The sequence below is a fragment of the Salmo salar genome, chromosome 16 (assembly GCF_965601325.2).
Source record: "Salmo salar chromosome 16, fSalSal1, whole genome shotgun sequence".
Taxonomy (NCBI): domain Eukaryota; kingdom Metazoa; phylum Chordata; class Actinopteri; order Salmoniformes; family Salmonidae; genus Salmo; species Salmo salar.
The window spans coordinates 3,134,577-3,189,040 of NC_138306.1; the positions used below are offsets into that span (position 1 = coordinate 3,134,577).

Consider the following 54,464-nt stretch of genomic DNA (forward strand, 5'->3'; position numbering starts at 1 on the left):
TCAATAAATACAGTATGGGGATAAGGTAGATTGGATGGGCTATTTACAGATGGGCTACGTACAGGTGCAGTGATCTGTGACCTGCTCTGACAGCTGGTGCTTAAAGCTAGGGGAGGGAGGTAAGTCTCTCCAGCTTTAGTGATTTTTGAGTGATTTTATTTTTGTTGTGATTTTTGCAGTTCCAGTCATTGGCAGCAAAGAACTGGAAGGAGAGGCAGCCAAAGGAAGAATTGGCTTTGGGGGTGACCAGTGAGATATACATGCTGGAGCGCGTGCTACGGGTGGGTGCTGCTATGGTGACCAGTGAGCTGAGATAAGGCGGGGCTTTAACTAGCAGAGACTTGTAGATGACCTGGAGCCAGTGGGTTTGGCGACGAGTATGAAGCTAGGGCCATCCAACGAGAGCATACAGGTCGCAGCGGTGGGTAGTATATGGGGCTTTGGTGACAAAATGGATGGCACTGTGATAGACTGCATCCAATTTGTTGAGTAGAGTGTTGGAGGCTATTTTGTAAATGACATCGCCGAAGTCGAGGATCGGTAGAATAGTCCGTTTTACGAGGGTATGTTTGGCAGCATGAGTGAAGGATGCTTTGTTGCGAAATAGGAAGGGTTTTCTATATTTAATTTTGGATTGGAGATGTTTAATATGAGTCTGGGAGGAGAGTTTACAGTCTAACCAGACACCTAGGTATTTGTAGTTGTCCACATATTCTGTCAGAACCGTCGAGAGAGTAGTGATGCTGAGTAGTGAGTAGTGATGCTGGCCTTGCGGGCAGCGATCGGTTGAAGAGCATGCATTTAGTTTTACTTGCATTTAAGAGCAGTTGGAGGCCACGGAAGGAGAGTTGTATGGCATTGAAGCTCATCTGGAGGTTAGTTAAACACAGTGTCCAAAGAAGGGCCAGAGGTATACAGAATGGTGTCGTCTGCGTAGAGGTGGATCAGAGAATCACCAGCAGCAAGAGCGACATCATTGATGTACACAGAGAAGAGAGTTGGCCCAAGAATTGAAACCTGTATACCCCCATAGAGACTGCCAGAGGTCCGGGCAACAGGCCCTCCAATTTGACACACTGAACTCTATCAGAGAAGTAGTTGGTGAACCAGGCGAGGCAATCATTTGAGAAACCAAGGCTGTTGAGTCTGCCAATAAGAATGTTGTGATTGACAGAGTCGAAAGCCTTAGCCAGGTCGATGAATACGGCTGCACAGTAATGTCTCTTATTGATGGCGGTTATGATATCGTTTAGGACCTTGAGCGTGGCTGATGTGCACCCATGACCAGCTCTGAAACCAGATTGCATAATGGAGAAGGTACGGTGGGATTCGAAATGCATCACCGATTTGGCCCAATCTGTTGAATTCTATTATTTCTACTGAGTCAAGTTAGAGTATGCTGGTTTGTGTTATGTGTCAATCAAAAACGATAGGGACACTTTAGATCAGTCCATTTATTTAAGCATAACTCACAGCAAAGGGCTTTACATTGACTACTCTCCTTTATGCTTTCATCTTTGACAGTGTCACTTCGAGCAGGGACAAGAGAATTGAATGTTCTAACCATAGGTTTAATTGGATCTCTATGGTTCTAACAGACAGGGGACAGTTCTTGCCTCTGAGTTATACTCGTAAACACATCGTTAAGAGGTCTGTGTGTAACTTGTGTCGAGGAGTCAGACGCAGGACAGCAGATAAACGTAATTTACTGAAAATAGCAAATACAATACAAAATAGGCAAGCCCACAATAACGGACCGTATATCATACAAACAATTACTCACAAACAAACATGGGGAAACAGCGGGTTAAATAATGAGCAAGTAATTGGGGGATTGAAACCAGGTGTGTAAGACAAAGACAAAACAAATGGAAAATGAAAAGTGGATCGGCGATGGCTAGAAGGCCGGTGACGTCGACCGCCGAATGCCGCCCGAACAAGGAGCGGGACCGACTTCGGCGGAAGTCGTGACACACATTGACTGATCCTCCAGTAGGTTTGTTTGTGTTCGAGAGAGAGAGAGAAATATATAGAGTTTTGTATGTATATGTTTTAAGAAATTCAAAGAGCAGTAAAAATCCAACTGACGAGCCAGAACTAAAGTTCTGAAGACACGAGCAGCAAGGTTCCACAACACTATACACGGGAAGTTGTGGTCAGGCTATTATCTCCACTAGCAGAATTATTAACCACAGCACAGCACAGAAGGTCCTTACGGTAAAAAGGAGGGCACGTGTCAAACACCTATTATCAGATGTGTCCTACTGTGTGATCAGAGCATGTGTTGATTAGTGCCTTAGTTATCAGGGACACAGCGATCACTGGTAGGGCTGTTGTGGTGACCGTATTACCGCCACACCGGTGTTCACGAGTCATGAAGGCAGTCACATTTTCACGTGACCGTTTAGTCATGGTAATTAGGATTCTCCAAGCTCTGATGCTGCTGATGGTCATTAGTAGCCTACCAAACTTGCTAACTGCATGGTACTCAGCACTCTATTGTCCCTCTAATCACTTTGACGTCAATGTAAATGTAATTGAAAATCTAATCAAACACTTCATGTGAGCCAATGAACTCATGTTGTGCAACTTTTCTATAGGCTATGCAATTGTGTGAGAAAACAGATGGTGGCCTCTATTAAAAAGAGGAGGACAATCACCACCTGACTACATTTTGTGACTGCCAAAGCCCTAGTCAGAGCTTTAGCAAGGGTCGTGTTCATTAGGCATTAAAATTAAACTTTGGCAAATGGTAAAGTATACAATTCACTGGTTCATTAATAATGTTAAAGGTAGACTCAGTAAAATGACATTGCCACGAGCAGCACTGGAGATATTGAGATGAAGTTACCCTAAGGACCTTCTGTGCTGTGGTTAATCATTCTGCTAGTGGTCTGGCTGCACAGTCTCAAACAATCACACATAGTATCTGCCCATATGCATGTGTTTGCTTCACGCCGTTCACAGCGTTGTACCCAGGGCACCAAGACAGCGGAGAAGTTGAGCCTCACTCTTCAATACTCTTAGTTGTTGAGGAAATTTAACCACTATACTGTATACTTTCTGCATCAATGTCATATCGCTGAATCTACCTTTAACTGCAGAAGCTTCATGATAATGAAGAAGGATCAGTCATATTGGAACACAAACCCACCCATACAGATCTCACAGACATGACACAATATTGGAGCTTTTGCAGTGTACTTTGTTTGCTTAATTGTATTCGTCTTTCTACTTTCATCCTTTTGTTTTCCCCTTTACCCTTGTCCTCCCCCTACGAGCCAAATAGTTTCCGTTTCGTATTTTTCAACAACCACTTGTTACTGTCTGGTAATGCTGCCCCCCTCCAGGTCTCTGATCATTACTTTGTATCCTTTTCTGTCGCCCTTTCCTCCAACCCTAACCACCTTGCTCAGATGGCTAAAGCCACTTTCTATCACTTTCAATTTCAAGTTTCTGCCTCTAAGCCTGCAAAAATCTCTTTCCAACTTCTCCTCCCTCCTTAATTCTCCACCCCCTCCCTCCTCCCTCTCTGCGGACGACTTTGTCAACCACTTTGAAAGAAGGTTGACGACATCCGCTCCTCATTCACTCAGCCTATTGAGTCCACTGGTCCCACTCACAAAGAACTACCTTACTTCTTGACCTCTTTTCCCCCTCTCTCTCTCCAGATTAAATCCTGCAACTAGTGATGTCTGGCTGCCCGACAACCAACCTGCTCGACACCATCCCCTCCTCCCTTCTCCAGAACATCTCTGGAGGGCTTCTCCCATTTTTCACTTCCCTCATCAACTCATCCCTGACCACTGGCTGTGTCCCCTCTGACTTCAAAATGGCCCGAGTTGCTCCCCTCCTCAGGAAACCAACACTTTTCCGTCAAAAACTATAGACCTGTATGCCTTCTTTCTTTTCTTTCCAAAACACTTGAGCGTGCTCTCCCTGATCAACTCTCTCATTATCTATCTCAGAACAATCTTCTTGATCCTAACCAGTCAGGCTTCAAGACGGGTCACTCAACCAAGACTGCTCTTCTCTATGTCACGGAGGCTCTCCATGCTGCCAAAGCTGACTCTCTCTCCTCTGTTCTCATCCTCCTAGATCTATCCGCCACCTTCAACATCATGAACCATCATATCTTCCTCTCCACCCTCTCAGGGCTGGTTGTCTCAGGCTCTGCACACTCTTGGATTGCATCCTACCTGGCAGACCGTCCTCCTACCAGGTGACTTAAAAGAGGATTTGTGTCTGTACCATGTACACTCTCACTACTGGTGTCCCCAAGGGCTCGGTTCTAGGCCCTCTCCTCTTCTCTCTATACACCAAGTCCCTCGGCTCCATCATATCCTCACATGGTCTCTCCTATAATTGCTATGCGGATGACACTCAACTACTTTTCATCTTCCCCACTTCTGATACCCAGGTGGCGACACGCATCTCTGCGTGCCTGCCAGATATCTCAGCTTGGATGTTGGCCTACCACCTTAAGCTCAACCACGACAAGACAGAGCTGCTCTTCCTCCCGGAAAAGGCCTGCCCTGCTCAAAGATCTCTCCATTACAGTTGACAACTCCACAGTGTCACCCGCCCAGAGTGCAAAGAACCTTGGCGTGACCCTGGATAACACGCTGTAATTCTCTGCAAATATCAAAGCAGTGACTCGCAGGCACTTGTCCTCTCCCGTCTGGACTACTGAAACTCTCTGTTAGCTGGGCTCCCCGCATGTGCCATCAAACCCCAGCAACTTTTCCAGAACACTGCAGCCCGCCTGGTTTTCAACCTTCCCAAGTTCTCCCATGTCACTCTGCTCCTCTGCACACTCCACTGGCTTCCAGTCAAAGCTTACATCCACTACAAGACCATGGTGCTTGTCTACGGAGCAGCAAGAGGAACTTTCCCCCCTTACCTTTATGCTATGCTCAAACCCTACACCCCTAACCGAGCACTCCGTTCTGCCACCTCTGGTCTCTTGGCCCTCCCACCCCTACGGGAGGGCAGCTCCTGCTCAGCCCAGTCCAAGCTCTTCTCTGTCCTGACAGTGGCACCCCAATGGTGGAACCAACTCCCCCTGAAGCTAGGACAGCAGAGTCCCTGCCCATCTTCTGAAAGCACCTGAAACCTTTAAATAGTGTCTTAAATAATCCCCCTCCTCACCTCGACCCCCGCCACAAAAATTCATAAATAATAATAATAAAACTTTCCTGAACATACACTTGCACTAAATTCCCCCGATCCCCCTTTCCAGCTCAGACTTTGCTTATAACTACGTTATTGAGGAAAAGTGTACTTACTATGCCTTTGATATGTGGTTGTCCGGCATAGCTATCTTAAGATGAATGCACTAACTGTAAGTCGCTCTGGATAAGAGCATCTGCTAAATGACAAAAATGTGAAATGTAAAAAGCGTGTGTGTGTGTGTGTGTGTGTGTGTTGGAGTGTCAGTGTAGTATGTATGAGTGTGTGGTTAGAGTCCAGTGAATGTACATTGAGCCTGTGCAAGAGAGCCAGTGCAGAAAATAAGAATAAAATAATTTTGTCAATGCAAATAATCTGGGTAGCCATTTGATTAACTATTTAGCAGTCGTATGGCTTGGGGATAGAAGCTGTTAAGGAGCCTTTTGGTCCCAGACTTGGCACTCTGGTACCACTTGTCGCACTGTAGAAGAGAACAGTCTATGACTTGGGTGGCTGGAGTCTTTGACACCGCCTGCTATAGAGCTCCTGGGTGGCAGGAAGCTCGGCCCCAGTGATGTACTGGGCCGTATGCATTATCCTCTGTAGCACCTTGCGGTCTGATGCCGAGCAGTTGCCATACAAAGTGGTGATGCAACCAGTCAAGATGCTCTCGATGGTGCAGCTGTATAACTTTTTGAGGATCTGAGGTCCTATGCCAAATCTTTTCAGCCTCCTGAGTGGGAATAGGCATTGGCATGCCCTTTTCAACACTCTCTTGGTGTGTTTGGACCATGATAGATCCTTAGTGATGTGGACACCAAGGAACTTGAAGCTCTCGGCCTGCTCCATTACAGCCCTGTCGATGTGAATGGGGGAGTGCTCGGCCCTCCTTTTTCTGTAGTCCACCATCAGCTCCTTTGTCTTGTTCACCCTGAGGGAGAGGTTGTTGTCCTGTCACCACACTGCTAGGTCTCTGACCTCCCTAGAGGCTGTCTCATCGTCATATGTGATCAGGCCTACCACCGTCATGTCGTTGGCAAACTCAATGATGGTGTTGGAGTCGTGCCTGGCCACGCAGTTGTGGGTGAACAGGGAGTACAGGAGGGGACTAAGCACAGGGTCCCCATGTTGAGGGTCAGCGTGGCGGATGTGTTGTTGCCTACCCTCACCACCTGGGGGTGGCCCTTCAGAAAGTCCAGGATCAGTTGCAGAGGGAGGTGTTCTGTCCCAGGGTCCTTAGCTTAGTGATGAGCTTGGGGGGCACTATGATGTTGAACGCTGAGCTGTAGTCAATAAACAGCATTCTCACATTGGTGTTCCTTTTGTCCCGGTGTGAATGTGGAGTGCAATCGAGATTGCGTCATCTGTGGATCTGTTGGGGCGGTATGCGACTTGGAGTGGCTCCAGGGCTACAGATGTGAGTCGGTCATCATTTAGGCAGGTTACTTTGGCGTTCTTGGTCACAGAGACTATGTTGGTCTGCTTGAAACATGTAGGTATTACAGACTGGGTCAGGGAGAGGTTGAAAATTGCAGTGAAGACACTTACCAACTGGTCAACGCGTGCTCAGAGTATGTGTCCTGGTAATCCATCTGGGCCTGAGGCCTTGTGGATGCTAACTTGTCTGCAGCCCAAATAAATGCTAGGCAGAGTTGCAAAGAAAAAGCAATTCTCAGACTGGCCAATAAAAAGAAAAGATTAAGATGGGCAAAAGAACACAGACACTGGACAGAGGAACTCTGCCTAGAAGGCCAGCATCCTGGAGTCGCCTCTTCACTGTTGACGTTGAGAAAGGTGTTTTACAGGTACTATTTAATGAAGCTGCCAGTTGAGGACTTGTGAGGCATCTGTTTCTCAAACTAGACACTCTAATGTACTTACTCAGTCTTACTCAGCACCGGGGTCTCCTACTCCTCTTTCTATTCTGGTTAGAGACAGTTTGCGAAGGGAGTAGTAAACAGCGTTGTACGAGATCTTCCGTTTTTTGCAATTTCTCGCATAGAATAGCCTTCATTTCTCAGAACAAGAATAGACGGACGAGTTTCAGAAGAAAGTCTTTGTTTCTGGCCATTTTGAGCCTGTAATCGAACCCACAAATGCTGCTGCTCAACTAGTCTAAAGAAGTTTTATTGCTTCTTTAAATCAGGACAACAGTTTTCAGCTGTGCTAACATAATTGCAAAAGGGTTTTCTATTAGGCTTTCTATGATCAATTAGCCTTTTAAAATGATAAACTTGGATTAGTTAACAGAACGTGCCATTGGAACACAGGAGTGATGGTCGCTGATAATGGGCCTCTGTACACCCATGTAGATATTCCATAAAAAATCTGCCGTTTCCAGCTACAATAGTCATTTACAACATTAACAATATCTACACTGTATTTCTGAGCAATTTGATGTTATTTTAATTGACAAACAAATTTGCTTTTCTTTCAAAAACAGGGAAATTTCTAAGTGACCCCAAACTTTTGAACAGTAGTGTATGTATACACAGTGCAATTTGAAAGTATTCAGATCCCTTTACTTTTCCCAAATTTTGTTACGTTACAGCCTTATTCTAAAATGGATTAAGTTGTTTTTTTCCCCTCATTGTTCTACACACGATACCCATAATGTCAGAGCATAAAAACTGAGTTTTCAGACAGTTTACTTAGTACTGTGTTGAAGCACCTTTTGGCAGTAACAGCCTTGAGTCTTCTTGGGTATGACGATACAAGCTTGGCACACCTGAGTTTTATCCCATTCTTCACTGCAGATCTTCTCAAAGTCTGTCAGGTTGGATGGGGGGCATCACTGCATATTTTCATTTCAGATGTTCGGGCTCTTGCTGGGCCAGGGTTCAAGTCCGGGCTCTGGCTGGGCCACTCAAGAACATTCAGGGACTTGTCCCGAAGCTACCCCTGCATTGTCTTGGCTGTGTGCTTAGGGTCATTGTCCTGTTGGAAGGTGAACCTTCGCCCCAATCTGAGGTCCTGAGTGCTATGGAGCAGGTTTGCATCAAGGATCTCTCTGTACTTTGCTCCATTCATCTTTCCCTCGATCCTTACTTGTGTCCAGTCTCTGCCGTTGAAAAACATCCCCACAGTATGATGCTGCCACCACCATGCTTCACCATAGGGATGATGCCAGGATTCCTTCAGACGTGATGCTTGGCATTCAGGCCAAAGAGTTCAATCTTGGTTTCAACAGACCAGAGAATTTTGTCTCCCATGGTCTGAGAGTCCTTTAGGTGCCTTTTGGCTAACTCCAAGCAGGCTGTCATGTGCCTTTTGCTGAGGATTGGCTTCCATCTGGCCACTCTACCATAAAGGCCTGATTGGTAAAGTGCTGCAGAGATGGTTGTCCTTCTGGAAGGTTCTCCCAACTTCATTGAGGAACTCTGGAGCTCTGTCAGAGTGACCATCGGATTCTTGGCCACCCCGACCAAGGCCCTTCTCTCCCAATTGCTCAGTTTGGCCAGGCAGCCAGCTCTAGTTAGAGTCTTGGTGGTTCCAAACTTCTTCCATTTAAGGATGGCCACTGTGTTCTTTGGGACCTTCAATGCTGCAGAAATGTTTGGTACCCTTCCCCAGATCGGTGCCTCGACAGAATCCTGTCATGGAGCTCTATGGACAATTCCTTCTACCTCATGGCTTGGTTTTTGCTCTGACATACACAGTCAACTGTGGGACCTTATCTAGACAGGTGTGTGCCTTTCCAAATCATGTACAATCAATTTAATTTACCTGTCACACCCTGACCTGTTTCACCTGTCTTGCGCTTGTCTCCACCACCCATCAGGTGTCTCCCATTTGTTCCCGTTAATCCCTGTGTATTTATACTGGTGTCTTCTGTCTGTATGTTGCCAGTTTGTCTTGTCTTGTCAAGTCTACCAGAATGTTTTTCCGTGCTCCTTTTTTTCCCAGTCTCTGTTTTTATAGTCCTCCTGGTCTGACCCTTTGTCTGCCCTGACACTGTACCCACCTGCCTAACCATTCAGCCTGCCCTGACCTCGAGCCTGCCTGCCGCCCTGTACCTTCTGGTTTATGAACGTCTGCCTGTCCTCGATCTGCCTCTTGCCTGCCCCTTGTTTTTCAATAAATATCAAAGACTTGAACCATCTGCCTCCGGTGTCTGCATCTGGGTCTCACCCTGTGTCGTTATATTACCACAGGTGGACTCCAATGAAGTTGTAGAAGCATCTCAAGGATGATCAATGTAAATAGGATGCATCTGAGCTCAGTTTTTTATTTAATCCATTTTAGAATAAGGCTGTAACGTAACAAAATGTGGAAAAAGTCAAGGGGTCTAAATACTCTCCAAATGCACTGTATACAGACTGCATGTCAGAGCAAAAACCAAGCCATGAAGTCAAAGCAATTGTCCATAGAGCTCCGAGACAGGATTGTGTCGAGGCACAGATCTGGGGAAGGGTAGCAAAAAATGTCTGCAGCATTGAAGGTCCCCAAGAACACAGAGGCCTCCATCATTCTTAACCCTTTGACACATACAATCACATATTTGTGATCATTGTTGAGTGATCCCTGCAGCGTACGATCTCAAATATGCGATCGAAACAGTAGCAATAGAACGTATGACGCAACAAACGTGTCTAAACACCATTGTTGTCTGAACAGCATCTAAATATTGTTTTGTACTGATGGAAAATAAAGGTCTTAAACTTTATTCCTTAATTTGATATTTTATTGTAAAAGATAAATGCACTGCCAAAAAAGTCTAAATAACAGGTTGCGCTGACAAAACAAAACTGCCACGGATCCCTCTGGAACTTTCATTTTGCACACCTGGCCCCTATTCGCACTGATTGTATTTGTATATACAGTGGGGAGAACAAGTATTTGATACACTGCCGATTTTGCAGGTTTTCCTACTTACAAAGCATGAAGAGGTCTGTAATTTTTATCATAGGTACACTTCAACTGTGAGAGACGGAATCTAAAACAAAAATCCAGAAAATCACATTGTATGATTTTTAAGTAATTAATTTGCATTTTATTGCATGACATAAGTATTTGATACATCAGGAAAGCAGAACTTAATATTTGGTACAGAAACCTTTGTTTGCAATTACAGAGATCATACGTTTGCTGTAGTTCTTGACCAGGTTTGCACACACTGCAGCAGGGACTTTGGCCCACTCCTCCATACAGATCTTCTCCAGATCCTTCAGGTTTCGGGGCTGTCGCTGGGCAATACAGACTTTCAGCTCCCTCCAAAATGTTCTATTGGGTTCAGGTCTGGAGACTGGCTAGGACCTTGAGATGGTTCTTACGGAGCCACTCCTTAGTTGCCCTGGCTGTGTGTTTCAGGTCGTTGTCATGCTGGAAGACCCAGCCACGACCCATCTTCAATGCTCTTACTGAGGGAAGGAGGTTGTTGGCCAAGATCTCGCGATACATGGCCCCATCCATCCTCCCCTCAATACGGTGCAGTCGTCCTGTCCCCTTTACAGAAAAGCATCCCCAAAGAATGATGTTTCCACCTCCATGCTTCACGGTTGGGATGGTGTTCTTGGGGTTGTACTCATCCTTCTTCTTCCTCCAAACACGGCGAGTGGAGTTTAGACCAAAAAGCTATTTTTTTGTCTCATCAGACCACATGACCTTCTCCCATTCCTCCTCTGGATCATCCAGATGGTCATTGGCAAACTTCAGACGGGCCTGGACATGCGCTGGCTTGAGCAGGGGGATCTTGCGTGCGCTGCAGGATTTTAATCCACAACGGCGTAGTGTCTTACTAATGGTTTTCTTTGAGACTGTGCTCCCAGCTCTCTTCAGGTCATTGACCAGGTCCTGCCATGTAGTTCTGGGCTGATCCCTCGCCTTCCTCATGATCATTGATGCCCCACGAGGTGAGATCTTGCATGGAGCCCCAGACCGAGGGATATTGACCGTCATCTTGAACTTCTTCCATTTTCTAATAATTGCGCCAACAGTTGTTGCCTTCTCACCAAGCTGCTTGCCTATTGTCCTGTAGCCCAACCCAGCCTTGTGCAGGTCTACAATTTTATCCCTGATGTCCTTACACAGCTCTCTGGTCTTGGCCATTGTGGAGAGGTTGGAGTCTGTTTGATTGAGTGTGTGGACAGGTGTCTTTTATACAGGTAATGAGTTGAAACAGGTGCAGTCAATACACGTAATGAGTGGAGAACAGGAGGGCTTCTTAAAGAAAAACTAACAGGTCTGAGAGAGCCGGAATTCTTACTGGTTGGTAGGTGATCAAATACTTATGTCATGCAATAAAACGCAAATTAATTACTTAAAAATCATACAATGTGATTTTCTGGATTTTTGTTTTAGAGTCCGTCTCTCACAGTTGAAGTGTACCTATGATAAAAATGACAGACCTCTACATGCTTTGTAAGTAGGAAAACCTGCAAAATCGGCAGTGTATCAAATACTTGTTCTCCCCACTGTATGTGCCTTTTGTTCACCATGGTGCTGTCGATTATTTTTACTATGTCCGTTGGTGCGTGTGAGTACTTGTGCTGTGTGTTTTGGCTTTCGAGCCATTGTGGATTTGCCAGATGATTATGATGATCATCGTGTGCTTGTGTTATTTGTTCGAGGTACTCCTCGCTCTTTTGTTTTGGTTTCAACCCTGTGTTTTGTTACGTGTTTGTTTGGTCTTCGTCCCCATGCCTTTACACAGCACGCCGTAATTTTGGCTGAATAAAAAACCCTATTACGCATTCCTGCGCCTGTCTCCCGACCCATTTATACTGACTTGACGGAATAATCGACCATTGAGGGAGACAGCGGGAATGGCCCATCCGATGATGCTGCAACTGGTCCGTCTGGCGCCACCGCAACTGGGTGGTCCGTGGTCCGTTCAACGCCACTGCTACTGGTCCGTCCGACGCTGCCGCAACTTCGACAGCTGCATCAGGTCCTGATCGACCCGCACTGCATTCCTGTGATCGTCCTCGAGACTGGTGTCGTTGCACTGCTATGTCACCGGAGAGAGGAAAATGAAGCCAAACTGTGTCGTGGAGTACAACAAGAAGATTAGAGCAGTTGACAAAGTGGACACGCAGAACAGTTTTGTTGAGTGTGCCATAAAGTCACTTAAATGGTACAAGCTATTTTTTTACCTAATAGATATAGTTCTCCTCAACGATCACATTGTCCATCGGCAGGTCAAAGGACAGGTGATCTCCTACCAGCAGTACAGGATAAACCTGATGCAGCAGCTCCTTGAGGACCACCACACACCTCATCATCCGTCCTCTGGGGGCCGGCCGGCCTGCTTCGGACAATCCTCTACGCCTCACTGAACACCACTTTCCAAGTGATGTCCCTCAGACCACCCTGCAAGGAAAAAGCACAAGGAAGCATTGCAAGGTCTATCTGCAATCTACCCATATAAAAAAACATATTGTTTTTTATTCAAATATTCAATTATAGCAGTAGCAAGCTTACCTCTGGTCCTCCTCATCTCCACACTCTCCCTCTCAAACTGAACAGAACATCAGTAGGCCAAGTCCACACACACAGATATTGCTTCTTTTTTTTTTTTTAAATACATTTTTTTTTGGAAGAAGCCTTTGACTTGCCTCCTGAAGTGCCACCCTACACAGCACAGCCATTGGTTAGGCAGCACAAAATAGTTTACATCAGCAAGAGCAGGGCAGGCCGGGGCTCATGATTGGGATAGTCAATCCAGTGTGGTGTGTAATATAGTGTAGCCTAGTTTTATATACACCATCCCAGAAGCTCAAAAACTCAGTAAGGAAGTACATTTTCTTAAAAATATAACTTTGCCCAGTGCTTCTCCGAGCATGCTCTTAATATAGCCTAGGCCTATAGCATAGGCTATGGATAATTTGATTAAGACCACTTGAGGTGCGCCTAGCAGAGAATTAAGGATGCGGGGCAGCATCAGGCACACATCGAGATATAATAACTATTTCTCAAATATTGAGCTATATGTCATTTAATCATTTACAAATTAAATGACTCTCCCCTCCCTTACGAAAAAAGATTGCAGTCAAAGTGCAGTACACTGTAGTATAACTGTAGTTAGAGTGCAGCATAACTGTGGTTATTCTGCAGTTACTGCGTCCAAAATACCACAGTCGACTGCAGTTACTGCACTTTTACTGCAGTTTCAAAACTGAAATCTTTTTTTGTAAGGGATGGAGTAAATTAAACAGTATTAAACCCTCCTCCTGACTGAAAATGAAAAAGCATGACACTCACCCACTTTTCTCCTGTAGCAATTGTGTCACGCCCTGACCTGAGAGAGACGTTTTATTTCTCTATTTTGTTAGGTCGGGGTGTGGGGTGGGCAGTCTGTGTTATATTTCTATGTTGTCTTTTTCTTTATTGGACTAGTATGGTTTCCAATCAGAGGCAGCTGTCTATCGTTGTCTCTGATTGGGAGTCATACTTAGGCAGCCCTTTTTCCCACTTTCAGTTGTGGGATCTTGTTTTTGTACAGCTCAGTTAGCCTGCAGAACGTGACGGTCGTTTTCTTTTGTTTTGTTTTAGTGTTCTGAGTTAAATAAATATCATGAGCACTTACCACGCTGCGCTTTGGTCTACTCTTTCCGACGACGATCGTCACAAATTGTGTAAATGTTGACTGCTCTCGAAATAAAATTAATTATTCGAACAACAGTGCAGAAAGTGTGGTTTTACATAGACTATTTTCAAAATAGTGTGCTTCAACGAGATTCAACCTCATCCCTAATAGTTCCCTACTCTACCTGCTAAGCTACACGTCAGGTGAAATGACATGAACAAAATCCTAACTATATTTATAAGTACGGTATCGGTGTTTTGAAAGCAGCTTAATTGAAGAAAGCACCGGAACCACGGCGAAATCAGTGGGATCTCGCATTTTGCAACACATGGTTTGAAAAAGCACTTGATCAAACGAAGCTTTGGACATGACTGATGAAGTACTTCTGATAAAGTGATACAGGCATCGGCACCCTGCTTCGAAGTTAGCTGCTTAGCAATTTTGATAAATGTCTCGTAGCTACAGTATCAAACATAACATCACTAGTATTTACTTTGCAACATGTATTGTCATTGAAAAATATATTTTTATGAGCTATGCATTTGTGTACCACCGTTTTGTATCCCTCTACTACTAACTAGCTAGCTAGATGGGGCATTCCATTCTTCTTGCTTCTTGACTTCGATACAATTTGTCGTCACGCATTTGTACATGCACACTGGTAACTGTTATAGCTATTTTTCTAGGTAGGTAGCTCATCAAACTGTATTTTCTTTACACTTTCTGCACGACGCCACTAATTAAAGTATTGAATCTCATAGGGACCTCACTGTCACCACTGGTCATATAGCTAGACAAGTATCCAGCTGGGTTGCATCGGTTTCCATTGGACTAGAGCTATGTAGCTAACACTAGCTAGCTAGCTAATGTCGATACACCATAGTCGTGGGTCCGCTAAATTAAGCAAATGGTACTGAACTCATGTCAAAATCATGTTTCGACATTGTAATGGCTATTGATGTTTAGGTTGTTTGTTTTTTGCTTATTGACATTGTGAATATCATATTTTTGGCATTAACTCTGATTTAACTACCGGTATGTATGTAATCCGATCCTAAGTCCCAAATTCCCTAGAGAATGTGCACACTCACGGATACAGAGCCTTTGAAATAAAAGATCCGTTTACGGCTTAGGAGCCACTCCCTTAAAAGCAAAACTTTTTTTTACATTTTATAACACATTTCATGCAATACTACTAATTTTGACATTTGACAGACAGAACATTTTGCAGTTTTAAAACACATTTCCTGCAATTCTACCCATTTTGCCATGGGGTGGAAATAAATTATTGCAATTTTAAAGCAAATTTTCTGCAATTTTACACATTTTTCCATGACTTATGCCATGATAATGATATCTGAGTGAAAATGACTAACAAAATCAATGGGGGGCCCCTGTGCATGTGCCCCAAGTTTAGATAACTGGCTAGACTAATTTACCAATCTAAAAATTGTTAGCTGACATGGCTAATTGAGTAACTGTCAGTGACTGACAAAACAAGAGAAAAAACTGCTGATGCACAATGAAATTTCAGATTTGCACCTTGTTTATTCTACTATTCTAACTTTCAACAGTAAGTTGAGACCCCAGGGACCAGTTATGCCTGCAGCCGGCCCAGCTAATGATATATGGTTTCAAAAGAGGGGTTTGCAAAAGAGGGGTTACTTCAAGAATAGCAACATGATTAGACCAAAAAAAGGTTGAACATCTGCTCTAGAGTTATGAGTGTGTCAGACTTGGTTACCTTGTCTCCCCAAAGACTGAAGTAGATGGCGCAGAAGAGGTGGACAGGGAGAGACAAGGGCTGATTTAGGAGGGTTATTTGGCACGAGGTAGTCCCAGTGTGGAGGCCTATGTGGAACTCTGGAGGCCCCTGGAGGCTGAAGGAAATGGTCCAGATGCAGCAGGACTCCTGGCACCCGTAACCCAGCGGGAACCCTGTCCTAATCCTCCTGTAGAAAATCTGTAACCCCTGCCCTCTTGTTCTGCTGCAGAGCTGCCTGTGAAATCACCAGAGACCTACTACTGTCACAGTGGGCACGCCAATGACATACCACACCTCTGTCATGTCAGACAGGGTAAAGCTACCGTCATCATGGTGTGCGCTGTCATATGGACCCCTGCCCTGCTGCAGAGCTGCCTGGGAAATCAGACAGATTCCTGGATTGTCTGCCATAGTGGGTACACCACAACTGTGTCACACTCACACTGCACTCTAGCGACTGTCATGTCAGATAGTGTAACGACATCACTGGCATGCTGTGCTCTCTCATATGGTGCTTTACTGTCACATTGTCAACCCTTTGTCAGAAGAACACACATTTCTAGACACTTAGCTGGTCCAAAGACAGAAGGAAATGCAAACTTGTAGTGTATTTACATTTTCAGACTAGATTTGCCCTAACTAAAAATCTATCAACCCGTACAAAAATGTCCATTAATTATAATCCACTCATGCTGTAAGAAACTGGTCAAAATAAGATCCTTAATATTGAGAATTAGGCTAAAGTTGACTTGTTTGTCAGCACTCGTCTCTGGTAACAATATGTTTATACAGCACTTTGTAACACCCCTAGAGATGTTTGTTGCCCAGTATGCCTTGTTTTCTTCTAATTAAAAAAATGTATCTACTGGCAAGACAAAGTGGTAATCAATCACAGACTGTCTAAACACACACACACACACACACACACACACACACACACACACACACACACACACACACACACACACACACACACACACACACACACACACACACACACAGAAAGGCCTATTTCCTGTAACAAGGCAGAGTGCTCTTCACTATTGACTGTGATAACTGCAAACTCAGGAACAGCAATAGCCAGGCTACTGCTTTCTGTCTATAATCTGATGCAAACTCATTATTGGCTCCTTATTCAAAGCCTGAACCCCTTCTGAAGTTCAGTTCACCTCTCTTAAAATGACATCAATATGATTCATAATGCATTATTAGGCTACAATGGTGAACTTTTAGTGAAGAGACTGGAGAGAGAAGAATCGAGTTGATGGCTTCACAAATGCCACTAAGGTCAGAGCTTTAGCAAGGGTCGTGTTCATTAGGCATCAAAAGCAAGAAATCGGTATGAAACAGGAAGGAAGAATCGAGTTGATGGCTTCACAAATGCCACTAAGGTCAGAGTTTTAGCAAGGGTCGTGTTCATTAGGCATCAAAAGGAAGAAATCGGTATGAAACACAAATTGTCCTTATTGCTTCCCTTAATGAGCATTACCCAGGCCTTTCTAAAGTAATTTTGAAAACAAGACAGCCCTGCTGTCTAACTGAAACACAGCAGGGTGCAGAACGGAAATAAGTCACTCATTCAAAGGGAGTTTTTCTTCCCTTAGGCATCCTCCCACAATCAGTATTATCCCTAAAAGAAAACAGCCTTTCAATGGGCCAGTGCAATCAAAGAGCATGGCAGCCATGTTAACGGCTTACTGTATATATTTTTTATTTTACCTTTATTTAACCAGGTAGGCCAGTTGAGAACAAGTTCTCATTTACAACTGCAACCTGGACAAGATAAAGCAAAGCAGTGAGAGACAAACAACAACACAGAGTTACACATGGAATAAACAAATGTACAGTCAATAACACAATAGAAAAGTCTATATACAGTGTGTGCAAATGAGGTAAGATTAGGGAGGTAAGGCAATAAATAGGCCGTAATGGTTAAGTAATTACAATTTAGCAATTAAACACTGGAGTGATAGATGTGCAGAAGATGAATGTGCATGTAGAGATACTGGGGTGCAAAAGAGCATTTAAAAAATAAATTACAATATGGGGATGGGGTAGTTGGATGGGCTATTTACAGATGGGCTATGTACAGGTGCAGTGCTCTGGCAGCTGATGCTTAAAGTTAGTGAGGGGGATATGAGTCTCCAACTTCAGTGATTTTTGCAATTCGTTCCAGTCATTGGTTTTGGGGGTGACCAGTGAAATATACTTGCTGGAGTGCGTGCTACGGGTGGGTGTTGCTATGGTGACCAGTGAGCTGAGATAAGGCGGGACTTTACCTAGCAAAGACTTATAGATGACCTGGAGCCAGTGGGTTTGGCGAAGAATATGTAGCGAGGACCAGCCAACGAGAGCACACAGGTTGCAGTGGTGGATAGTATATGGGGCTTTGGTGACAAAACGGATGGCACTGTGATAGACTACATCCAATTTGCTGAGTCGTGTAGGAGGCTATTTTGAAAATGACATCGCCGAAGTCAAGGATCGGAAGGATAGTCAGTTTTACGAGGGTGTTTGGCAGCATAAGTGAAGGATGCTTTGTTGCAAAATAGGAAGCCGATTCTAGATTTAATTTTGGATTGGAGATGCTTAATGTGAGTCTGGAATCAGAGTTTACAGTCTAACCAGACACCTAGGTATTTGTAGTTGTATAGTATTTTAAGTCAGAACCGTCCAGAGTAGTGATGCTAGACGGGCGGGCAGGTGCGGGCAGCGATCGGTTGAAGAGCATGCATTTAGTTTTACTTGCATTTAAGATGCCAAACACACTGATGCAGACTGATTTCAATTTTTTTAAAGAAACCTAGTTAGTTTGCTCTGATAGTTTACTCTCTAATCTAAAATAACAACAATCAGGATGGATTTATGGGGAGAGGTTATTCTCATAGGAATAATGGAGAAGAGACAGAATAGAGAGGAATAGTTTACGTACTCAAGTGAATGATGTATAGATTTTAAGAAGGTTCTCTGGTAGGCCTACATTGGGGACATGAAAACGGTGAGGAATTATATCCAAATCATCCATCCTCTGATGTTGAATCAACAGGAGGAAAGGCCTGATAATCAAAGGAATAGCCAAATATGAACAAATGTAACATTTCATATCTGGTGGATTATTAGAAAAGTAGGCAAGCCCTAGTAGTAGGCCTATATATTATCATCCCTCATTTGATTCCTTGTCAGGTGGACAAGTAAATAGGCTGGTTATCTATGAAGGAGGTGTATATATGAGCCTGAGGTTCCTTAAGTCTGCCATCAAAGTGCACAATGAAAAAGGATCATGTCAACTGGTAAAGAATTGATGTTGAGTGCCTAGCCACCAATCTATCTATTTATGGGACAGAGTGGCAAAGCGGCCTAAGGCACTGCATCACAGTGCAAGAGGCGTCACTACAGACCCGGGTTCGATTCTGGGCTGTATCACAACCGGCCGTGATCAGGAGTCACATAGGGCGGCACACAATTGGCTCAGCATCGTCTGGGTTAGTGGAGGGTTCAGCTGGCGTAGGCCGTCATTGTAAATAAGAATTTGTTCTTAACTAACTTGCCTAGCTAAATAAGGTTAAAATAAACATCTGGTACAGTCAAATAAACCTAATAATTATGCATACAGTACCGTTAATTTACATGGCACTTTACTGCCCCCTGCTGATGTACAGTAAATACATTGATAGAGATCCTCATCACTGTCCTCCTGTTCAATCTGACAAAATTTGAACCTAAATCAATGCATTGATTAAACACAAAATCAGTGCAAGAGAGCAAGAAATCTAGAACGCCCATGCCTTGAACAAATCAATACAAGTGGTTTTGCAAAGATTGGCTATGCGTATTTATGCCCGTCCAAGAAATATACAATCTGTTTTGTAAATGTTAATATTTCATCAACATACGAGTCTACAGTTTGTATTTTACCATGAACTCTTAGAAAAGGCGAAACAAAATTGTTTTTCATCCCGTGTGTTTGTTTGGTTTGTTCAGTCTGGCATATTTTGGACAACCGAAAAAGGACCTTCTTTATAAAGAGTTCCTTCACCAATCAAACCATAATGAACCAGATATTTTATCGGACATATGAATGTGAAGCATCCGGTGGCGTTCCCACTCACTACCAAATATGGTGATAAGAGGAAGCCCAGTGGCCGGCTGTCGGAGAAGATGGAGCATGATGGATTTTGAACGACATTCTGCTAATTTTCTCATCGATGAAACATTTAATCTCCACACAGTTTATTTTTTTACAAAACTAAATTCTGTAATACACAGAGAGGACTGCGTTTTGTAGACTTTACCCTTTGCAAAAGTTTCAAAAAATTGCGCTGTTTAGAAGGAGTGCAAGGGCGAATTGAGTTACTACACACTTCACAAAGTAGGCGTTCCGTAGCGGAAATATGCAAATAGATGATAGAACGCACCAATAGAATCTCACTAGATCGTGCTTGGCTCTTCCCACTTCCTTGCTTGTTTTACCCACTATAATTAATTTGCTCTATTGGAAACGACAGGCTCTGGTCTATCTTGGGTTAGTTCTAAAAAATATTTGATCAAACCGTCTCAGTTGTCGGTGAGGCCGGCTGGGCGGATCCCACGGTATTGAAAGAGAAAATAAAGCAACACGATAAAAACACCTTGGATATTCAATTTCTCTGGTGAACAAGATTTCTTGTGGATACATAGAGCGTAAAGGTATGCAAATGTGTAGCTAGCTAAATTAACACATTAGCTAGATAAGGGGGCACAACTATGCTAAGCTAACTTTAGCTAGCTGAGTGAGTTATCTTTGGCCAGTGTCAGAGTTACCGTCTCTGGCAGCTAGCTATATCTACATTGAATAATCTAAATGATTTATCCTATTTGGTCATTTGATTTAGTAAATGTTAGTTAGCTATCTGGGCCATCTGCGTCCGCGGTGTGCTGCCTGGTTGAAAATCTGCTAACTACCGGCAGGTAATGTTGCAGGCTTTATGCGATGATAGGCGAATTAACGTTATCTGGCATCTCGGTAAGATCCAGCTGCCTGTGTTACTTAACGTTAGTTAGTTAACTTAGTTAGGTTAACTTGTGTTTTTGAACCTGGTTAGCAAATTCATGAGCTATTTAAATAGTTCGGCGGGCGCGGCTGGCAACACTTGATCTGTTGAATCAAGTGTGGACCATGTAACTAACTCGGTTCGCTTATTCATTGTGTGTTGATGAAGCTAACTAGCCACCCTAGCTAGCTAACAACCGAGCCTGACACAAAACATTGCGCACTTCACTTGGTACCTTCGTAGGCCCTCAGACTAATATTCCACCACGTTGCCCATTGTGCTCAAAGGCTAGATAAAGTGTGCACCACATTAAATCAAATATATTTATAAAGCCCTTTTTACATCAGCAGATGTCATAAAGTGTTTATACATAAACTCAGCCAAAAAACACCAAACAGCACGCAATGCAGATGTAGAAGGACGGTGGCTAGGAAAAACTCCCTAGAATGGCAGGAACCTAGAGAGGAACCATGCTTTGAGGGGTGGCCAGCACTCTTCTGGCTGTGTCAGGTGGAGACAAGACTATATTGCCATTAAGGCCAGATTGTTGTTCAAGATGTTTAAACGTTCATAGATGACCAGCAGGGTCAAATAATAATCAATGATTGTAGAGGGTGCAGCAGGTCAGCGCCTCAGGAGCAAATGTCAGTTGGTTTTCATAGCTGAGTATTCAGATGTGGAGACAGCAGGTGCGAGAGAGGGTCGGAAACAGCATGTCCTGGACAAGGTAGCACGTCCTGTGAACTGGTCAGGGTTCCATAGCCGCAGACAGAACAGTTGAAACTGGAGCAGCAACATGACCAGGTGGACTGGGGTCAGCCAGGAGTCATCAGGCCAGGTAGTCCTGATGCATGGTCCTAGGGCTCAGGTTCTCAGAGAGGGAGAGATGGGAGAATACTCTGATACCCCAGGACAGGGCCAACCAGGCAGGATATAATCCCACTCACTTTAACAAAGCAAAGCTCCCACACCACTAGAGGGATATCAACAGATCACCAACTTATTACCCTTAGACAAAGCTGAGTATAGCCCACAAAGATCTCCACTGAAAAAGCCTGAGGGGGTGCAAGACCGAACAGGAAGATCACGTCAGTGATTCAACCCACTCAAGTCGATTAAAGCGGAAAAAAGCATGGCACGGCATGGAAGAGCACTAGAGCTCTTCCATGCAGTGACTCAGCCCCCTTCAGAGTCAGAGAATCCCAGTGGCGAGAGGGGAGCCGGCCAGGCAGAGACAGCAAGGGCGGTTCAGTGACTCAGCCCCCTTCAGAGTCAGAGAATCCCAGTGGCGAGAGGGGAGCCGGCCAGGCAGAGACAGCAAGGGCGGTTCATCACTCCAGTGCCTTGCTGTTCACCTTTGCACCCCTGGGCCAGGCTACACGCAATCATAGGACCTACTGAAGAGATGAGTCTTTAGTAAAGAATTGAAAGTCGAGACCGAATGTGCGGCTCTCACATGGATAGGCAGTACATTCCATAAAAAATATTCTGCTCTATAGGATAGCCCTGCCCCCAGCTGTTTGCTTAGAAATTCTAGAGACAATAAGGAGGCCTACGTCTTGTGATCGTAGCGTACGTGTAGGTATGTACGGCAGGACCAAATCGGAGAGAGGTAGGAGCAAGTTCATGTAATGCTTTGTAGGGTAGTAGTAAAACCTTGAAATCAGCCTTAGTGTTAAGTGTAGCGAGGCTAGCAAGGTTCTAGTCAAGATTTAGCATCTAATTGAAGTTTATTTAGTGCTTTATCCGGATAGCTTGAGAGTAGAGTATTGCAGCTGTCTAATCTAGAAGTGGCAAAAGCATGGATTAGCTTTTCTGCATATTTGGACAAACGGTGTCTTATTTTTGCGATGTTACAAAGATGGAAAAAAAAGCTGCCCTTGAAATATTCTTGATATGTTCGTCAAGAGAAATCAGTGTCCAGAGTAACGCTGAGGTCAAGGTTTATTTGAGATGACTGCAACCGTCAAGATTAATTGTCAGATCAAACAGCAGATCTCGTTGTTTCTTGGGATCTAGAAGAAGCATCTCTGGTTTATCCGAGTTTAAAAGTAAAAACATTTACGCCATCCACTTCCTTATGTCTGAAACACAGGCTTCCAGGGTAGGCAATTTTGGGGCTTCACCATGTTTCATCGAAATGTACAGCTGTGTGTCGTCCGCTTAGCAGAGGAAGTTGACATTGTTTCTGAACGACATCACCAAGAGGTAGAATATGTAGGGAAAACAATAGTGGTCCTAAAATGGGACCTTGAGGAACACTGAACTTACCATTGATTTGTCAGAGGACAAACCCTCCACAGAGACAAACCGATATCTTTCCGAAAGATACGATCTAAACCAGGCAAGAACTTGTCCATGTAGACCAATTAGGGTTTCCTATCTCTCCAAAAGAATGTTGTGATTGATGTTGTCAAAGTGGCGCTAAGGTGTAGGAGCACGAGGACAGATGCAGGGCCTTGGTCTGATGCCATTCAATAGTCATTTACCAGCTGCATGAGTGCCGTCTCAGTACTATGATGGGGTCTAAAACCAGACTGCTGCATTATGTATATATTATTTGTCTTCAGGAAGGCATTGAGTTGCTGCCTAATTGCTTTTTCTAAAATGTTTGAGAGGAATGGGAGATTCGAGAGATGCCAATTGTATTTTTCTTTCTTTTTTTTCTAGGTCGGTTGGCTTTTTCAGGAGAGGTTTTATTACTGCCACTTTTAGTGCTTTTAGCACACATCCGGAGGATATGGAGACATTTTATTTATGTTCAACATAGGAGGGCCAAGAACAGGAAGTATCTCTTTCAGTAGTTTAGTTGGAATAGGGTCCAGTAGGCAGCTGCAAGGTTTATAGAGGCCATGACTATTTTCGTGAATGTGTTGAGAAATACAGGATTTAAAAAGGCCATCCTCTCTTGGAGAATGCTGCTTTTTAGTTAGCTTTGCGACAGTATCAAAAATACATTTTGGACAGTTTTTATTCTCAATTAGGTTGGAAAAGTAGGCTGATTGAGCAGCAGTGAGGGCTCTGCGATATTGCACGGTGCTGTCTTTCCAAGCTAGTCGGAAGACTTCCAGTTTGGTTGAACGCCATTTCCATTCCACTTTTCTGGAAGCTTGCTTCAGGGCTCAGTTATTTTCTGTGTACCCGACGTCCTTGGGTAAGTGCAGGGAGTCTGGACGGGCATCTTTGGGTTGCCTGAAAATTTATAGCGTGTCTTTTGATAATCCTTAGTTGGGGTCTGAGCAGTTTATTTGTTGAGATTGCAAATGTAATAAGATGGTGGTACGATTTAGTCCAGGATTATAAAGAAAAACATTTAGATCCAGAATACTTATTCAAAACTAGATACAGGGTATGACTGTGGCTTTGCTTAGGTTCAGGGACGTGTTTGACAAAACCCACCAAGTCAACGATGGCTCCGAAAGCCAAAAAATGTGAATGTTATCTGCCATGACTACAAGGTACGATAGGAACTCAGTGAGGAACACTGTATACAGCCCAGGAGGCGTGTAAACAGTAGCTATAAAAAGTGATTGAGTAGGCTGCATGACTAGAAGCTCAAAAGACAAAAATGTTAGCCTTTGCGGGATGCGCGGGGGGATATGGTCACTAGTGTAACCAGGAGGAGAAGCCTCATTTAACACAGTAATTTCATCAGGCTTGAGCCATGTTTCAGTCAGGCCGATCACGTCGAGGTTATGATTGGTTATTTAGTTTATTGACTATGACTGCCTTAGAAGTGAGGGATCTAACATTAAGTAGTCCTATTTTGATATGTGAGATATTATCACAATCTCTTTCAATAATGACAGAAATAGAGTAGGTATTTATTTCAGTGATATTGCTAAGGCGAACACTGCCATGTTTAGATTTGCCCGACCAAGATTGAGGAACAGATACGGTCTCGATGGGAAAGCTAGCGTACTACACTGACTATGCTATTGGCAGACTCCACTAACCAGGCAGGCTGGCTAACATCCTGCTGCCTGGCCTGCACCCTATATCATTGAGGAGCTAGAGGACTTAGCCCTGTCTATGTTCATAGATAAGATGAGAGCACCCCTTCAGCTAGGATGGAGTCCGTCACTCCTCAACAGGCCAGGCTTGGTCCTGTTTGTGGGGGAGTCCCACAAAGAGGGCCAGTTGCCTACAAAATTACATTTTTGGGAAGGGTAGAAAAGTTTTCAACCAGTGATTGAGTTGTGCGAGTCTGCTGTAGAGCTCATCACTCCCCCTTACTGGGAGGTGGCCAGAGACAATTACTCGATGCCAACCCATATTTCTAGCTAAGTTACACGCTGAAGTTATGTTGCGCTTGGGGACTTCTGACTATTTTCCCATCATCGTTGGTACTGACGTGGATAACAATATCCCTATATAGTATCTACACTCAACAGTTTTAGCCTCAGCCAGCACCACCTTCAGATTAGCCTTTATGTCAGTAGCCCTGCCCCCTGGTAAATAATGGATCGCTGGATGATTATTTTTAAATCTAATATTGCGGGTAATGGAGTCGCCAATGACTAGGGTTTTCAATTTGTCAGAGCTAATGCTTAGTCGGGAAAACCGGTTGAACGTTTCTGTCGGCTGAATGAGCGACACCAGTTGAGCATGCCAAAAGCCTTTCTTTCCAGAAGCCATGAGAAAATTGTTTGGCTTCAGGGACTGTGCAGGGGGATTAACAATACTACCTGTATTCACTCGTGGCACAGATGCTGTATCATCCTTTCCTACACTTAAATTGCCCTTGCCTAACAATTGCGTCTGAAGCTGAGCTTGCAATTCAGCTATCCTCACCATAAGATGATAGTTCTCCTGTATATTAAGAGTTCATTATGTTACTGAGCTTTCTTTTTTTCAGGTGGAGGAGGTCTTGCAGATCTATGTCCAGATAAAGTGTCAGGGGTGAGAAAATGTAATACAAAAAGGTAGTGCATGGACAAAACTAAGACCTTGGTCGAATTGTTAAATACAACGTTTGATTTAAATAGTTAAGAGTAAAAAGCAAAAAAGTTTGGCAGGTAGCTAAGTAGCAACAAACTGCATAGCAGTACAGAGACAAAGTGGAAGTGCGTTGCGTTGTGTCACCAGTCATGTTACCGTTTATGTCACACAGATGGGCTTCCTTTCGCTCAACCACAATTGAAAGTTGGCTAGCTACACCAGCAATTATTTAGTTACATGAGATGATGCACTTGGGGGCGACGTCCTGGACCAAAAAGCAAGCTCCATGGAGTATCCAGGAAACTGCCCCTTGGTGATATAGCCAGAAATTGTTCCTTGTCGTTACCTCCATAACTAACTTTATGATATTCGTCTCTCTTTTCATTCAGATGCCCGCAGCGATGAACGGCAACAGGACAGTGCAGTCGGCCAGCCCGGACATGGGATCCACTCCTGGACAGATCACCCTGGGTGGAGGGCAGTCCTCTGGGGCCCAGACCGAGGCCATGAAGCAGGTCCTTGGCGTCATCGATAAGAAGGTCCGCAACATGGAGAAGAAAAAGGTGTCTCCTTTTATTTTTGTGGAATGAAACCTTCACAAATCTGTGGCGTAAAAGTGACTCCTGGGGGTAATGGCGTAATAGTTAGTTTGCTTCTATTGATACCTCCATCTCAGGTGCCTAGTACTGCCATTGTGCCTTTGAGCAACGCACCTAACCTACTTCAGGGGTGCTGCGACTAACCCTGTTGCTTTTATCAACCCTTGTGTTGGGGGAGCCCGGAAGTTAACCTGTCTGGGCCAGTGGGACGCTTGCGTCCCACCCTAATCAACAGCCAGTGGAATCGCGTCGCGCTAAATGCAAAACCTCATAAATGCTATAACTTCAATTTCTCAAACATATGACTATTTTACACCGTTTTATAGATACACCTCTCCTGAATCGAACCACGTTGTCTGATTTCAAAAAGGCTTTACAGCAAAAGCAAAACATTAGATTATGTCAGCAGAGTACCCAGACAGAAATAATCACACAGCCATTTTCAAAGCAACTAGCATCACAAATACCCAAAACACAGCTAAATGCAGCACTAACCTTTGACAACCTTCATCAGATGACACTCCTAGGACATCATGTTACACAACACATGCATTTTTTGTTCGATAAAGTTCATATTTATGTATAAAAACAGCATTTTACATCGGCGCATGACGTTCAGAAAATCTTTTCCCTCAAATGCTTCCGATGATCAGCCATACAATTTACAAAATTACTATTCGAAAACAATGTTAAAATGTAATATTGTCATTCAAAGACTTATAGATTAACATGTCTTGAATGCCATCTCTTTGCCAGATTTAAAAATAACTTTACTGGGAAATCACACTTTGCAATAAACGACGAGGTATGCCCAGAAAAGAAGTCTATGTTGGAGCCATCTTGGAACGATCAACCATCAAAAATACTATTGTAAATAATCCCTTACCTTTGATTATCTTTATCAGAAGGCACTTCTAGGAATCCCAGGTCCATAACAAATGTAGTTTTGTTCAAAAAAGTTAATAATTTATGTCCCAATAGTGTTAGCGCGCTCCGATGGCTAGTGAAAATGTACCGTGTGCGTCTGACTTGTCGTCAGGAATGAGCAAAAAAAATATATTTAAGTTCGTTCAAACGTTGTATAACATAAATCTTTAGGGGCTTTTTCAACCAGGGCTTCAATAATATTCCATTGGGACGGTTGCATTGTCTTTCAAAACGTTTCGAAAAGGGAGAGTACCCATGGGCGCCGACGTCACAATGTTAATGGCCCATCCCCTGTGACCAAGGTAAACATCCTCTCTTTCAGTCAATTTTGATGGTAGGAGGCTCAAACCACTTTGTAAAGACTGGGGACATCTAGTGGGAGCCAAATGAAATGAATTAAATGAATTGCAAGCCCCTGTGTGTTTCAATGGCAAATGTTTGAAGTGATATCCACACATCAGATTTCAGTTTCCTGTCAGGATTTGTCTCAGGGTTTTGACTGCCATATGAGTTCTGTTATACTCACAGACACCATTCAAACAGTTTTAGAAACTTTAGGGTGTTTTCTATCCAAATCAAACAATTATATGCATATTCTAGTTACTGGGCAGGAGTAGTAACCAGATTAAATCGGGTACGTTATTTTTATCCGGCTGTGCAAATACTGCCCCTTAGCCCTAACAGGTTAAAAAGGCAGAACAGGCCGCAATTTTTTTTTTTCAATTTTAAGATGTATTGTACTCTATTCAATTGATCAATAGTGTGTGCTAGTGCTGCTCTGTTTCAGTGCCAACGTCATTGTGCTGGTCATGATAATGACAGATCTGTCTCCTCTCAGACTTAGAAGATCAATCAATGCAATTTTTTCAGACTTTGTATGGAGGAGGAAAGAGGAGAGGATACTTGGAGAGGGAGGAGGAGGAGATGGCTCTAAAATGGACACACTGCTGTCTCAAGTCAACCAGAACTGCGGACACTGCATCTTGTTTTGCTTTCAGTGCTTAGTTGCACCATCAGCTCATCTTCCTCAAAATTAGCTAGAAAGCACATTAGGCAGATGGTCAATTAATACAATGCCTTATTTGGATGGGTGTGTAGACCCATACAAACATACAGTGCATTCGGAAAGTATACATACCCTTAACCTTTTCCCACATTTTGTTACGCTACAGCCTTATTCTAAAATGTATTTTTTTCCTCATCAATCTACACACAAAGACAAAGCGAAAACAGTTTTTTAGAAATGTTTGCAAATGTATATACATTTTTTATTTATTTTTATTTAAGATACCTTATTTACATAAGTATTCAGACCCTTTGCAAATTGGTCTCAGGTGCATCATGTTTCCATTGATCATCCTTGAGATGGCTCTACGACTTGATTGGAGTCCACCTGTAGTAAATTCAATTGATTGGACATGATTTGGAAAGGCACACACCTGTCACTTTGCAAGATGCAAGTCCTTATTTAAGCTAGCAAGTGTTCACCATATAAGTCTATGGTGTTTACTCATATTGCCATTTCCAAGCCCTGACTAGATTGTTACACACTTGTGATGTTTTCCTAAGCTTCTCTGAAGGAACTGCCTATCGGTCCATCTCATTAGTTGCACTTTGCAGAAATTGCGCTGCCATTTCCTGGTTGCTAAAATTCTAGTAGTTCGCCTAATTTCAGTTTGTGTGACAAAACAAGCTATTATAGTGTAGAGAATCATTGTGCAGTCTAAACTGTGCACATTAAATATATAGCATTTTCAGCTGTTTGAAACTGGTGTGCAAAACTGAAAGTAAAAGACTTTAAAAAGGAAGCATATAGAACAGATCTACCGCTTCTTAGACTTGCTTTCAATGAGATGGAGAGATTTCTATGTGAATTTGGTTGGGTTGCCCAAAAAGTGACACATTGCAGCTTTAGCTGTCAGGCACACTTGTGTATGTTGAGATGTATTGCCGTTGCTCAGAGGTATCAACAACCACATTGATATGTGGTCAGTACTTGCAGTAAACCTCTGTCATATTTGTTAGTGTAGAGAGTTCCAATATAATTAGTCATTTTAGCCTAGACACAAGGTTACCGTAGAATATCTGTTGCAGGTTTTTATGTATTTTGGACATAATCATACATTTTCAATTACAAAAATCTCACTGGTCAGGTGATGGCATCTGCTTCACTCTGGATCACCACATGAGAGATTTTACTTTAGAGAATCTGTTAATTGTTATTATGCTATCAACCTCTATTTGGATCATTTTCACCTCTGATGAATGCATGTAAATCCTGACCTCTGTCTCACAGGGCAAGCTGGACGATTATCAAGCCAAGAAGAATAAAGGGGAGCGTCTCAACCAGGACCAGCTGGTGGGTCAACAACGTACACTGTATATGAGTCCTATATGGTCTGATCTGACTACTTCCTTGAAGTAGTCACTGATCTGTCATTATTGGGTTGTGGAAGCAAGCTTTCCATTACATTGCTCTCATCAGTTGGCCTATGTCGTCAGTTCAGTGATTACTTTAAGGGAGCAGGAAGGAAGGGTGTGATGCATTTTAAGACTTTGATCATTATATGTTTGGCTTTTTTGTGTTACCTAGTCCCTGCCCATCTTCCGAAAACGTCTGAAACCCACACTACCGTTCAAAAGTTTGGGGTCACTTAGAAATGTCCTTGTTTATGAAAGAAAAGCACATTTTCTGTCCATTAAAATAACATCAAATTGATCAGAAATACAGTGTAGACATTGTTAATGTTGTAAATGACTATTGTAGCTGGAAATGCCTGAATTTTTTTTAATTTTTATGGAATATTTACATAAGCGTACAGAGGCCCATTATCAGCAACCTAGAAGCCCAGCATCCCGGAGTCGCCTCTTCACTGCTGACGTTGAGACTGGTGTTTTGCGGGTACTATTTAATGAAGCTGCCAGTTGAGGACTTGTGAATCTGTCGTTTCCAGCAACAATAGTCATTTACAACATTAACAATGTCTACTCTGTATTTCATGGGCAATAAATGTGCTTTTCTGTCAAAAAAATAAGGGAATTCCTAAGTGACGGCAAACTTTTGAACGGTAGTGTACTTCTTCAACGTGTATCTAATATAATCCCACAGCACCCCCCTCATATTCTCCCTCCACCCCCAAAAAAATGACTGATATGTGGTTGTCCCACCTAGATATATTAAGATGAATGCACTAACTGTTAGTCGCTCTGGATAAGAGTCTGCTAAATGACTCCAATGTAAACCAGTTTCCTCTTGCTCTGTTATCTCTGCAGGATGCCCTGACCAAGTATCAGGAAGTGACTAATAATCTGGAGTTTGCCAGAGAGCTACAGAAGAGCTTCCTCGCACTGGGGCAAGATGTAAGAGTATCTAATGCAATGTGTCCTTGTCTGTAGGAATGTGACTGATTTGGGTCCCCCTCTCTGGTGTCATCCCTGTTTGCATTAAAGTGGCCAACGCCCGGGTTGCGTTTTGTTTCGGGAGGATGCTTTCTCCTCCTTCATGGATGTGAAACAACTAGGTGTAAGCAGTATAGCTCCACCTAGTTTCTCCTGTATTTCTTTTACAAATGTAGTCCTATCAAATCTGTGAATGTGGGTGAACAAAGGCGGATGGGAGGAAATGGCTTCCTGGTGACCTGGCATGAAACGCAACCGAGAGGTCCTGCAGTGTTTGATTCTGACTCCCTGGTCTCGTCTCTTCTGTCTCTGTAGATCCAGAAGGCAGTGAAGAAGGCAGTGCGGCGGGAGCAGCTCCAGAGAGAGGAGGCTGAGCAGAAGAGACTGAAGACTGTGCTGGAGCTCCAGTTCCTCCTGGACAGGCTGGGAGAGGACAGTGTAAGGCAGGAGCTGAGACAGGGGGCCGCCGGGGGAGGCACACCCTCACTCCTCACAGACACAGAGCTCACCACCCTGGATGAGCTTTACAAACTAGTGGGGCCAGAACGAGACCAAAACACCAGGTTAGTAAAACGCATGCACACACAATGTTCAGATTTTGAGCTAAAGGTATATATTTATTTGTACATAGTAAGTGTAATACTGGAAGTGATGAAGAATCAACAGAATATGTTCAGGAGGGGTATAAAACATTGGCTTTCAGCCTCTCATGAGTTCCTTGGTTTTAGAGCTGTTATGGTGACGGTATTACCGCCACAGGGCAGTCATGACGGAAGTCAAATTCCACATGACCGTTTAGTCACTGGTATTAGGCTCTGATGCTGCTGATGGTCATTGGTATCCTACCAAACTTGCTAACTGCCTGGTACTCAGCACTCTATTGTCCCTCTAATCACTCTGACATCAGTGCAAACGTCATCGAAAATCTAATCAAACATGCGCAACATTTCTATAGGCTATGAAATTGCATGAGAAAATAGTTTTGATGGCCTCTATTAAAAAGAGGAGGAACCCATCAGCTTTCTTTAGGCTAGGCCTACTATATTTATTTCTCAACTTTCCTAATATTAATCACAGTTAAACAGGAGTATAGCCTACCTGGCTGGCATGAAAATGAACCATGGGAAAACCGTCCTCCATTCGCTATTTACAGTGCGTTCAGAAAGTATTCAGACCCCTCTACTTTTTCACATTTTGTTATGTTAGCCTTATTCTTATCCCCAACTACAACATTTTCCGTCAAGATAGAACTGCCAACGGGGGTGGAGTTGCAATCTACTGCAGAGAGAGCCTGCAGAGATCTGTCTTACTATCCAGGTCTATGCCCAAACAGTTTGAGTTTCTACTTTTAAAAATCCACCTTTCCAGAAATAAGTATCTCACTGTTGCCACTTGCTATAGACCCCCCTCAGCCCCCAGCTGTGCCCTGGACACCATATGTGAATTCATTGCCCCCATCTATCTTCAGAGTTCGTACTGTTTGGTGACCTAAACTGGGACATGCTTAACACCTCGGCCGTCCTACAATCTAAGATAGATGCCCTCAATCTCACACAAATTATCAAGGAACCTACCAGGTACAACCTTAAATCCGTAAACATGGGAACCCTCATAGATATCATCCTGACCAACTTGCCCTCCAAATACACCTCTGCTGTCTTCAACCAAGATCTCAGCGACCACTGCCTCATTGCCTGCGTGCGTAATGGGTCCGTGGTCAAACGGACCCATCATCACTGTCAAACGCACCCTAAAACACTTCTGTGAGCAGGCCTTTCTAATCGACCTGGCCCGGGTATCCTGGAAGGATATTGACCTCATCCCATCAGTAGAGGATGCCTGGTTGTTCTTTTAAAAGTGCTTTCCTCACCATCTTAAATAAGCATGCCCCGTTCAAGAAATGTTGAACTAAGAACAGATATAGCCCCTGGTTCACTCCTGACTTGACTGCCCTTGACCAGCTCAAAAACATCCTGTGGTGTACTGCATTAGCATCAAATAGCCCCCGTGATATGCAACTTTTCATGGAAGTCAAGAACCAATATACACAGTCAGTTAGGAAAGCAAAGGCTAGCTTTTTCAAACAGAAATTTGCATCCTGTAGCACCAATTCCAAAAAGTTTTGGGACACTGAAGTCCATGGAGAATTAGAGCACCTCCTCCCAACTGCCCACTGCACTGAGGCTAGGAAACACTGTCACCACCGATAAATCCACGATAATCGAGAATTTCAATAAGCATTCTTCTACGGCCGGCCATGCTTTCCACCTGGCTACCGCTACCCCGGCCAACAGCTGGCCGGGGTAGCCGCAGCAACTTGCCCAAGCCCCCCCTGCTTCTACTTCACCCAAATCCAGACAGCTGATGTTCTGAAAGAGCTGCAAAATCTGGACCCCTACAAATCAACTGAGCTAGACAATCTGGACCCTCCCTTTCTAAAATTATCCGCCGCATTTGTTGTAACCTCTATTACAAGCCTGTTCAACCTCTTTCGTATCGTCTGAGATCCCTAAAGATTGGAAAGCAGCCGCGGTCATCCCCCTCTTCAATGGGGTAGACACTCTAGACCCAAACTGTTACAGACCTATATCCATCCTGCCCTGCCTTTCTAAAGTCTTTGAAAGACAAGTTAACAAACAGATCACCGACCATTTCGAATCCAAGCCGTACATTCTCCACTATGCAATCTGGTTTCCGAGCTGGTCATGGGTGCACCTCAGCCACGCTCAAGGTCCTTAACGATTTCATAACCGCCATCGATTAAAGACTGTACTGTGCAGCCGTCTTCATCGACCTGGCCAAGGCTTTCAACTCTGTCAATCACCACATTCTTATCAGCAGGCTCAATAGCCTTGGTTTCTCAAATGACTTCCTCGCCTGGTTCACCAACTACTTCTCAGACGGAGTTCAGTGTGTTAAATCGGAGGGCCTGTTGTCCGGACCTCTGGCAGTCTCTATGGGGGTGCCACAGGGTTCAATTCTCGAGCCGACTCTCTTCTCTGTATATATCAATGATGTCGCTCTTGCTGCTGGTGATTCTCTGATCCACCTCTACGCAGACGACACCATTCTATATATATTTGGCCCTTCTTTGGACACTGTGTTAACAAACCTCCAAACGAGCTTCAATGCCATACAACACTCATTCCGTGGCTTCCAACTGCTCTTAAATGCTAGTAAAACTAAATGCATGCTCTACAACAGATCGCTGCCCGTACCCGCCCGCCCTACCAGCATCACTACTCTGGACAGTTCTGACTTAGAATATGTGGACAACTACAAATACCTAGGTGTTTGGTTAGACTGTAAACTCTCCTTCCAGACTCACATTAAGCATCTCCAATCCAAAATGAAATTTAGAATCTGCTTCTTATTTCGCAAAAAAGCCTCCTTCACTCATGCTGCCAAACACACCCTCGGAAAACTTTCTGTCCTACCGATCCTTGACTTCGGTGATGTCATTTACAAAATAGCCTCCAACACTCTACTCAACAAATTGGATGCGGTCTATCACAGTGCCGTCCGTTTTGTCACTGCAGACCCATATACTACCCACCACTGCGACCTGTATGCTCTCGTTGGCTGGCCCTCGCTACATATTCATTGCCAAACCCACTGGCTCCAGGTCATCTATAAGTCTTTGCTAGGTAAAGCCCCGCTTTATCTCAGCTCACTGGTCACCATTGCAACACCCACCCGTAACATGCGCTCCAGCAGGTATATTTCACTGGTCATCCCCAAAGCCAACAAAGCTCCTTTGGCCTTATATCTTATGTCTTATATCTACCTCTCTAACTTTAAGCATCAGCTGTCAGAGCAGCTTACCGATCACTGCACCTGTACACAGCCCATCTGTAAATAGCCCACACCACTACCTCATTCTCATATTATTTCTTTGCTCTTTTGCACCCCAGTATCTCTACTTGCACATCATCATCTGCACATCTATAACTCCAGTGTTAATGCTAAATTGTAATTGTTTTGCACTATGGCCTATTTATTGCCTTACCTCCCTAGTCTTACTGCATTTTCACACACTCTATATAGATTTTTCTTTTGTGTTATTGAGTGTACATTTGTTCATATCATGTGTTACTCTCTTGTTTTTGTCTTACTGTTTTGCTTTATCTTGGTCAGGTCGCAGTTGTAGATGAGAACTTGTTCTCAGCTGGCCTACCTGGTTAAATAAAGGTGAAATAAATTCTAAAATGGGTGATTGTATTTTTTCAATCTACGCACAATACCCCATTATGACAAAGCAAAAACTGTTAGCAAATGTACATACGTATTCAGACCCTTTACTCAGTACTTTGTTGAAGCACCTTTGGCAGCGATTACAGACTCGCGTCTTCTTGGGTATGACGCTACAAGCTTGGCACATCTGTATTTGGGGAGTTTCTCCCATTCTTCTCTGCAGATCCTCTCAAGCTCTGTCAGGTTGGATGGGGAGTGTCTCTGCACAGCTAATTTCAGGTCTCTCCAGAGATGTTCGGTCAGGTTCAAGTCCGGGCTCTGGCTGGGCCACACAATGACATTCAGAGACTTGTCCCGAAGCCACTCCACCCCGTGGCTGTGTGCTTAGTGTCATTGTCCTGCCTCAGTCTGAGGTCCTGAGTGCTCTGGAGCAGGTTTTCATCAATGATCTCTCTGTACTTTAATCTGTTCATCTTTCCCTCGATCCTGACTAGTCTCCCAGTCCCTGCCGATGATAAACATCCCCACAGCATGACGCTGCCACCACCATGCTTCACTGTAGGGATGGTGCCAGGTTTCCTCTAGACTTGACGCTTGGCATTCAGGCCAAAAAGTTCTCTCTTGGTTTCATCAGACCAGAGAATCTTGTTTCTCATGGCCTGAACTCCCAAGTGTGCTGTCATGTGCCTTTTACTGATGAGTGGATTCCGTTTGGCCGCTCTACTATAATGGTATGATTGTTTGAGTGCTGCAGAGATGGTTGTCCTTCTGGAAGGTTCTCCCATCTCCACAGAGGAACTGTAGAGCTCTTTCGGAGTGACCATTGGGTTCTCAGTCACCTCCCCAGAAATAAGGTATTTCTGTTTTTTAGTTTTAATGAATTTGCAAAATAAATCTGTTTTTGCTTTCATTTTGTGGGTATTGTGTGTAGATTGAGAGGGGGGAATAACAATTGAATCAATTTTAGAATAAGGCTGTAATGTAACGAAATGTGGAAAAAGTGAAGGTCTGAATACTTTCTGAATGCACTATATTTTTGTTTCGAAACAGGTGCATGATAGTGGTCTGTTTAAAATCAAATTTCACACATTATTTAGTATATGTATAGACAAGATTAAATCAAGGATAGTCTGATGTGTGAAAATATTAGCCTATCACTTGTTAGTGGTGCCCAGCTTGTGCCGTAAGGCAGCTTATGCAGTAAAATATTAAGAATGGGAAGTATAGAAATGGCGCATAAAGAAAATATCTACTGCTTTTTAGACTTACTTTTTAGACACATTTCTATGTGAATTTGGTTGGGTCACCCAAAAAGTTACATATTGCAGCTTTAACTCTCTAGCTGTCAGGCACATTTGTAGAAAATATGTCAACCATTGTTTGAATATGTTGGTAACCAGTTGTGTAAAAGTGATAATGCCCTCGAAGCTGTTGTTTGGAGGACTTATTGGCGTTGTTTGCCAGCCCTAGAGTTGTGCCAATATATCCTCCAAACACCGGCTTCTCGGGCATTTTCACTTAATTGTGATCTATCGCATCCCACAACTGTCCCAGACTATGCTTGGAATATTTATTTCTTGCACAGAATAGAATAGGTCAGCTTGTGTACTATGGGGGATAGTAGATTGATATAGGCTATTGCTTTGACATAGGCTATTGTTTGTTAGGCCTTCTCATCTTGTTGGCTGACGAAAAGTAAATGTGGACAGTTCTTCCAGCATCTTCAATATGTACCTCGGAATTCGAAAAGGATGTGCGCAGTTGCGTCCCCGACGTGTCTTCACTTGTAGCCTGTGAGAAGGACCCGATCATGTGACGGGCATTGGCTAATAAGAATTAAGATATCTTAGAGCCATGTGAGTGAGAGGTGCTTCAGGGAGCACAGGCGGGAGAATGGAATTATAATTATTATATTCAACACAAGGGTACACTGGCCGCAAAAGGCATGGATTTGTTTAGGGGGGATTACGGCCACACAAATGGAAATTTGAGGCATTATTAAGTGCTTGTCATGCGTTTTTCATGCAACTTTTTTTTTGCATCATGGAGCCTTAGAATGTATTAAAAAGCAAAACATATAGCCCAAGGTTTGTATCACAACTAATGTCGCGTAAATAACTCTAAATGTAGAATATACTGTAGGAGGACCTGTTTCTTTGTTAACCGCTCAACACAGAATAGCCGTGCGCACTCCCTCAAATCAATTGGAGAAAATATCCTTTCTATTCTATTAAGCTATATTCACTTGTATTCTTCATACTATAAAATAATGCCATGGAATTCTAAGCAAATCTTGTCTGCTAAATGAACTAGTGTTGCCCACAGCCATATGGCATAGCCAGATCAGGAGTATGTTCTTCTGAAATAGACTACATGATTCTTTTGACCTGTCTAAAATAAATGATGAATTTATTGTGAAGGTGTAGGCTACATTACATGGATTTATTAGACTTGTAGATGTCCCAAAGGTTGTCATCAGTGGCTTGTAGGCTATGCGTGGAAGTCGGGAGATGCTAAATGAGTTTGTTAATTAAAGGTAAATTACTGTGAGACCGGCAGTTATTCGCTTGACAATCACCAGCCTCAAAATTTCATGACCGCCACAGCCATACTTGGTCTCAGGTGAGAACTTGAACATGACACCATTTGTCAAATACATGCATAAACATGATGTTGAACTGGGATGTTTAGAAGTGGGGGTTTCACTGTTTCGCATTGACTTGATGGACAAGAGAGCTTGAGATGGGCGTTATAACTCGAGCGTGACGAAGACTTCTGGGTCTAAATATTGCACTCAATAAAACTGCAGGAGCATTCAACAGTGTACAGGTATCTTTCTTTCCCAAGTTACAACTGTACCTCTCCTGTTGCAGGTTGTCTGACCAGTACGAAGAGGCTTCTCAACACCTCATGGATCTGTTGGAGGGGAAGGACAAGGCTGTAGCAGGAACAACATGTAAGTTTAACCAACTACAACTAGGTGAATTCACTACTCAGCGGTCTGAAACGTTCTGAACATTCAAGATACCGATAGTAATGGAACGAATAGAGCTGACACGATTCCCAATCTCTAGTCTGACAGACAATTATACAGTACAGTACCAGTCAAAAATATGGACACACCTACTCATTCTAGGGTTTTTCTTTTATTTTTACTATTTTCTACATTGTAGACTAATAGTGAAGACATCACAACTATGAAATAACACATGGAATCGTGTAGTAACCAAAAAAGTGTTAAACAAATCAAAATATATTTTAGGTTCTTCAAAGTAGCCAACCTTTGCCTTGATGACAGCTTTGCACACTTGGTATTCTCTCAACCAGCTTCAAGAGGTAGTCAGCTGGAATGCATTTAAATTAACAGGTGTGCCTTCTTAAAAGTTCATTTGTGTAATTTCTTTCCTTAAAGCTTTTGAGCCAATCAGTTGTGTTGTGACAAGGTAGGGATGGTATTCAGAAGATAGCCCTATTTGGTAAAAGACCAAGTCCATATTATGGCAAGAACAGCTCAAATAAGCAAAGAGAAATGACTGTCCATCATTACTTTAAGACATGAAGGTCATTCAATCTGGAAAATGTCAAGAACTTTGAAAGTTTCTTCAAGTGCAGTCGCAACTGGCTCTCATGAAGACCGCTACAGAAAAGGAAGACCCAGAGTTACCTCTGCTGCAGGGGATAAATTCATTAGAGTTAACGGCACCTCAGATTGCATCCCACATAAATGCTTCACAGAGTTCAAGTAACAGGCACATCTCAACATCAACTGTTCAGAGGAGACTGTGTGAATCAGGCCTTCGGGGTTGAATTGCAGCAAAGAAACCACTACTAAAGGACACCAATAAGAAGAGACTTGCTTGGGCCAAGAAACCTGAGCAATGGACGTTAGACCGGTGGAAATCTGTCCTTTGGTCTGAGTCCAAGTTTGAGATTTTTGGTTCCAACCGCCGTGTCTTTGAGACGCAGAGTAGGTGAACGAATGATCTCTGTATGTGGCTCCCACCGTGAAGCATGGAGGTGGTGTGGGGGTGCTTTGCTGGTGGCACTGTCAGTGATCTATTTAGAATTCAAGGCACACTTAACCAGCATGGCTACCACAGCATTCTTCAGTGATACACCATCCCATCTGGTTTGCGCTTAGTCCCACTATCATTTGTTTTTCAACAGGACAATGACCCAACACACCTCCAGACTGTGTAAGGGCTATTTGACCAAGAAGCGGAGTGATGAAGTGCTGCATCAGTTTACCTGGCCTCCCCAATCACCCGACCTCAACCCAATTGAGATGTGTTGGACCGCAGATTGAAGGAAAAGCAGCCATCAAGTGCTCAGCATATGTGGGAACTCCATCAAGACTGTTGGAAAAGCATTCCAGGTGAAGCTGGTTGAGAATGCCAAGGCAAAGGGTGGCTACTTTCAAGAATCAGAAATATATTTTGATGTAACACTTTGGTTACTACATGATTCCATATCTTCACTATTCTACACTGTAAAAAATAGTAAAAATGTAAGAAAAGCCCTTGAATGAGTAGGTGTGTCCAAACTTTTGACTGGTACTGTATATCTGTTCTTCACGATACATTTCTATCTGAACGTTCTGTGACGTTACATCCTCCTGGACAGGCCCCTGGGCAATTATTTTTGTCTGTGTTGGTGGAAGCTCCTGAAAAGCAGTCATTTTTCCTTTATTTGTAAAAATGTGTTATTCTAAATGTGTTGGTTGTCAAGTAGTGTTTTTAAAAAAAATGTGTCTTCCAGTTTGGCCATAGCCTGCTCTCAGATCTATTTGTGTTGTCATGTAATGCCATCTGTACACTACAGGACTTTCAAAATCCAACATTGCTGAGCCTCTTACATTACACAACCGTCTTTCCTGTAGTTTTTTGACTTGCCAGCGTAGTGGTATGCACACTAAATGATGTGGCACAGATAGGGGGGGTCACACTACGTGAATAAGACATTCATGCTTGTCATACAGTTGAAATATCTAGTCAATACATTTTGAATGAAATAACATTTGCTTTTCAACTTCAGAACTGTTAAGATTTGACACTGGCTTTGGTTAAAGGGAAGGACAAACTAGTAGTAGCCTAGTCATCGCTCCTGCTCAAGAGTGTGCACGTTCTGGGTGATGTGATACAATGTCATCTTTGGCTTCTCTGGTGAGCTCTCATAGGCTATTGCTGATCCCCATTCTCAAAACGTGTTGTTGCACGTCTCGCGCTACATGATTGCAGATTTTGTGCCGATTTTAAAAATCAAATGTTTGAAAATATCGGGATGTCTGGGTTGGCTCAAAGACAGGATTGGTAGCCCTCAGATTGTGTCTCTGACCCACTCGCAGTAAACGCGCATCGGTGACGGCCGCACACCCTGAGGAGGCAACGACATGGGGATTTTTTTTTCTTCTCAAACTTGTCTGGAACAGCTAAGTCGGTGCCAAAATCGTGTATTGTATGCTCGGCTTAAGGATATGGCAAGACTGCACAAACAGATCTGGGACCAGGCTAGTTTGGCCAGTTACTTTATCTAATATTTGTTCTCTAGACAGGAAAGACATTTAGTTATTTGGCAGGACATTGTGCCAATGACAGTAGCTATCCACTCAGTCTGTCACAACTCCTTAGATGACAAGATTTGTGCTGGATATACCAGAGGGGGTGTATTGATGGTTGGAAGTTGGATCGTGGGGGGCATAAGGCAGGTAATGCAGAGCAGGACTGTGAACAGTACTGAGGCTAGGGCTGTGACGGTCATGGAATTTTTGGTGACTGTAATTGGCCAGCCAATGACTGCGATCGCCGTAATAACCGTTCAAATAGCAACAAAGGAAAACAATATATAATCACAAATCTTCCCCTCGGCCCTCCATTTGCGCATTCACGTGCGCCTCCGCCATTTGCACAAGTCAAATCATGAAATGTTATTGGTCACATGCTCTGTAAACAACGGGTATAGACAAACAGTGAAATGCTTACTGACGGGCCCTTCCCAACAATGCAGAGAGAATAATAGAAGGATAACTCAAGGAATTAGTGTTGCATGGTAAACCGGTACCACGGTAATATCACCGTACCAAAACATCATAGTACTAATGATACCAACATTTTAGAGAACCATTTCATATGATACTACCAACATTTTCCGCCCTACCGATCTAAAGACCCCACTGGTGCCTGGTTATAAAATGTTTAAGTTCAGTTAATTGTGTAAGCAACAGCAACTAGTCTACTGTATGCACCAGTTTAGTAAAAGGTACCTAAAGACTCTCAGACCATGAGAAAGAAGATTCTCTGTTCTGATGAAACCAAGATTGAACTCTTTGACCTGAATGCCAAGAGTCACATCTGGAGGAAACCTGGCACCATCCAAAAGGTGTGTCATGGTGGTGGCAGCATCATGCTGTGGGGATGTTCTTCAGCAGCAGGGACTGGGAGACTAGTCAGGATCCTTGATGAAATCCTGCTCCAGAGAGCTCAGGACATCAGTCAAAGGTTCACCTTCCAACAGGAAAATGACCCTAAGCACACAGCCAAGAGAATGCAGGTATGGCTTCGGGACAAGTCTCTGAATAAGACTGCTTGTTAACCTTTTGACTCGTCACATAGGCTGCTGTTTATTATTTATCCTGTTGCCTAGTCACTTACCCCTACACATACACTACCGTTCAAAAGTTTGGGGTCACTTAGAAATGTCCTTGTTTTTGAAAGAAAAGCCCTTTAATTTTTTTTGTCCATTAAAATACCATCAAATTGATAAGAAATACAGTGTAGACATTGTTAATGTTGTAAATGACTATTGTCACTGGAAACAGCAGATTTAAAAAAAAAAAAACAAAAAAAAAACATGGAATATCTACATAGGCGTACACAATTGCATTTTGTAGATGGCAATTTGAATGCACAGATATACCGTGAAGAGATCCTCTGGCCCATTGTCATACCATTCATCCGCCGCCATCATTTAATGCTTCAGCATGATAATGCACGGCCCCATGTCGCAAGGATCTGTACACAATTCCTGAAAGCTGAAAATGTTCCATTTCTTCCATGGACTGCATACTCACCAGACATGTCACCCATTGACCATGTTTGGGATCCTCTGGATCGACGTGTAAGACAGTTTCCGCCAATGTTCCAGTTTCCGCCAATATCCATCTATATTCAATTCTGCTTATCACGCTATACCACAATAAACAAAGTTCAAATTCTGAGTGATTTTGAAGTGACATGTTGCTGCCAAAATCTGTAGCCCATCTCCACTGCGCTTTATCAGCAAAATGGACAGAGCCCTACTCACTAAAGCAAGGCTGTTTTTGGTCATGAATATAGGCTACAAGATTGATAGGCTGTTTGCAATAGGTGAATTACCCTTTGTGAATGCAGCTGTACACACAGCTGTCTTACCAAAATAGTGCAAACTAAATGCTGAAAGTAGTAGCATAGTTATGCATGCCAACAAAAATACTGAATAGCAGTTTGACTTAAAATACTGACAAATGCAAACGAAACGGCGGCACCAAGTTAAGCCTCGTAAACCTAATATCGCATTGATAAAGGCATGACACAAACTATATTTAGGCTGTATAGTAAACAAAAGGTGAATGGCAATTCAAATAACCAAAACAACCTACTACAGTGATGCAGCCACGCACAGCTGTCTTGCCAAACAAATAGGCCTATAGGCCCGCTTCAGACATGGGGAAAACCATGCCACTCATGAGCTCAGCAACACGTTGTGATATGGCACAATACACTTCTCTGGATTAAATTCAACCCACGTAATCAATTAAGCAATGCTAGCCTACCATAAACATGTTTCCCGAGAATTGAGATTTGTTCAAATATGTAGTTGTTATTCTCTGAAAATATGCAAATTTAAATGAACATCAACCTTTTGGACCCTCACCAGTTTGCATCCCTTGAGTCTCTGGTGTGTAATTTGAACTGACTTGCCTGAAAGGACCCGTACATATCCGAACGCGACTGCTGCAGTAGAGAGTAATTGTATAATTTATGCATGACATCCGTAATTGTCGGTTATATAGGGTTGCACAATTACCATATAACTAACTGAGGTGTTGCAGACAGATGGAATGGTGCATTCTGAATGCTGAAGTCTTGTAAATGTACAGTTCTGTAATGTGAATCATCTGGGCCTAGGTGTACAAGCTATAGGAGTGGTGCATTCTGATTGATGTGACCTTGAGACAGACACACACACACACACACACACACACACACAATGCAGTCTGCCAGGACAGAGGACTGAATGTTGAGGGCTTCTCCTGATTCAGCGTGGCATTGGGGCAGGTTGCCAAGGTCTGGGGCAGGGTGCCAGTGGACCTATAGCCTGCCCTGTGGTCCCACTCACAGGACCCATTCTCAAACACAGAGAGACAGAGAACTGGCTGTCTCAGCATTATGGGTCTAGAAAAGCCAGTCGCGTCACCAGCACCACCACCTCTTGGACAACTGGGTCATGTTCAATAGAGCACTTCAATGGGGGGGTGGTTCAGTGCTCAGACCGCAAGACGATGAGACATACTTTGGCCAGATGTGTCCACCATATTTTATTGTAGATTGATACATCATAATAGCGTGGTGTTTTTTGTGATATGGTGATGCTGATGGTTCTCTGCCCTTCCCCTCCCCAGACAAAGCTCTGAAGGACAGCCTGGACCGTGTGCTGCTAAGCGGGTACTTTGACAAAGCCCAGTCCCACCAGAATGGAGTGTGTGAGGAGGAGGAGGAGGAGGATGAGGAGCAGCAGTTGGAGGCAGTAGTGGAGTCGGCAGAGGAGCAGACCGTCGACCAAGGTCAACATTTTTGACATTGACGTTAATGTGCACTTTTGACTTATAAATGGACAAAGTTATACATATTTTGATAGCTCAACTGGTCACGTTCCTTTGCCATTCTTAGAAATGTGAGATTTTTTTTGAAAATGGCGAACCAATGTAGCTGTTAGCGAAAGTACATGTAAGTTTGTGAATTTGTAAGCAAGTTGTAGGCAATATTAAATGTTAACTGTTCGCTCCTTAAAGTTACGTTTCTTGCTGTATTGTTTAGTTTTCCAATTGTGACAATAAAGATGTTGATTAATTGAACATCTTTCGTCCTGCATTCTGAAAATGATTTTTCTCTTCAGAGTGTGAAATAGTTGAAGAGTACATAGAGCCCATTAAGGTGGAGGCTACAGAGGTGAGAGGACTTACTATCCTGGGTCGTGTTCATTAAGGCAATGTTTTACTACATTTTGCAATGGAAATGAATGAAATGAAATGAAAACAAGTGCTTCCAATTGGACAAATTCAGATAATGTATACCTGTTTTGGGCAGTTTTCTTTGATTTCCTACCTACTGAACACTACCCTGTTAATTCAGTTATTATCATGTCTCGGCTGCTTTGTGACGGTGGGCATCTTGTTTGTTTTTCAGTTCGTAAACAGACAGTTCATTCCAGACACCACGTACAGCACCAGTGACAAGGAGCAAGGAGACAAGTGGACGACAGAAACAGAGGTATGATGCTCAGTGTTTTACACATTACACAAATCATGGTAGGGCTGTCCCAGACAAAACACACAATTGGTCCACAGAGTCATCTGTTCTTTCAACCAATCAAAATGTTTAAATGTGTATATTTTCATAGGCACATCCTATGTGTTTTAATCAACTATTTGCACTAAGCTTGTCTGATGCTTTAAGTGCACTGTTAGATGTAATTAAGACATGCAAATGACTAGAGTCCAACCGCAATTGATTTAATTGGGCCGGGCTCAGACTTGCTGCATGGTGTGTAAATATAGAAATTACAGCGAGTGACTGTGGGACTAGCACCTGTTGTCTCTCTCTCCTCTCTGCTGCAGTGACCACCACAGAACAGTGTTTATCGTGTTGTCTGTGTTGCTGAAGCTGCAGCATAATTAGCCATTTCTGACTGAAAAGTTACCGAAATCCCTAATTTTGTTTAGGAAAAACATTCCCTATTCCCTCAACCCTTGCTCTCTTTACGTGACATGCATCACGTGCACATGACCAATATGGCCTGACCTATAGCCTATCATACTCACATCAATAAATTGGTTATAACAAACTCTGAACACCGTAACACACAGCAAAATGGATGCAGAGGACGAGACAAATCAACTAAAAACGGGGGAATGTTTACTGGTTGCTCAGGAGGTAAAGGGGAAGTCAGATGTGCGGAATAAATGTGACTAGTCGTGGAAATACTGCTGATCAAGAAAAAGAAGGTAAGGAGCAAGCGCTGCATGCATATTATGTGTGCCCAACAGGTGCTGTTAAATTATATTGTAATCTTTCTGACCGTTTGGAACAATGATAACGACACTAAATAAATTATAAGTGTACCGGAGAGTGTTTATAAAGTTTTGTAAAGACTTTATTACAGAAAATACTAAAGTTGCATTCATTCCTGAATGCAATTTTACAAAATGAAACGGTTTATTTGTTTACGCTTATTATTAAATGGTCGCTTTATTTTAACTTTAAATGCTTGATTGCATTTCAAATCATGAACAACTCGTACGCTGTGTGATGACATGAAAAGTTTTATGATTGACTATTGTATAACTATTGTTCTTAGGCCTACAGCTGGTTATACAAGGCTGCTCTATTCTAAGCCTACTAGTTATAATGACATTACTTATTATTATAATGACGATTATCATAATAACAATAAGGAGATCAAGAAAAATAAGGGTTATTATTATGAATATAGTTTTTCTGACAATTTGAAACATTGTAAACAACACTAGATAAATTATCAATAATACCAGAGGCTGTTCAAACAAAAAAAGTGTGAAGCCTTTTACAGATGAACAAAGATTAAAAACGGACGAAATGGTGAAGTTGTTTATCCGACATGCGTGATGTTTGGTGCTCGTAGAGGCAGTAGACTATTAAACAAACGCTCACAGGCAACAGAAGCAGGATCTGTTTTAATTCTGTAGTTATACAGTACCAGTCAAAAGTTTCGACACACCTACTCACTTAAGGATTTGTCCTTATTTTTCTACATTGTGGAATAATAGTGACGATATCAAAACTATGAAATAACACATGGAAACATATTGTAAACAAATCAAAATATATTTTATATTGGAGAGTCTTCGAAGTAGCCACCCTTTGCCTTGACAGCTTTGCACACTCTTGGCATTCTCTCAACCAGCTTCATGAGGTAGTCACCTGGAATGCATTTCAATTAACAGCTGTGCCTTCTTAAAAGTTAATTTGTGGAATTTCTTTCCTTAATGTGTTTGAGCCAATCAGTTGTGTTGTGACCAGGTAGGGGTGGTATACAGAAGATAGCCCTTATCTGGTAAAAGACCAAGTCCATATTATGGCAAGAACAGCTCAAATAAGCAAAGAGAAATGACAGTCCATTACTTTGACTGATCTTCATGTCTTAATCTGGAAAATGTCAAGAACTTTGAACGTTTCTTAAAGTGCAGTTGGAAAAACCATCAAGCGCTATGATGAAACTGGTTCTCATGAGGACCGACACAGGAAAGGAAGACCCGGAGTTAACTCTGCTGCAGAGAGTAAGTTCCATAGAGTTACCAGCCTCAGATTGTAGCCCAAATAAATGCTTCACAGAGTTCAAGTAACAGATACATCTCAACATCAACTGTTCAGAGACAAAAAATGTTTTGCATTTTAAAGTTTTGGCTGTCAACATTCAGTAAAAAATAAAACGGTGTCATCTAATATAAAACTTGTGAAACGGCCCGTAACTAACGGGTTTTACCGTCCTGTAAGTCCTCCGGCATGCGATCAAAGCAGCAGGAGATGTATATAAAATTACATTTTGTATTCATGTATTGATTTAGTCATACCCGATTCCTTTTTATCAAGATATGTTACGTTTAAGAATTAAGATGTCACCTAAGTTTCAAAAAGTGTAATTTGGACTATATCTTAAATTACCATTTTATGTAATCGTCTAGTGAAGAGATTATGGGACTGGATACAGAAGGGTACTTTCATAGGGTATACAGCCTCTGGCCTTGCCTCTTGTTCTTCCCCCTCAGTTGGTGAGTGTCATCCAGCAACAGCCTGTACAGTCGGCCCTTCCCCCCAATGACTTGGAGACCCACTCCCTGAATGTGGCCACACCCACAGTCACACCCCCGGTGGTCAGGAAGCAGGCAGTCCAGGACCTCTTGTCACAGATGCAGGGGCCTTACAACTTCATGCAGGTGAGGATTCGAACCACCACCCTCTTCAAGACTGTTAGCCCACTGAGCTAAAGTCTAGCCATTAGCTGTGGTTGCTGTGAGGCGGTTTGGACCTGAATACTAGGCATTTGGTCCAAGCTAATGCCTGGGCCTGGACCATGGATCTAGTGGCTTATAGGGGACCATGGCTTTGAACCTTAGTCAGTCACATATTCAGCATAGTGCCATAATAACATTGTTTGCTTCCCTCACAACTTTGTGGAGTTGTCAGAAGATCAAGGAATCAAAGATGTGAGGAATAAAGGGAAGAGTTTTGTTATTCAGCCATATTTTCTGCTTCCTCCCTCAGGACTCTATGCTGGAGTTTGATGGCCAGCTCATTGACCCAGCCATCGTGTCAGCCCAGCCCATGAAGCCTGCAGCTCAGAACATGGACCTTCCTCAGTTGGGCTGTCCCCCAGTCCATCCAAAATCACGCCTCTCACCACACAACACCGTCCCGGTACAGCCTGAGCCCATGCAGGTGATATTATTAAAGGATGATGGCAGGGGCTTCTTTTAATAACATAAAGTTGGCCTTGTTCAAATACTTTAAAAATGCACCCTTTTTAATTTTTCCAATTTCGTGGTATCCATTTGGTAGTAGTTACAGTCTTCTCTCATCGCTGCAACTCCCGTATGGACTCGGGAGAGGCGACGGTCGAGAGCCATGCATCCTCCGAAACGCAACCCAACCAAACCACACTGCTTCTTGACACAATGCACATCCAACCCGGAAGCCAGCCGCACCAATGTGTCGGAGGAAACACCGTACACCTGGCGACCTGGTCAGCGTGCACTGCGCCCGGCCCGACACGACACAGGAGTCGCTAGTGCGCGATGAGACAAGGATATCCCTGCCGGCCAAACCCTCCGTAACCTGGACAACGCTGGGCCAATTGTGCGCCGCCCGATGGGCCTCCCGTTCGCGGCCGGCTGCAACAGAGCCTGGGCTCGAACCCAGAATCTCTGGTGGCACAATGCAGTGCCTTAGACCACTGCGCCACCCGGGAGGCCCTAAAATGCACCCTTAAGTAATCACTGATATGACTTGTCTGGATTAGTCAAAGGTATTTTAGATGAGTGATAATTCCAGTGAGGTTGGAAGATGCATTTGATCTGTTTTAAATGGGGCAGTCCTCTGTGGTGAAGAGGTTAGGAATCTTGATGTCTGAATGAGTCCGCTCCTTCATCCCCAGGTTCCCATGGTGTCCCCCACGCCTGAGTCGTACGCCACGCCATGCCCCATGTACCAGTCATCACACAAGCCAGAACCTTGCCCACATGCGGACTCCATCGACACTATCCAGGTAAAAAATTATAAAAGGATAATACATGCCACTTAGCAAACACTTTTATCCATTATACAGTAACTTGCAGTTGACTTGTGATCATGTACACATACAAAAAAAGAAATGATCGACTCACTGTGGTAATTGAACCCACAACTTTTGTGTTACTAGCGCCACACTCTTACCAACCTGAGTACAGGATCAGTGTATCTGATGTACTGTTCTCCCCAGGCATCCATGTCCCTGTCATCAGAGCAGCAGCAGGTCTTCCAGTCTGTCAACGTCTCCAAACCCCCACACATCTCCGGCATCAATGTCAATGCAGCACCATTCCAGTCCATGCAGACAGTAAGGCCTTAGTCAAAACGCAAACAGTCTCTCTTTGGCAGGCAGGCAGGAGTCTTGAGTTGAATGTTCATCATCGTTATTGTATTTCCATATTGTTCAAATGGTCTGTCTGAGTTTTTTTCTTTCACTGTCTTTATTCATCCATTTTTATTAATTTCGATTTCATCTGTCAGGCAGTCGGGCGGGCAGAGTCGGGCGGGTAGAGTCGGGTGGGCAGGCAGACAGGCGCGCGCGTGCAGACGGAGAGGCAGACAGACAGACAGACAGACAGACAGACAGACAGACAGACAGACAGACAGACAGACGGGCGCGCCCGCACAGACAGACAGACGGGCGCGCCCGCACAGACAGACAGACGGGCGCGCCCGCACAGACAGACAGACGGGCGCGCCCGCACAGACAGACAGGCGGGCGCGCCCGCACAGACAGACAGGCGGGCGCGCCCGCACAGACAGACAGGCGGGCGCGCCCGCACAGACAGACAGGCAGGCGGGCGCGCCCGCACAGACAGACAGGCAGGCGGGCGCGCCCGCACAGACAGACAGGCAGGCGGGCGCGCCCGCACAGACAGACAGGCAGGCGGGCGCGCCCGCACAGACAGACAGGCAGGCGGGCGCGCCCGCACAGACAGACAGGCAGGCGGGCGCGCCCGCACAGACAGACAGGCAGGCGGGCGCGCCCGCACAGACAGACAGGCAGGCAGGCGGGCGCGCCCGCACAGACAGACAGGCAGGCAGGCGGGCGCGCCCGCACAGACAGACAGGCAGGCAGGCGGGCGCGCCCGCACAGACAGACAGGCAGGCAGGCGGGCGCGCCCGCACAGACAGACAGGCAGGCAGGCGGGCGCGCCCGCACAGACAGACAGGCAGGCAGGCGGGCGCGCCCGCACAGACAGACAGGCAGGCAGGCGGGCGCGCCCGCACAGACAGACAGGCAGGCAGGCGGGCGCGCCCGCACAGACAGACAGGCAGGCAGGCGGGCGCGCCCGCACAGACAGACAGGCAGGCAGGCGGGCGCGCCCGCACAGACAGACAGGCAGGCAGGCGGGCGCGCCCGCACAGACAGACAGGCAGGCAGGCGGGCGCGCCCGCACAGACAGACAGGCAGGCAGGCGGGCGCGCCCGCACAGACAGACAGGCAGGCAGGCGGGCGCGCCCGCACAGACAGACAGGCAGGCAGGCGGGCGCGCCCGCACAGACAGACAGGCAGGCAGGCGGGCGCGCCCGCACAGACAGACAGGCAGGCAGGCGGGCGCGCCCGCACAGACAGACAGGCAGGCAGGCGGGCGCGCCCGCACAGACAGACAGGCAGGCAGGCGGGCGCGCCCGCACAGACAGACAGGCAGGCAGGCGGGCGCGCCCGCACAGACAGACAGGCAGGCAGGCGGGCGCGCCCGCACAGACAGACAGGCAGGCAGGCGGGCGCGCCCGCACAGACAGACAGGCAGGCAGGCGGGCGCGCCCGCACAGACAGACAGGCAGGCAGGCGGGCGCGCCCGCACAGACAGACAGGCAGGCAGGCGGGCGCGCCCGCACAGACAGACAGGCAGGCAGGCGGGCGCGCCCGCACAGACAGACAGGCAGGCAGGCGGGCGCGCCCGCACAGACAGACAGGCAGGCAGGCAGGCGGGCGCGCCCGCACAGACAGACAGACAGGCAGGCGGGCGCGCCCGCACAGACAGACAGGCAGGCAGGCGGGCGCGCCCGCACAGACAGAGACACACAGAGAGACACACGCCACACAGGCAGGCGCGCCCGCAGACAGAGACACGCGACAGAGGACACGCAACACACGCCACACAGAGAGACACACGCCACACAGAGAGACGACACGCCACACAGACACGCCACGCCACACAGAGACACGCCACGCCACACAGAGAGAGAGAGAGAGAGACACGCCACACAGAGACACGCCACGCCACACAGAGAGGGAGAGAGAGACACGCCACACAGAGACACGCCACGCCACACAGAGAGAGAGAGAGAGAGAGAGACGCGCCACACAGAGAGAGAGAGACACGCCATGCCACACAGAGAGAGAGAGACACGCCACGCCACACAGAGACACGCCACGCCACACAGAGAGAGAGAGAGAGACACGCCACACAGAGAGAGAGAGAGAGACACGCCACGCCACACAGAGACACGCCACGCCACACACAGAGAGAGAGAGAGAGAGAGAGAGAGAGAGACACGCCACACAGAGAGAGAGAGAGAGAGACACGCCAGAGAGAGAGAGAGAGCCACGCCACACAGAGAGAGAGAGAGACACGCCACGCCACACAGAGAGAGACACGCCACACATTGAGACAGAGACGCCAAATACTAATTGAGTGTATGTAAACTTCTTACCCACTGGGAATGTGATGAAAGAAATAAAAGCTGAAATAAAACATTCTCTCTACTATTATTCTGACATTTCACATTCTTAAAATAAAGTGGTGATCCTAACTGACCTAAGACAGGGAATTTTTACTAGGATTAATTTACTAGGATTAAATGTTGTGAAAAACTGAGTTTAAATGTTTTTGGCTAAGGTGTATGTAAACTTCCGACTTCAACTGTATATACAGGGGGTACCGGTACAGTGTCAGTGTGCGGGGGTACAGGTTAGTTGAGGTAATTCTTACCAAAATTCTTACCATTGTTTCAACTGCGGATTGGCCCTTTCATGACAATGCTTATAGTGCAGAATCTCTGTTTACTACCACTGCCAGCACTCATATGCAACCTACTCTCAGAACTGGAAGCGTTTAACTGGGATTCTTACAGCACTCCAAACCATTCTGTGATGGTGGCAGGGATAGTATTGGGCTGAAACACAAATCTCAGATTGTAGCTTTAACTCTTGATAAGCCTGTGAGTGACAATTGTTCCTAGCATTGTTAAACCAGGCTGAACACTCCGCACACCATTGTTTTAATCAGGCTACCTTGCTCCCCACCCTCAGGTGTTCAATCTCAATGCCCCTGTCCCGCCGGCCAATGAGGCGGAAGCCTTGACCCAGACCAGCCAATACCAGAACAGCTACAGCCAGCAGGGGTTCAGCAACCAATCACAGCAGCTCCCTGTGGAGCAGACAGAGATGCAGACAGACCAGCTGCAGTCTGGTGAGCTAGCAGGGCTGGAGCAGATTTTTCCCCTTGTCATACTAGAGAGCAAAACCAAGTCGAGCTGTACCACACTGGCCTGGTTATGCATTTACCATAGTGCTACTGGAGCGGTCCTGAAAAGGGCAATGTGAACAGGTTGAACAGCGCTAGATGGTGTGGAAAGGATATTTCACTAACTTTATTATGACTGTCTTAAGGCCATTTTACTCAAACTATGTTTCCCTGTCTGTAGTGGTTGGTGCCTTCCACTCCCAGGACCCATCCCTGCCCAGCCAGGCCCTGCCCCAGGGGCAGCAGCCGGGTCAGCAGGGTCCAGGGTTCATCCCCGCGGCTGGTCGCCAGGCCCAGTCCTTCTACAACAGCAGAGGCATGACCCGCGGAGGCCCCCGTAACGCCCGCGGCATGGTCAACGGATACAGAGGCCCCTCCAACGGATTCAGAGGTACGGTAGCCTGACCTGTCCTTTACTGTCACAAACTAAATTGTGCAGGGCCACACATCAGCCTCAAGATACACTAGAGCTTTCTCTTGTCTGTAGTGTAGTTAGTTAAATAGATGGATTGAGCTGAGTGTTGTGTATGGGAGAAAAAGCCTACATCTTTTGGATTTGATCTCAACTCGTCTGACATTTGATATGACATGCTTGTTGCACATGTTGGTGTCATCATGGTCTTGATGCTGTTTAATAAGCGAAAGAAACAACCTATGCTTTTTTACTGAATGACTGCGTCTAACTGCAGTGTAATAATCCATTCCAGGTGGATATGACGGTTACCGGCCTCCCTTCGCCAACACTCCAAACTCTGGATATCAACAGCCTCAGTTCAACACCACTCGGGACTACTCCAATGGTGGCAACTACCAGCGGGGGGTAAATAACCTTTGACCTTATCACTTACACAGGGTTGGAGGACGGCTTGGGATGGATGTTGATCTAACATGCTCAGGGCCGGCTTCCCGGACACAGATTTAAGCCATGGAATTAAAAGTACTTTCAATTGGGGGAGTTTCTCCGTTGAGCATTATTTTTCGAATTCAAGAGTAGGCTTAATCTAGGTCTGGGAAGTTGGCCCGCCCTTACCATAGGGGATCTTGGATTGTCTCATATCTGTTAGGCATCTAAAGGAGTTGTTGCATTACATGCCTTATAGGGGGCATCACTGGATCGTCTCCTTTTATTTGTTAGGAATCTATGTAGGAGTATTCTATAAGAACGGTTAGTAGTAAGGCTTTCTTTTTCCCTGCTTCAGGATGGTTATAATCAGAACTACAAGCGTGGAGCAGGCCAGGGATCCAGAGGGATGTCTCGAGGAGGCAATGCCCAGGCCATGAGGTCCTGATCGGGCCTGTGTTTGACTGTCCCAATTCACCCCTTCCCCTTGGCCCTAACATTTCAATGTTTGCAGAAACGTCTGGTACGTATAACGGTGTAGTGGTGGACTTATTTACTTGGTTATATTTTTCCTAGGTGGGGCAAATTGAAGGGTCAGGGCCAAGGTGGGGGTGGGGTAAGGAACGACTGGAACAGATTTTGACTGACAACTTTCCACACCACACTAAACATTCAAGATATCCAGAATGCATTTTGCCCCATCACTTTTATTTGTCCTTTTTGTTTATCATCAGTGGTATTTTTCCTGGCTTTTGCTTTGATATTGAAAAAAGATGAATGTTTTAAAATGACTGAATACACAAGCCGATCTGTAAATCCTTAGTGTTACAACGGTTTTAAGCAAGCCTGTAAACTTGAAAGATTTCATTGATTTATTTTTTTTATAAAATAAAACATGCCACTGCTGGTCCGAGCCCCCGGGAGTGTTTCTTTCTCTTGCCCAGTCCCCCCCTTTTTTTTGTTTTGTTCACATATCATCTTTGTTCTAAAAAGCATTTTTGTTATGTTTATAAAAGAAGCTCCCAATTCCTCAGTTTGTAAATTGATGTTGCTTCAAGAGTTTCAATAAAGATGTTGCATTACCCATGATTTGTTGTGATTGTGTCCAGTGTCCTTTATTGTTGGGTGGTGAAAGTGTTGCCAGTGTTAGACAAGATGGTTTTGACTTATGATGGAAAGTGCAGTGTATTGCATTCTCTGTAGAAAACGACACAATCTGAGAGCAGGGTAGGGAACATGGATGAATCAAGACTACATTTCCTATCTACGCTTCTTATTAGCTCAGAGGCTAAATTAAACCGCTTTACTATGGTGGGTTACTTGTTGAGAAAGACCTTGAAGTGGTGATTTTATTAAGTGTAGTCAAAGATTATAGATATACTGACATTGTCAGGGCAGAAAGACATGTACCAAAGGAGTCTTCATACACAAAGTGGCGCTACTGTCTAGCTCCCGCCTATTCTTTCTTTGGATTGTTGGATACATCTCATTATTGCAATCCTCTTTATGAATATTCATTACATTACATTTAAGTCATTTAGCAGACGCTCTTATCCAGAGCGACTTACAAATTGGTGCATTCACCTTATGATATCCAGTGGAACAACCACTTTACAATAGTGCATCTAAATCTTTTAAGGGGGGGGAGGGGGTTAGAAGGATTACTTTATCCTATCCTAGGTATTCCTTAAAGAGGTGGTGTTTCAGGTGTCTCCGGAAGGTGGTGATTGACTCCGCTGTCCTGGCGTCGTGAGGGAGCTTGTTCCACCATTGGGGTGCCAGAGCAGCGAACAGTTTTGACTGGGCTGAGCGGGAACTGTGCTTCCTCAGAGGTAGGGGGGCCAGCAGGCCAGAGGTGGATGAACGCAGTGCCCTTGTTTGGGTGTAGGGCCTGATCAGAGCCTGAAGGTATGGAGGTGCCGTTCCCTTCACAGCTCCGTAGGCAATCACCATGGTCTTGTAGCGGATGCGAGCTTCAACTGGAAGCCAGTGGAGAGAGCGGAGGAGCGGGGTGACGTG

The 54,464-nt window shown here is 44.5% G+C and overlaps 1 protein-coding gene across 6 annotated transcripts; it reads left to right on the forward strand.

The window, feature by feature from the left end:
- The first annotated feature begins 19,939 nt into the window (after window positions 1-19,939).
- Window positions 19,940-53,534, forward strand: caprin1b (cell cycle associated protein 1b). Of its 6 annotated transcripts, none has more exons than XM_014147627.3 (17): window positions 19,940-20,150; window positions 25,825-25,998; window positions 29,258-29,320; window positions 30,235-30,321; window positions 30,676-30,923; window positions 37,428-37,510; window positions 43,211-43,372; window positions 43,705-43,757; window positions 43,995-44,078; window positions 46,580-46,780; window positions 47,109-47,282; window positions 47,998-48,108; window positions 48,322-48,438; window positions 51,391-51,550; window positions 51,786-51,995; window positions 52,312-52,424; window positions 52,804-53,534. In XM_014147627.3, exons 2-17 carry the CDS (start codon window positions 25,825-25,827, stop codon window positions 52,891-52,893), a joined length of 2,130 nt encoding a protein of 709 aa, XP_014003102.3. In that variant the 5' UTR covers window positions 19,940-20,150; the 3' UTR covers window positions 52,894-53,534. The 6 variants fall into 6 exon arrangements, with proteins under 6 accessions (XP_014003102.3, XP_014003103.3, XP_014003105.3 ...); XM_014147628.3 differs by having other exon boundaries at window positions 47,109-47,261; XM_014147630.3 differs by having other exon boundaries at window positions 46,613-46,780.
- Window positions 53,535-54,464: the final 930 nt, after the last annotated feature.

Coding starts and splice junctions, on each gene's coding strand:
- caprin1b (XM_014147627.3), top strand. CDS start 25,825: ATGCCCGCAGCGATGAACGGCAACAGGACAGTGCAGTCGGCCAGCCCG. Junction 25,999..29,257: donor GCAACATGGAGAAGAAAAAG/GTGTCTCCTTTT, acceptor TCTGTCTCACAG/GGCAAGCTGGACGATTATCA. Junction 37,511..43,210: donor GGCTGTAGCAGGAACAACAT/GTAAGTTTAACC, acceptor TCCCCTCCCCAG/ACAAAGCTCTGAAGGACAGC.